The 66130-nt window shown below is 41.1% G+C and overlaps 4 protein-coding genes across 6 annotated transcripts; 3 read left to right on the top strand and 1 right to left on the bottom strand.

Annotated features, from left to right (window-relative positions):
- Positions 1–8801: 8801 nt before the first annotated feature.
- On the top strand, positions 8802–36842 carry gpat2 (glycerol-3-phosphate acyltransferase 2, mitochondrial). The gene is made up of 22 exons (XM_041937860.1): positions 8802–8873; positions 11466–11576; positions 11953–12023; positions 12123–12233; positions 12659–12781; positions 14453–14552; positions 16278–16411; positions 16694–16793; positions 19979–20158; positions 21222–21320; positions 22513–22595; positions 24499–24629; positions 24739–24809; positions 25068–25228; positions 25386–25489; positions 27771–27955; positions 28567–28644; positions 30158–30280; positions 33716–33836; positions 34233–34301; positions 34681–34736; positions 36726–36842. The coding sequence occupies exons 1-22, from the start codon at positions 8802–8804 to the stop codon at positions 36840–36842; spliced, it is 2400 nt and encodes a 799-aa protein (XP_041793794.1).
- A 1890-nt stretch (positions 36843–38732) lies between these two features.
- Positions 38733–43747, bottom strand: fahd2a (fumarylacetoacetate hydrolase domain containing 2A). Of its 3 annotated transcripts, none has more exons than XM_041937650.1 (8): positions 43650–43747; positions 42467–42732; positions 42034–42250; positions 41584–41643; positions 41329–41491; positions 40261–40369; positions 39552–39639; positions 38733–39306 (listed from the first exon to the last, which is right to left on the bottom strand). In XM_041937650.1, the coding sequence occupies exons 2-8, from the start codon at positions 42730–42732 to the stop codon at positions 39244–39246; spliced, it is 966 nt and encodes a 321-aa protein (XP_041793584.1). In that variant the 5' UTR covers positions 43650–43747; the 3' UTR covers positions 38733–39243. The 3 variants fall into 3 exon arrangements, with proteins under 3 accessions (XP_041793584.1, XP_041793585.1, XP_041793583.1); XM_041937651.1 differs by lacking the exon at positions 43650–43747 and adding an exon at positions 43552–43574; XM_041937649.1 differs by lacking the exon at positions 43650–43747 and adding an exon at positions 43423–43538.
- Positions 43748–44076: 329 nt separating this feature from the next.
- zgc:152830 (uncharacterized protein LOC767682 homolog) lies at positions 44077–51713 on the top strand. Its single transcript, XM_041937648.1, has 16 exons — positions 44077–44188; positions 44901–44942; positions 45041–45131; positions 46038–46186; positions 46286–46394; positions 47659–47786; positions 47875–47974; positions 48136–48211; positions 48320–48405; positions 48697–48801; positions 49145–49220; positions 49335–49453; positions 49546–49629; positions 49743–49800; positions 50480–50661; positions 50756–51713. The coding sequence occupies exons 1-16, from the start codon at positions 44178–44180 to the stop codon at positions 50891–50893; spliced, it is 1554 nt and encodes a 517-aa protein (XP_041793582.1). The 5' UTR covers positions 44077–44177; the 3' UTR covers positions 50894–51713.
- Positions 51714–52578: 865 nt separating this feature from the next.
- On the top strand, positions 52579–55920 carry pcna (proliferating cell nuclear antigen). The gene is made up of 6 exons (XM_041936920.1): positions 52579–52990; positions 54289–54386; positions 54503–54570; positions 54666–54860; positions 55121–55244; positions 55350–55920. The coding sequence occupies exons 1-6, from the start codon at positions 52770–52772 to the stop codon at positions 55424–55426; spliced, it is 783 nt and encodes a 260-aa protein (XP_041792854.1). The 5' UTR covers positions 52579–52769; the 3' UTR covers positions 55427–55920.
- Positions 55921–66130: the final 10210 nt, after the last annotated feature.

The following is a 66130-nucleotide window of genomic DNA, read 5'->3' as shown; positions in this document are numbered from 1 at the left end:
TGGGTTCTGTGCTGTGTGTCAGCCATCACAAGATGATGTCACCTTGGTTTTTGGAAAACTGATGGCCATTTGAAAATCACTTAGTTGCAGCACTATTTTCTGCCCTTCTTCAAATGTACCACAGTTCAAGACTTTCTTAGCCGCCCTTAAACTAATTATTCACAACTGTGTTAAGTTTTGAACGAGCTCCAAGGAGTGTGCTGCTTGACGCTATTTTAATCTCACCATGTTGCTTATCCCTCTGTAATGCAAGGCATCCATCTTCCAGGAAATCTCTGCAAGAAAATGACTTCATTCTGTGGGAGAACTGAAAAATGTTATTTCAGTGTGTACTCTTCAGTCTGTGGCTTCAAGAAGAGGCAGTCATTTGTCAAGGCAGTTGTGCCTGCCTCTTTTTTTTAATTCTCAATAAATTCTTTCTGTTAGTTATGTTCAGCTGTTGAAGAATTTTACTTACTGTGCAGTATAAAGGCATTTACGTGAACTCTGGTCATGCTTTCAATTGGATCATTCATTATCAGTGCAGCCTTTTGAGAAGTCTGCTGTTTAATTTTGCACCAACATGCGCACAGATACATTAACATACGTTTACACAATTTATTCTCTGTTACATAAAAGCTGCCACCCCTTACTGAGTATTTTTGGTACATGAATCAATTAACAAATAGGCCAGTTGCATAAGACATGAGGTTGCATCATGGTGTTTGTAGGGAAAACTCTTAAAATGCTCTTAGTATAGCTTCTGAGGTTTGTTTTCCCATATTTGCAGATATCTGAATGCATCTGGGTTTCATGCGTGTTTATGTGGCCCACAGCTTCCACTTTTGAGAAGCATAGTTGCAGGAATCTCACCTCTACCCTTACCTCATACTCTTCCAGCTTGGCTCAGGTGCATTGTATTCCACAGTAGTTAATTAAACATCATGGCAGTCAGGGAGCGAAAACCCATTTAAAGGTAGGAGAGAGGAATAACACAGCATCAGAAATGGCTCAGTGGCCAGTATAATTATCATTAGATCTTGTTAGTCAAAAACACGATCATCAGTGTAATTATCATCAGATCATCATACCACCCCCCCCCCCCCCCATTTTCCCTCACTCATATCTTGCACAGTCTTTGCATTAATGTTGTTTTCATTAAAGAACATCAAAAGTCACAGCACTTCTGATTAGAGTAGATAGTCATCCAGAGGGCAGAAAAGGATTGTATCCAACCATATCCGAGATATTTCAACAATCAGCCATGTCTGAAAACAAATGGTAATAATTAATAAATGTAAATATGTGACTGTTGTCCGCTTGCACCTTATTACAGCAGTCATTTTGATTATTCATTATGGGAGAAGCACAGATGATACTTATAGCATCCAAGAGTCCCAGTAAGCCATGACTGTGTGACAGCGAGCCAGCCTGCACAATACCAGCACCCTGGAACTGAAGCAACTAAATGGAATTTAGATGGTCTGAACTTGGATGATTTATTTTCTTATCTAGGCTACATGGCACTTCCAATTTAACTTTCTTTTCTTTCCTTGTGTGCTGACATTAACTGGAAAACTATTAAGAGCTCTACACAACCACACTGGTGTTTTTGGTTATTCTGGCTAATTAGGCCTCAGGTACATGTTTTAGCTGGTGCAGACTGTCACTTTCACTGGTTAGAATGATAAATGATGGCAGCAGATCATATCAGCAGTTGCTAGTAAACACTAGTTCCATGAGTAACTTGATGGAAGGCCAAAATAAAATTTTGTCTGTCGTGGGGGTGTGTGGTCTCTGCAAGTCTATGGGTGCATCTCAATTCTCTTAACTGTTGTTTCCTCGCTCATCTTTTGAACCGGAAGTACGCCATCTTGCCAGCCGTCCCAAAGCTCTTATTTCTGCTCCGAGGATCGAGGAGCAAGGAGCGAGGAGGGATCTCGGAGGAGCCATGAGCAAGGATGCATGATTGCATCCTTCCCTGAAGTCTTTCAACTGAACGGTATAAAGACTCCACCCCCACAGCTGGCACATTTGAATGAGGTGGCGGAGAAAATGTTAAAGTGTAAGTGTCCTGCAATGAATGGCCGTAATTCAGATGTGCCTAACTAAAGTTACGTTCTCCAAAGAGCAGTAATACAAGAACATTCAATTTCAATTAAAGATATTTTATCCACAACCTGTTTAGTTATGTTATAAATGTCACTGTAACAGCAGCCTCCAAGCATGCCTGGAACATATTTGATCATATAGACGACAGCACTGTGTTTATCAAACTTCATGTGTCAGAAACTCGGAAACTGTGACGTTATGATTACAAGCCTTCATGTGGCCACGTTATGTTTGTAGAACTGTCGCTGATATATAAACCAAACACGTCAGTCTCTCGTCACTTGCTCTGCGTGCTATCTGAGTGAAATAATGTGTTTCATGGCTTGTAGGTTTGCCTTTACTGACAGCTCTGAAATGTGTCTCGTTGAACAGGGAAAGAAGACACAGCAAGGCTGATAAAGTTCAGGTCACAAAATGACCACCTGTTTATCGGGAAGAGGCATCCAGCCAAGAATGAAGCCATTAATTCTCATGTGCGTTAATAAAAGTGCTACATACTTATTTTCTAGTGCTGGAGACTTTCTAATAATGTAACTATAAGTGTGTGTCTAAACAGAATATTGAGGGAGGGGGGTGTTTGTGTCAGTGTGAATATAACGGTAAACACAGCAGATCCAGCTGTGCCGCGTCATCAGAAACAGACCTCACTTCACGTGACGCTTTAGAGGAAAGGACATCTGAATTCGTTTCTTCTCTCCATGCGTGGTTCGCATGGAGAGAAGAAAGGTTTGTGAGGGAAAAGTGGATGCAATTTAAGAGAATTGGGATTTACCCTGTGTCATTACTCTGCCAAAGGTTGTCTGTGAGGCAAAAGAAGCATCACTTAACACCACTGCGTTTTTGAAGTCCTAACAACTCCAACGGAGTGACACGTCTTCTCTCTAGCGGATTGCTTCATCAGACTTAAGCATGACATCCCGAGTAAAAATATTTTGTTTACCACAGTGTTTGTACTTCCTGCTACTGTTTCATTAGCTTCACCTCTGCTGTGTAGTTTGCTACTTTTACCTCATTTAAGCTTCCTGCCTTTACTAGTAAGTAACAAGTGGCACAACTATGGCCAGTGATAAAGGTATAAAATTCCCATTTTTACGTTTTACACCAAACTGTACCAGAAAGAGTAAAACAGTGTCAACAAAAACAGGTCATGCAGGAAAAGAGATCTTAGCACACCTGTAAACAGACAGGTGCGCAGGAGATTAAAAAACCATCTCCAGCATACTTTCATCTCCTACATCATCTACTGAATAGCTTCATTTTGATGCTGTCACTGTACCAAAATGTTTCTTTTTCTTTCTTTTCCAGAAATGTGTAGCTGATTTTCATTAAAAAAGGGGATTATGTGGTTGAAGAAATTGCAGAAGGATTGTATTAATAGCATTATTCTCTAAATCCATTCCAAACCATGTAATCTTTTGAAATTATAATAGAAATACCTAACATTAGGACGTGATTCATAAATATGAAAGGCATGTCTAATAAGATTGTAGTGCAATTAGTCATAGTTGTGTAACAGTCTGAAAACCTTTAAATTTCAGTGTTTATATAAGGATTTTTTAGTATACCACGGACATTAAAGCAACAGTGTGAAGCCAAAAGAAGGAAGAGAGCAAAGAGTAATGGTAAAGAATTCCTTTTGTTCTGGGAAATCAATGATACTCTCCGGCTCCATGACGCACAACAACTGATTCACAGATTGATTTTCTGTGTGTGTGTGTGTGTGTGAAACAGAGCTGTTGACGCATCCAGGTGCATAGCTGTGCGTGTTTACCATATTAACATCCTTTTTGAATAGCCTGGTTAACTTGCAGCCTGAAAGTAAAAGCCCATCATGTTGATGTCCCTGTGGCGTTATCTATTTCCCTGCTCAGCAGAATCCTCGCTTCCCCTTGGTTTGTTTAAGAAAGCTCAGAAGCGTGCCAAGAAACGCAGTGTTTGCGCTATCACCAAGTACACGATATACCACTGGATTTTCTCATTTATCCCTCCCTTTGTAAAGCAATGTTCAGATTAAAGTTTTCTTTTCAGTAGGAGCAGAAATCCTCTGCCAACAGCTAACGTCTGTCACTTGTAGTCTCAGATTGGCTATTGATGTTTTTACACCATATAATGTAACTAAAGGAATGATTACTGTCAAAAGGTCAACTGCTCATAGTGTTTACCTGTGGTCATATGGCTGTGACAATACCCAGTAGGAATGGGAATCGAGAACCGAAACCATTGAGAACCAGTTCCGAATTGTCCCATCCATTGGATTCTTCTGTTGATGCTGCCATGTTTTTCTGGCAGATGTGCATTGCAGAACAATGATGTAACACTCATCCGTCTAAGCTGCTGCAAAGTTGCAACAAGAAGGAGTCACGGTGGAGAGGAGGAAACAGTTCAAATCTGAGTTTCATTTCACAAAAAGGATGACGGTGCTAGTTGTAATGTCTGCAGAATGATTATTTCAAGTAAGGGTGGAAACACCAACAATATGCTGAAACATCTCTCTATGCAACGTGGGTTTAAATTCCAGGAATACTTTGTTTTTGACAACCCATGCATGGCTGCTTCCCTGCCAAATATCCTATGTTATCCTAACATTAGTGCCACGCAGGCAGACTCAGCAGATGTTTTTTCTTTGACTGAGAAACCTACATGAAAATGAATACTGTGCACATACTCGCTCATTTCATCCATTTTAGATGATGACAGACAAACTGTTGCTACAGCTCGCCCTCAGGCAACAGCCAGCTCGACTAAAATTTATCTGGGAACAGAATGGGAACTGATGAAGAATCAGACCAGTAAGCAGAATTGATAATGGCATGGGTATCAATAAAAATCGAATAACTGCCTGACCGCAGTGCAAAGTTGAGCTCATTACGGTCATCACTACTGTTGGGGAGGAGCAGACCATTAAACATATGGTTGATTTCTTTTTTGTGTGTTTGATTGTTATTGTTCCTAGGCTTGAGTACGACTACACCATACTTCTACACAGACATGAAAGACAGAAGCATAAAGTTAACAGTTGCCGTTTTTCAATAACTTGATACGACCACTAGGAGTATGTTTTATATTCAGAATATAACATAAAAACAGGGATAGAAAAGTAATGTAAAGTAAAATGGAGACTAAAATGCACTTCATAATAACATAAGGAATTAAAATAAAGACAAAGCATAACCTAAAATGGAAATTAAAACCACTGAATGATAGTAATAAAATAAAGTTAAAAATAGTGTAGAATACATAACATCCAGTAAAATACAACAATTCAAAAGAGGTACAGCAGTGCAAAGTGTGAGGCAAAGAACTAAAGCTTCAGGCCTGTATCAGGAAAGTCATTGATATTTAAAGGCTCAAGTGAAAAGGTACGTTTTGAGCTTTCTTTTAAAAATATTTATTTGTGATATCTATAGGTAGTGTGTTCCAGAGCTGTGGGCCGTAATTGACAAAGGCTGCATCCTCGACTTTCTTTTAGCTGTTGCTGGAAGCCTTCAATAAACAGGCAGCAGATGATTGCAGTGTTCTTGAAGGCAAAGAGTGAACAAGGGAGTTAGCAATGTAGCTTCGTCCTAGTCCATTAAGGGCTTTGTCAGCCTCATTTTGGACAGACAAGTGAGTGATGATGTCTGTGGTTGTTGTTGTTTAAAAGTTAATCGATTTTAACTGAGCTTCAGTGTGGCAGCTTTACGCTTGATTGGTAATTCCTTGATTGGTGATTATTGTGGGGGTGGGGAAGAGGGCCGGGTCCCTGCAGAATGTGATGAAGAGGAGGAAGAGGGGCGTTGGATCCCTGACTGGGACGGAGGCATCCTCTGAATGACTTGAGTAATGGGAATTTGAGGGTCGGCTGAGGATGGATGGTTAGGACTGTCTCCCTGTGCGCACTGTTCTTTGCAAAGAGCATGACATAGATTGGCACTGAGCAGTCTGCAACCAGTGATGTATCCCATCAGGATTAAAGCTGTCGTTACAGTTCTAAGAGATATTGAAATTGTCAATCAGCTTTATCCCATGGGTGAGGCATGCCGTCTCAGCATGCCTAAAGTCTATTGATAACTTTTCGAACTATTGATTGATTGATTGGTAGGTCATTAGGCTGATTAGCTATTAGCAGCTCAGACTGACTTTTGTGAGGTGTTCAACATTGCAAAGACTAATACAAGAGAGAGGAATTCTTTCTGTATGCTGCTTGAGTTTTAAGCCAGGATTACAAACAAAACTGTAAGCAAGTTATTAGTGTAAGAGATGTTGCAGCAGGCCCATTGTGGGAATTTGGTGGGACTCAGCAGCAGGTAGGTTTTTCCAAAATAATTTTGAGTTTTGAGTTTTTTACTCTACTATATTTTAAAACTGTAGCTAGGTAACACGTAGCTATCATTACCATAGTGTCTCTCTACATACATAACATGAAATGGAGACATTGGTTTGCCATTCTTGTGTCTGTTGAATTTGGTGTATGTAATGTATAAGGTGGTCTTATACTATTAATATTTTACTCTGTTTATATTAGTATGAACAAACTTTCCATTTGGTTTCTTGGCTGTGCTGATCTTCAGTATTTCCAGTTCATGTTGTTTAAAACTTGTCTGCCACATACAATATATGATTTCTCTGTAGCCTTCAACAACAACAATTTCTGCCATGTTTACTGTGTACATGTTACCTTAGCAACCATAGCTATGTGGCTTTTGTTGTTGTGTGTGACCTTGTGGTCTTTCCACCTTCTTCATGTTCTTTGTATCTGATAGAAACCCACTCACTGCCCTGGCATTTGGACTTTCATGAGAAAAATCTGAATTATATTTATTAGTTTTTTTTCCCGAACTGTTAATTGAGATATTTAATTTTCCATATCTGTCTCCTTTTCAGACAGACACCTAGTGTATTTAAAGCCCCAACTAATCACTTAGCGGTTTTGGGAATAGATCTGAACGCACCAACCAACATTACTCGGACTGCTGCTCTGAAATTGTCTTCAATCTAACCTGACCTGGCAGCTCTTAATGGCTTCTGATTTTTAATCCTCTCTCGTCACAGGCCCACTTAGGTCTATCTGGGCTATCACGTTAGCAAACAACAGCATATTAATTAAAGACTGTAAATGATTAACTTCTGAGCAGAGGATGAACTTAGCAAACACAAGTGTGAGAAGTAAAGTGCGGCCCAGATTTGAATGCCTGTCACGTTTTTACGCATCAGTGTGTGAATTCATGTGTTGTATTTGACAGGTCAGGCTGCATGAGGAAAATGAAACAGTTTGTAGTGTCTGTCCTTGGCATACTGATGTCTCTAGACACTTCCATGTGGTCTTGCATTCCCTCTAGAGTGTCTTACATAACCTCATTAGAGTCTTTGCTGTGCAGTTGACAGTTTTATACCCTTTACTACCCGTTTTGCTACCTTGACTCCTCCATCACCCTCTACACCTGTGAAACATCGCCGAGCCCTGGGAACCTCTCATCAATGCCTTATTTCCCACCGGAGCTGGTAATGAATGTGGGAACTTGAGCCAGTTGAAATGGAACATCTCCCTATGGGGAAGGCTTAAGTTTTAATTAGCAAAGTTAATGGGGCAGAGTGGGATCAACAGTGGGAGAGTGGGAGAGCACGATTGAAAGGTAAAGTCTCCCGCTGAGCCTAATGACACTCCTGAATCCAAAAGGTGTAACATCAAAAAGATTTATTAGACAAGTGTTGTGTCACAGGATGACATCCGGCCGCGTCTTTATCCTTTTGTAGTAGAAACAAAAAGGGGGACACTCTCAGCAAGGTGACTTTTACACTGTGATTTTGCTTTTTACTCTCTCTTTGGAGAGAGTGCACTGGCTCTTGATCTCAAGCTACCTTAGTCTCAGATGATTACTCATTTAAGTTCAGACACTGCCAGCATTATCAATTAGGTAACCTATTTCAGCTAGATCGTATTATGTTGTGACCTGCGTTGCCAACTCTCATTACTGGGTTTCCGCGTGGTCAAGGGACCAGCATCAGTTACATAAGAGGTGTTTTTCAGCTGATGGCTATGTACCTTGCTTTTAATGATTTATAACCCACTAGTGAGTGTTTGCTCCACTGCACCTGTGCATTGGTGAGCAAAGACAGCCTGGAATTCCTCTCAATCTCTAACCTCTTAATGGCAGTTCTGTCCTGGTTTTATTCCTTCCTGCACACAGAAGTGAGCACCAAACTTTGTAGCTAAAGATTGGCACAAATCCAATAACAAACAATATGAAACCAACACAAGGAACCCGGCAGTAAGATACAACTTTCCCTTAACTGAAAAGAATGAAGGAAAACCTCAGCATTTGAGAGAATTTGTGATGGTGGAGGAGAAGAAGTGCTGGTTAGGTGGGTGAAATTGTAGCTATGGGCACTGGGTGATAGATCGGTGAGTGCTGTCAACACTTTCCTGCCGAGGATAGAGGACAAAGGACAAAATGAATTTTGTTTCACACTGGGATTGTGTGTGTTTGTTTATATTCTTAAATTGGAGAGTGAATCCTTTTCTAAAAACATTGCCATCTGAAAATTCACAAAAATTGTTTTTGTATTTTAAAGCTTCAAAAACTTACTGCCACCCACAGTACATTCACATGTGCTTACAAGCAATCCTTATTTCCACAACACAGTGTGACAGTGCACTGTTTAAACTTACTCTTTTCCCCCAATCTGTTCTTTGGTAGGTCTCTGAGTAGAAGTCTGCAGGGGGGCTCACCATGGTGCAGGAGAAGAATGACGGAATAAACAATGACATGGTCCATCCACCAATTCAACAGAGTAGACCCCCTGTAAGAACACTGCCTGCTTGACTGTCTCCCACTGCCACCTCCCACTTACACCATGTGCACTAATCTCAAACTCTTTGTTCTTCACAATCACAAGGGACCATGCACGACCCCATGTGCTTCATTCTGTTTGATGTTTACCAAATCACAGGATGTGATGTATCAGTGAGTCATACTGATGCATCAGAAAATGAGGATGGAATGCTTGACATTTTGGGAAATGTGCTATTTGCCTATTCACAAAGCAAAATGTGAAAACCAGCATTTTGTGGTTTTACGGGTAGTTAAGTGCTTTAAGTACTTTTTGACAAAAAACAGTTTTGCATGATGTCTTCCCAGAGCCTTGTGACCATGAATGCCAGGTGGTTGGATAACAAACTGTTGTTTGTCTAGAAATATTAACAGTACATTACTCCTCCCAAAGCCACAAGTGGTGTTTTTTATGTTGTCTGTGTGTGTGTGTGTGTGTGTGTGTTTGTGTTTGTGTTTGTAAGGATAAAATAAACTAGATACAGTTTTCCCCTGCTTAACCACTTCCTGACTCTAGCTTTGTACTTTTTAAAGACTGTCTAAAGGCAACAGTTGGGGGTTTTGCTTCCTATATTTGTCATCTTGTTCATACTGGCCATTGGCAAATCCCCTCGTAGCACCCTCCAATGTTAGTGATGGGGGACTTACTTCAGGATTGTATTAAGTGTAATCATCTTTTTGTCAGCACATTGTGTCATGAAAGCGTCACTACTTTGCAGAGCTAAAACTGGCTTCCACTCTAAGCTAGGCAAATGACTTTCCAATTCAACCATTCAATATGGATAACTTATGACTAAATGTATAAGAAGTACCTAACATTCATGTCTGATAATTATTTCTATAACCTGTTGAGTTAAGTTTACAAACACATCCTTTGTGGCAGCTGGATGGTTCTGTCGTCAGGCCCTCACTTCAGCACGTGAATAACGAACCAATTGCAGAGCTCCACACCTCAGCACACTCTGTTTGGACAGCCCAATTGCTTAACATGAGCTTCCACCTCATGGGTGTCCCATGGCTATGGTGAGCAGGTTTCAAGGCTCTGCGAGATGATTATGATTGTGTAATAAAACCAACAGAAACTAGTGGGCCCCTGGAAGGTATGAAGAATCTATTTAAAAATTACAGCGCCATTTGTACGCATCTTCTCAGTGAATAAGTTCATTTCCCAAAATGTTGAACTATAGAATACGTAGGCTGGTGTGTGGTTTTAGTTTAACAACTTTGCCTTCACACTTGTGTCAATCACTGTTATCTACTTCTGCCTTCTGTCTTCATCCCTTTAATCTAGTATGGGCATTTGAATTATTGACAGTTAAATTCATGCTGTGTCAATACAGTAATGTTTTGTCTTTAAATCGACCTTTTTTGGCAAGGTGCTGTTTCAGTCAGCTGCTCTGTTTTCTGGAATCCATCATCATCATTCAACCAGGAGAACATGTTATTGATTTTAGGAGATTAATTAGCTCCTGTCTAAACAGGGTAATCAGTCTGAATCCTAACTAACACTCCATTTCAGGCACAGTAACAGACCACACATACACGCTGCATGATAATTAATGGGTGTCATGGCTGTTTGTTATCATAACACAAATATTTGTACAACTGACCAGCAGTCAGCTTACTGCAGGAGACCTTAAGTCTGGTTGATTAGTATACAGTGCACAGTCTTGCCTGTGCTTCAGTGCATGAGCTGTTTATGCCTGATGTGCACTGGCTGCTTGATACTGAGTCTCATATGGGCCCTGTATTAATAGTTACTGCATTGCCAGTTACTGCATGCTCCCATGGTTTCAAAGTTAGCCCAGTAACAGTGACACAGAAATCAAAACAAACTCAGAACAGAATTCACCAGCAAAGAATCAAGATTTTTAAATTGGCTATTTAGTAGCTTGCCGAGAGTAATATGACATGATTTTATCCACTCTGACCTTTTGTGTGAACTTGACAAACTGTATCTTTACACGCACACATGAGATTGGTTACAGGGAGAAATCAGGCGATCAGAGAATAAGCAACCAAGTAACCAGTTTACCGTAAAACCACTTATAAATATAGCAGGTCAGTAAGTTTTAGTCCTCTACCCCTGACCTTACTGCGGAAGCATGACTAATTTATCTAATTATGTATTTAAGGGCTGATGGTGCAGTGAGAAAACAGGCTTTGTAGCATTTCTTTACAACACAAATGTGTCTTACAAATAGCCCACTTAATCAGACTTTTGGAGGCCACTTTGTTTTTGTTTTAGTAGGTGGAATTATTTTAAATATAAGGATGCATAGCTACATGTAATGATCTCTCCTTTGATCCAACCTCTCTGCTGCCATGGTCTTCGTCAGGCACACATTTACATGTAAAAAACACCTGGAAACCCAGTCATGCTTATATGTGTCTCAGAAATCAGCACTCTCCAGTAGTTAGGGAAATGGAGTTTCTCTGATTCTCTACCCCACTTATAGAAACCATACCTATAAATAAACTGACAACTGGGTGTGATGTCAATAAGTGGATGTTGTTATAATCCCTGTGTATGTGACGCCTCATTTGTGTTTCCTTTCCTCTGAGTTGTCCTGGGACTTGAAGATGAAGAAAAAGCTCCAGACCGTACCTGCCTGTCTGGGCAAGTTCAGACCAATTGTTGGCCAGTGCTGCCACCAGTGCTCCCCGGAAAGTCTGGTGAGGCTGGAGACAGGAGAGGAAAGGATAAGTTGAAAATTAGAGTAATGAAATAATGGAGGCAGACTGCATACTCATGCCGTCCAGCAAATTTGATTTTTATAATCTACGTCTGTGCTCAAGATTTGCTTCCAAGTCCAAATTACTATGCAACAAACTATTTCACTAACTGAAAAGAAACTGACCTCAAATGACACACTTAGCTTGTTAAGTGGATTTAAAGATGCTTTCAGAAATGTCACAGTTTAGATTGCATCCCTCAGCCACGTGTGTCTTTTATACATACAAGGAATTGGATTGTGTCCAGCAGAGCTTATTCTTGTTGATGCTGACACCCACGTCATCTGTCTGTGTGTGTTCTTCTATCACGGCTTAGAGAACAAAGCTTGGACCAAACTCTTCCCTCGGTTTCCACAACCTGCTGAGTGTCAACGAGACGCACACCAGGTATTGATAATACCAACAGAACACGAACAAAACTTTTCAGTCCCAGCGCACTCACCCATGCACATTTTCTGCCTCTGCATCGTGTGTTTGCTATCGCAGGTATCAAGGCTGGCTGGTGCGGAGGGTGTGCTGCGCGCTGTTTGTGAGTGGGTGTAAGGTTTACGCGAGTCCTGCTAGCAACAGACTGGAGAGAGTCTGTCAGAGCAACAGGTACCTGAGGGGAAAGAGGAACAGGAGGAGAGGACTCGAGATGCTAGAAGAGAATGAATAAATGGTAGAGATACAGAAAATGAAACAGGTCCTGCAGTTCTGGCGAGAGGGAAAGAGAAAGGAGGAGAGGGAGATAAGAGACACAAACAAAGATACAGAAAATGAAGGCTATCATGGGGTCTGTGTAGAGTGCATGAAGAGAAATGGGATAAGTTCGGACTGTTGTCACACTTTCCCTATCTCTGGTACAGAGTCTTCAGTTTGTATTTGTCTTCTCTACTTCTGTGTAATTGACTTTAACCTTTATGTAACTTCTTTACTCGGGGATGTTGTTGCCTTACTGGAAGACGGCTGTTTGCCTGTGTGCAGCACAAAAGAGGCTTTGTGCTGTGTTAACTCTGCTGTCCTGTGACCATGTGTTTCAGGGTGAAGGAGGCACTCACAGCAGAGCATAAAGCACCAGAGGGGGCAGACAGCCGAGGGCAGATCAACTGCCTCTCACCATTCCTCCCCCTCATTAACACCTGCATCTTCCCTGGCTTCTCACGGTGCGTGTTTGTTCATGTGTGTGTGAGCCGATGGGCATAGGGCGAGATTCAAAGATGGCTGCTTGTTGTTTATTTATTCATAAAATGTTTTTGTGTATTGATTTAAAGCTGCATTATGCAACCCTTTCTCCTAGAAGTAACAAGAAATCAGTTGGATATACAGTATACTATTGTGATTGAGCAGAAAAAGAGTTGCTATGTGCAATGAGCCACTAGTTGACAGTTTTCTGTTATTGATATTTGTCAGTATTCCTCAAAATAGAAACACTGGAAACTTTTGGATAACATAATGATATTAAAGGTTTTTGTCGTGACCAGCATTTAAAAATATATCAACTTAGTTTATGAGAAATTATGTTTTTTCCATAAATTTGGTGCTGCTAAAGTCTGGTGATATTCTGTATTTTTCTTACTGTCAAGAGCTGCCATAAATACTCACCGCTAATGCTAGAGCTCTAAATCTGCAGCTCAGATTTACACCCAGTGAATGCACAGTTTGAGTAATGTGTGTAATGAGCTAAAGTGTCCAGCCACTTTTGAAGACTGATTTGTGATTTTTTCACATTAAGTTTATATTCATGAATTTTTGCTTTTGATTTTTCACAGGATTTGAAAAGTATAGAATACTGGCAGCCTTATCCTCAAAGTACTGCTGTTGTTGTGGAAAAGAAGCCAGTCATAGCTGTAGCTGCAGTCAGGAACGATTCGTAGTGCAATATGGAGCAAAAGCAAAACAGTGCACCATAGTTACCAAATTCATCCACAATGAATGAATAATGTGAAAATTACCTGATCTGTCTTGATAAATGTGTTCTGTTTTCCACACTAATAGGATGCGACAGAATTTGAGGCTCAGTTAGATTTCCTTTCTTCACGATTTGATCAAAGAACAGCATATTTTCTAAAACAGTTGTTTTTTTTCTGATGATTAAACTGATCCAGCTGCGAGTCGCCTAAAATTGTCTGTGCAGATAATGAACAGGACGTTAGGATCTCGGACCTTATATGCCCATAATACAGTAACACCCTCCTTTTGGCTACTCTGTGGCAGAGGAGGACATTTGAATTTGAATGCTCGCAGTGAAAAGATGTGTATTATATTTTAAATTGAATGGGTGTTATGACTCTGTCAGTTCTTTAGAGCCCTTTTTTGTACTCACGGACAGTATTAGATTTCTGCAAATGTCTTGTGTAATGGAGTGGAAACTTTTAGCTTTTTTTTCTTAGAATAAACTTTTTTTGGCTTTCTTTTAGTCTTAGAATCTCTTGTCGAAATCTACTCTGCACCATCTTTCTTCTCTTCTCTTTCTCTCTCCATCATTTCAGCCTTGGCCTTCATCTCTATGTATAGCTGTCACCATCACACCCACCCCTTATGGCTTTCCATTTTGCTTTTTCCTTATGTAATCAGTTTCTTTCTTATCCTTACTCCTCTTCTCCACACTCATTCCCATCTGCCTCATTTACATCTTGTCAGACTTGACTCCATCCTCACTTTGCCCGAGATCCCGTTATTGGCGCTTGTTTCTTCTGAGCTTCACCACCATCCATCCATTATTCTCTTGTGTACATTGTCCCCCTCTTCTCCTTGTCACCAGGCATTGATTATTTCTCCTCTTTTTTCTTTCATCCTTCTGTACATCTCTCCACCTACTATCCTCCCCTGACTAGATTCATGGGCTGGGTGATGCTGAAGATGTTTTCCTCCATATTTGACAGTATTCAAGTAAACCTAAATCATCTTCAAGCATTGCACAGAGCCTCACAGGAGGTATAAGTATCTGTAAATGCATGCATGCATGCACACACACACACACACACACACACACACACACACACATAGTGATAAAATCTACTAACTTTTTAGCTTGCAAGTGATTAAACGTGCATAACTGCTATCCCAAAGGGTGTCAACCCCCCCCAAAAAAATAAAATAAAAAAATTTAAATTTAAATTAAAGCACACATTGTACTTGAGCATAGATACTATGGTACTTTGGTTCCACATACATCCACACACAGGATGTGAAACTAGGCTGTGTTCAGCCACCGGATGAGATGGAAAAAATCTACTGCCCTGTTTATACACATCTACTACAAATTATTTCAAGGTAAACAAAATATAAGAATATTTTTCAACTTTTTTCAAATATGTCTACTCTTGAATACACTGAAAACTTTCAAGTTTCTCTTCCTTGCCTTGTTATACTTAATTATTTTCCCTTTTTTGTCCATGAACACTACACAGCTCTAATTACATGGTTGACTAAATAAATACAAGTAAATAAGTCTGAGTCAGGCTGCTGTTTTCAGAGGTTCAAGATGGGCATGAATGAATTCAGTGAACTATGTCTTTAGCTTAGATCTCAGTGAAATACAGTCAATTACAGAAATGAATGCTAAACCACCAGGAAATTATTCTCATGATTCTCATGGTTTTCAATGGTTGTCAGTACATATTCAGGGTTTCTTACACCATGTGAATAGTGCCCTCTCTTCGGGTTTATTTTTGATTTGTCCAAATGCATTTTTGAAACCTGGAAGTAGGAGTATTGGTACAAAATGGGCTAAGTTCTTGATTTGCGCCTTAATTTGCTCTCAAATGGCTCTATATTTTCACCTCTTAACAAGGGATGTGTTTCATTGTCCAAATACTAGTGGCACTCTCAACATGACTTTCATGTCTTCATCTGTTGAACTGTTTTATTGACTGTGCACTCACTACATACATATAGAAGCTACTTCATGTGACGTCATTGTAACATTTATACATCATTGTACTATATGTTAATATTATATCAGAGTCTTTTTGAGACGGGTTTGCCAGACAGATAAAAGATGAAAGAAAAAGTCACTTAGGAATAAAGAAAACTTATGGTCGGATCCTGCGCGATTTCTTTTGGCCATAACAGTAATTAACAAGTTTCATCATGACTTATGGCAGCACTTTTATTGCAAACCTTATCACCTTTTTAATGTAGTGAAACGATCATATCCACAAAAGTACAATTATGTTTTTGTCTCTCTGCTTTGACTTCACTCAATGTATTATTGAGTTTGCGATAATAGTCTGTAATGAAAAACAAAAAATCAAATGCTACTCAAAAGATAAAGGGCAACATACAGAATAATAGAGCTCATTGTACACTCTCAGCCTCTTCAGTACATACTTAAACATACTCCTCACGTATAAACCTAATCTCTGCCTGCATCTCTTTCTGAACTAAGAGTAAAAATAATAAGATTTTTCAACTTTATATCCTGCTTGTGTATAAATGTATACATTTATAATACTATAAATGCATTATCTCACATTTCATCCTGCTGATATTATCAGAAACTTGTGGGGCTTGATTATAATATTAATTGAATATAAAGCCACAGAATCACTTTCCTGATCCGTGCACCACCTCTGCACAATACTCCATTATTTTCTATAATGAATGACAATGTGAACAATCTTGTGTTTCTAAAGCAGCCTCTGTTCCGTAATTCAGGGATCTCTGCTGGTTTACGTGTATGTGCGTCAGAGCATCATGGACTGTGCTCTCATCCCTCTGGTGCTCTTCTCTCACAATCTGAGAGTCCCATACACTGTTTGTCCCATTCAGGTTCGCAGCTGCTTCCTAAGGTATAGTCAGACACACACACACAACCCCATGTAAGAGCTGCCAGGCAGGTCACACCCAGATAACAAGCATACAATACACATGGTTGTTTTCAGAACATACAGTATCTTGCCCACAAATAATATACCCTTTGTGCCAGAAATATGATGCTGAATTTATCACTTTTATTCACTGCATCATATTTAGACCAGCCAATGTAATTTTTAACACAGTATGAAGATGCTTCATCAAGCTTTGTAAATTAAGCAATGTCTGAGATACAGTATCCTCTATTTATCCTATAGATCAATCCTGCAGAAAGTAGGCGTGGTCCTCCTGCCACCATCTGCATTGACTGAGCAGGATGCTGAGGTGGACAGTCTCTACTCACCTGTCGTGACCTCTGTAAGTCTGACATGTTTCCATGGTTTAGCTTCAAAGTGAGGTAGGATGTGGTAATATTCATGGTGATTGAAGTTCTATGAGGTTTGAAGTAAGACTTAACTCCTTGATGAAAACCTAGAAACAAATTTTTGCTCTTCCCTGGGGTCAAGACAGGTAGATAGTTGTCATTGTTTTAACAAGAGTAACACTTTTCAAAAGCGTACACCAATGTGTACTGCCTTCTACATACTTGATCACTAGGTACTGTATACTGCCGGTAAAGTGTATTTCCAGCAGATGGTGACACATAAGTACACTCAAGCAATACGTCTCTGCATCGCATGTCTGTATCGATCACAACAGCTGCTCAAGTGGCTCTTAGAGGCTGTACTTAGGCACAGCAGTGCTGTGAGCTAAATTCTAACATAATGTATTCACCATGTTAGTTTAGTGTGTTAGCATGCTAACTTTTGCTAAGCAGCACAAAGTACGGCTGAGGATGATAATAATAATAAACTTTATTTGTATAGCACCTTTCAGACAGGAATTGCAGTTCAAGGTGCTGTACAAGAACCAAGTGAGTGCTTCACATAGAGAACAGCATGGACATAAAAACAGATAAAAAATGAATATAAAACAAGATGGAGAATAAAACCCACAAGGTAATGATAGTAAAAGTAAGGTGGAATGAGGATGAAAATTTAAATATAGACAATGCATAAATCCACAGAATGAAATAATAAAATACATAATACATAAAATCAAGTAAAATACAACAATTTAATAGGAGTGCAGTGGTGCATAAGCACAAGGGCAAAGCACAAAAGTTTCAAACCTGTATCAGGAAGTCATAGCTAGTTAGGCTAAAGTGAAAAGATAGGTTTTTAGCTTTCTTTTGAAAATATTCAGTGAGTTGTTGATACATCATATATGTAGATACAGTACATGATTGATGTGTTCTTGATGGCAAATAATAAACAAGGGACTTAGCAATGTTGAATGGTCCTCGTCCATTAAGGACTTTGTATACAAGGAGGAGGACCTTAAAATCACTTCTTATCTCTGAGGATGATGGAAATGTCTTTACAGGTATTTGGTCATAAACCAAATTTTTGAACAAATGCAATTTTCAACCTGATGATGCTGCTAAAAGAAACGGGGAGCATGGGTGTCTGTATCAGTTGTTATGGTAGTCTATTCTACAGTTGTTGAAGTATTGCACTCAAAATCACAAATGTCAACCTCATTGTGGTGCTAGACGAAAATGTCAGAGAATCACAGAGTCAGTACAATTGGATTCATCCTCTGAGCAACATGAATATCTGTACTTAACGTCGTGGCAATCCTTCCAGTAGTTGCTGAGATACTTCAACCTGGACCAAAGCGTTGGCCCAACTGACACACCAACATTGTCATCTGGGGAGCCACACCATTAGCATGGCTAAAAGTCTAACATTTAATTTTAGGCACTACTGTCGTTTGAAGATGGCATGAAGCTAATTTAGGCGTTATCCTCGATTGAAACTTCTGGTTCGTTTTTGTTGATGCAAACTTCTTCCCATCAACAACCACCCAAACTTTCTGTTTCATTGTTGTACTCTCCACTGCCAATTAAAACATGACTTACATGACACAGTACACTAACTGCTGCATGTTTTGCAAAGCTCCCTCTTGAGCCTTGGAGGGCTTTCAGCTGTTGTTTTCACATATGCAGATATCCCTTTTAACAGTCAAAAGCTAATTTAGGTTTCATGTACACTTTTCTCAGAGTCACCAATCATAAAAACACCCTCTTGGTACAAACCATTCCAGCCTGACAATTGGAGCAGATCCTCATTAGCTGCGCATGTGAACCCAAAAACAGTCTGTTTACTCGTTGATGGGAAGAAAGCACTGGGCCGTGAATCAGAAAACATGTTGCTGATGCATTTTATGGAAAAAAACCTTCATAGACAGCAGGTAATTATATGCAATTGCAGGGTAGGCAAAAGAGTTCTGTTCTTGTAATTTGGCTGTTTAGCCTATGTGCTGTCGGTTCAATTTATACTCGCTCCCATACACACACTTTTCACTGCGCTCCATGGTGGTGTGTTTTCACAGCCAGCTCCTCAGTCAGAATACAACCTGTCTTTTCATCCTCTCCCTCATTCCCCAGCCTCATACCACTCTCTATTCATTCTCAAAATTACCAAGGGGCTTGAGTTTTGCTACAGAGATTGCAGCTTGGAGTTGGCTGGGGTGACAAAGCAGTGAGGAGAGGGCGGAGAAATGACAAGAATGGTGGTTAGTCTGATTGTGTGAGCTTGGCAGGTCGGAGCAGGTTGTATCTATTTTTATAGTAAAGGTAATTTGTTGTTTTTTCCCTTATTTTGGAGATTTATATGGCCTGTAGTAATGACTTCCTCCTCTCTCTCCTCTCTTGCATCCCTCACACTTCCCTCTTGTACCTTCTCTGTACTCTTTGCCTAATGCTCTGTCTGTGTTGAGTTGCTTTTTAGCAATGATCAACACCTGCTCATCATTAATATCTTCCTGTCTTTGTTTCTAGCAAGGGAGCTCTTTCGTGCTTTGTATCAGTTTGCCTGAAGATGTATTTCATTTGGAGTAGTTACTTGCTATATTAAGATCAATATTATGCTATACAGTTCAATAAAACAGCTCAGTCTTACATTAATCTACCAGACTACAGCCACAGTGGAACATAAACAGGTTGTTTATGACTGACGCACTGAGTGGTATATTTTTTTCATTGACCATTTATGTGAGTAAGCATATTGGTTGTGCGTGAGAAAGCAGACTTGTTTAGTGGTTGTATTTCAATGTTAATAGACCTTTATTGTTTATTGAGTGTAGGCCTGCTTAGCTGCTGTTCAATGGTAATTGAATTTTCCTTGTCTGTGTGGGGAAAACAGTACTTGGGGCAAGGGAAGTGTCTCTGAATGTCATGAAGTGTCCCCCACAGTCCCTTTTTATTTCTGCTCTTTATCCTGCCTGCTTCCTGCATTTTGACTTCTCCTCCGTCTGCTGCCCTCCACACTCTGTTTTCCTGCCTCTTCATATTCCCTCAGAGGTCAGTTTTGCTGTATTGCTTATGCATATTTTAGAAATGCATGGCAGTTATTTTATGTTAATTGCTCCCCTACTGCCAGGACTTTTCAGACCTTTGTCTCTGCCATCTTTCTCTCTCCCTCTTCCTCTTTCCTCAGCTCTTAGATGAGCTGCTACATGAGGGTCAGGCGATAAGTGTTGGTGTGTCAGCAGAGTCTGGCCAAGGTGGCCAGTGGCTGGCTCGCATCACACAGCTCATCAAAGAGGGATCTGTCCCCGATGTCAGTCTTGTCCCTGTGGGCATCTCCTACGACTGTGTGCCCAAGACCCGCATGCAGGTGGATGCGTGTAAACACACACTTGCAAGCACACACAAATTCCACTTAATAAGAGCCATCTGTAATGTCCTGAGGAGCAAGGGATCAGGTTTGGTTTAGAGCAGAGGTTTTCAACCTGTGAAAAGCACCTCCCGAGGGGGGCGCTGAGTAAGAGGCAAAATATACTGCATGAAGTGAAAGGGACAGGTGCAGCCGATGTTCTAGATAGAACAGGAAGTTAGTTGTAGTTTGACCCGCCGATTTGGCCTGCTTATCAACACATTCAGCAGTTTAGGCTGCAGCACAGGCTGTCACACACAGTTCATGGAGGAAATTAAGCTACATTAAAATCCTTAGCGTCCAAAAAATCGTGTTCCTCAGAGACATAACACAGTCAAAACAGTCTTAAGACACTGACATGATTTTACATTTTTTATTTTTACATTCACTGTGACTTACACTTACCAAGTATATCAGTCTGACAGATGTACATTGCTAGTAAACTTCCATAGATTAATCTTAACTTATTTTATGTTGTTATGTTTAAATTTAAGGGGGCAGAGTTGTCTTGATTTTGGGGTGGGGGGTGCATCGTCAAACCTCTACAATAGAGGGAAAACAAAATTGCCGTAACGATCCAGAGTACAGCTATGAACATCTTGTTTTACAACTTTGCTCTCTTACTTCTCACTGGCCAGCATTTGTTGAGGTTTGCATTTCATTTTTAAAGCAACATTGATTGCTATTAGTCTCCATTAGTCTTGCCCTCTGTAATCTGCACATTGAGACGATACTGGGGAGTGGGTGTCGCTTTCAGTTAATTGCTCTAATAAGGTCCAAACCTCATCATTTCATCATTCATCATCATTCACATAGTGCACATTCAGTACCGTGCACACAGTTCCAATACTCACACACTCTGACTGCCTATTTATCTTAGTGCTCATCATAGATCCTCCTCATTAGTTGTATTGCTGCTGTAATGTCCATCTCAAAGTCAAGGCCTTATTATGATATAATCACTAACTTGCTTTGTGTAGCACTTCTAAGAATGTGTGTGTGTGTGTTTTGCATATCCTCACAGGTTGGCTTAAGCTCTGTGTTGCAGTGGCTGTGGTCTCTTCTCTGGAGGAGACCGGGAGGAAGTGTGAGGATCCACCTCGCTCAGCCCTTTTCTCTTAAGGTGCACAGGAGAAATAGCATATAATCACAGACCTGCTGATCATTTACAGAAGTGGCTTGTCACCCTTTAAAATAAAGCAATGTTTACTTATGACAGCTCCTCATGGGTTATAGCCTATAGACTTATTCAGCCAGTACGTTTCCTTCCCTGAGATCTTAAGAAGTAAAAGTATCCTGTTTCAGAATAAAAAAATGCAAAAATTTGAGAAAAAAAATGCATTTTTTCATGGAACAGATTTTCCTTATCCCTCTGTCTTTCTTGTCCCTTTAATCACCATCTTGTGACCCCAGTATACTTATATTGGGACCCCTTGTGGGGTCACAGCCCCCAAATTTGAGACCACCGTTTTTACAAGCAAGGTTGAACAGGCAAAGATTAAGCCTTATCATAAATTGCAGTGACCTAGAGAGTGGACCAACTACATTAGCTTCAACAAATGCATGTTGAAAATCAGTACTGACGGGGGTCAACTGATGGTACAGGCTCAGTGCTTGTAGAAAGGAATCACAGTATTGTATTTCCTGAGCTGAATATTTACTGCCATCAGAATTTGTCTGTAATTACTAAGGCTATATGTATTTGAGTGATTTGTCCTATTGGCACGGGCAGGATAGTTTGCATCAGAGCTCTAGTCACTTGCAGGCTGCTGTAGTTGCATTTGCCCCACAGGATATTGTCTATAAGTATGGCTTTCAAGTTTCAAGCATGGTTTGGCTTTGAAATCTTTTTTTGTTGGCCAAAGTTTGTTTGAACAGAGCCAGCATTTGCTCCCGGTTATGGAGCATAGTTAGCGTGTCCAGGAATAGCATGAGAAATACTTCTCAATGGAACAGAATATAGTTACAGGGAACCTCAAACTGCTGCCTCCAAAATGGTCTCACCTCTCTTAAACAGTCTCAACAAAAACTGAATATTACAATCTTAATGAGGGTAGGCTTTACTGAACGACTGTTGTATCAGACTGCATTATTTTTACCTGGGTGTACCTAATATACTGCCAACTGAGTGGTTATCATATGGTGATGATATAAAGGAATGGGCTGCAATAACAGTTGGATTTAAAAGTTTTAATGGAAACTTTTTATAATTTTCTTCGCTTGATTTAGCAGAGCATCAATAATGAATGATTTAGAGATGCTACTTTGCAGCTCTTAGAGAGTGTGTGCATCCATATTTTTGTGTTTGTGTGTAGGAGATGTGCGAGTCAAGAAGGTGCAGAGTAGATGAATGGCTCCCTCTACAGGACCTGTTGCTGCCTGTTATCCTCTACAACAGGTAATCAAACCACCTGTGAGCATACCTGTATGCACGAGTGAGTGTTTAAACTGTATGTGAACAAATCACAATGGTGTTCGTATTTGGATTGTGTTTTATCTAACATCTGTGAAATTGAAAAGTTACTTTCTCTTAAACTTTGAAGATAAACTTTTCTCTAATGCTTGAATCTGGCACAGATGCGATGGAGGCTCTGATGAGAGTTTTCATCCTCTTAGACTCGGTCCAATTACCATCAACATTACACAGTCTGCCAGCGAAAAAGATAACAGAAGCAAAATAACATCCTCACTCAATCTCTGCTCGGCTTCTGACGAGCAAAGTGGCTTCTCCCTTCATATATTTAATTCTTCTGAGGGAGCGGCAAGCAGCATGAGTGAAAGAGATGGCAAGCCATAGATGAAAAGAGGTAGAGAGGGATAGTTAGATTGGATTGTTATCAGCATGTGAGCAGTTTTGGTTCTTTGTACATGTCTACATCATTAACATGCTCTGGTACTTAACACTGTATCTCTGGCATGCTTCTTCATTCTGTTTGTCTCCACTGCTGAAGTTTCAGCTTTTGAAGCCTTTTTTTCCCCCCATGTACAAAAAAATACAGCAAATGTGAGGGCTGCCATAATGAAAATTAGTCCTCACATACAAACACTTATTTTACAGAGTTCGCAGTTTATTTATTCTTGTTTGAGATGAACAACGTCACTGTCTGTAGGACATAATGTGTGTCTCTCTCACACAGTCACAGCTAAGATGCATAAATAACACACTCCGGCATAGCTTGAGATAAACAGCTCATAAAATGTATTGCACACATCTCGATTTTGAGTGATAAAGCTGCTATTTTATACGCTTTTATGCACCTAAAGTGCCTCAGTCTACAGTTTTATTTTAACAACAAATACATATTCCTTTTATTCTCAGAAATATGGTGTTAAGTCAGCTGTCATATTGACCATTAAGAGTGTACAAAAATAAATGTATAAATAATATATAAATAAATGAAACCATTCCATTTTCTTGTGTGGAGCAAATAATTAAAATTGTTAAAATGGGATTCACATGATTTGTTATGCAACTCCCTTGACAATGAATGCAGTTTACTGCAACACAGTCTGATGGCCTAAGGCCAGCAGTGGATCTGTTAAGTTCACTGACTGTGTTCTTTAAAGATATAATCCATAAGACTTTGCAAAAACTGTGATTACTGTGGTATCAGAAAGTGTGGTTTAATACAGCAAACAAACGGCGAGCTGCTACTTAATACATTGGGAGAGCAAATAGTATAGCTGTTTACAGTCAAAATAAACCTTTGTTTTAATAAAAAAAATCAGTCAATTAGCCATTTTCCATCATGACCATGACCAACTGCATCTGACTTCATGCTGAGCACGCCGTGAGTAGTCTTCCACAGCAGGACACTGTTAAGTTTGTTATCTTGCTTAGTTGTTTGAGTTGTGCAGCCTGTCTTCTGCAACTCTTCACCTATCAACTTGCTGTGGCTGCACTGATACAGTGTACAGACAGTCAACAGTAAACAATGAGGCTGTGAGATAAGATTTTGCTAGATTGCATGCATGCACCATTTCCTGTGACTTCCTAATGCTTTTGAAAGCAACTTAAATCCTTGTACGGGATTGGCAGACTGCCCCACTAATAATGAACACAACTATATAGAGAGGTTCATCCATCCATCCATCCATCCATCCAGCTATACCTGCTTATCTTTGTGGGTTGCAGGGGTGCTGCAGCCAATGGTCAGGTAATGGCTGAAATAGTATCAAAAAATGTGATTTTCTTCCATGAAAATCTTGAGGAAGTATGAACCAGTTGAGACGATCTACACAAACATTCCTGTAAATTCAACCTGACATCCTTCTTTCCTCATCTCAAATTTTCTTTTAAGAACTGACGGTGTGTATGGGCAGAGGAGGATGTCGTGGCTCCTTCCTTCTTCTCATTATGCATCTGAACTCAAAGAGGCAGTTCACCCAGAGAGAGACCTCTGCGTTGCCATCATCCTCCACCTCATCTTCTGTGGGTCCAGGATTAAGCACTCCTGCTGAATCCTAAATCATTCTTGATGTTATGCAAATTGTTCCGCATTACCTCTGGTACTGTATGTGTGTGTGTGCTCTATTTCTAGCTGCAACCTCCTGCATGGCTGTGATGTCCACCAGTCTGGTTGCCAGTCTTTTGTTGTACAGGCACCACAAGGTAATTGCACCATCCCTGTGTTTGTGTGTTTGCTGAACGATTTTCCCCTTGGTGCTGTCACTGTTAAAATGAGCCCCTGCCCCTCTACGGATCCATCAATACTCCAAAAGGCTCATAAACAGAATTGGTTTTGGTGCTTGTTTATTAGAGTGTGACAGTGATTTCCTGAGTCACACCCACCAGTCTCTAACTAATGTCACCAGACTGTTAATACTCATGTCTGATTTTGGAACAAAACTCCGTCTTTCTCCTCCGCAGGGCGTGAGTGCATCTCTCCTGTGTCATGACGTGGCCTGGCTCACGGAGGAAATCTTGTTCAGGATCAAAGACGTCGGTTTTGGGGGGAGTTTAGCAGAGGTTGTTCACTATTCCCTCTCTCTGCTGGCCCCTCATCTCATCATTGCTGCAGTGCCATCTAGGTTGGTTTTCTGTCTGTCAAAAGAAAAACAAAGAACGCTGATAAGCTGTGTACAGCAAAACTGTGTTGCTTATCAAAAATCCAATTTCCCTTTCAGTGAAACCTCTGTCTCCATTTCTGCCCTTTCCTGCTTTTCATCCATGTCTCCCTCCTTCTAGGAAAGATGCTTTTATTGTGCCCCGTCCTTCTCTTGCTACCACACTACACCTCACCCTCCAGGCCCAGATTGTCAAACACACCTTTATTAGGGAAGCTGTTGGTGGTGAGTGACTTTGCATGCGTTTATTTTGTGTAACTGACAAAGTTTTGCCTATAACATTTAAGCCCAAATGTCATCTTGAGACCCTGTGTAATACAGGCACCTTATTTTTCGTGGGAGGCCTTGGCTGTGGCTCTGACTGTTGGCATGTCAGTCATGGAAATTAGTTTGAAACATGGCTTGTTTAAGCACTAAATATTCTTAGTGTTTAAGGCATACCAAGCTTTGAGTGATGTTGCGGTACTGTACATCCAGCACAGATTTTTTTCAGTTGAACATGGAAAAAGAAGCAAGTGATGTGAGGACCGGTCATCAGTGGCAGTGCAGTGTTTCAGCTGGTTTCAACTGTTTCTTCTGTCAGCTCTTGTATGTTATTGCCTTCTGATTTTTATTTGTGTTGGTATGTCTTGAGATGATAAATCAATTGCTTCACCTAAAACAAGTGAGTCATTCATAGAAATCAGACAGAATAATATGAGAATAAATCTACCACAGCGCCATGTGATTCAACAGCAAATTGCAGTCACCGCTGACAGTTCAATGAAATGGTCAGGTCTTATATGTAGTTGTAGTATAGTTCAGTGTGAACAAGCATGACACCAGATCACAGAATAGGTTGGCTTTAAAAGTTCCTCATACCAACTCTGGACCAGGGAAGGTTGTTTTCCACCACTATCCACCTCGCAACTGGAATGAACTGCAAAACCAAGTGAACACTCATTTCTCAGAGGGATTATATGCAATAAAGTGCAACTCTTGCATGTAGCATCTTAGTAGCTACATTCTGTGAATGCAAAGTAATTGTAAATGTCAGGTATGTGTGGACTCGTACAATTTATACATGTAACAGAAAAACCTCGGCATGCAAATACAGACCTGCAAGCTATGGTTTAAGGATAGTTATTGTTTATCTTCTGTGTTTGACTTTATGGTAATTGGAGCACGTTGTGTGCTTCTTCTCAGGAGACACTTTGAAAGTCCTAGATACTGGATCCTTCCACCTGCATATGGAATATTTAAGTTGATTGCCATTGTTCAATGCCAATGTAGGAAGGAGATGCCCTAGATATATAGTGATGGTGCAGAAAGTAGTGGTGTGGAGCTTGAGGTGGTTGATGGGCGAGTCAAACCTTGAGGCAAAAGATCAGACTTTGCCTTCTGTTGCAGATCAGCAGTTTACATTAGCGTTTTTCTTAGCCCTAACCATGATTTTCCCCAAAACTTAACCACATTGTGACTGCCAGTCATATATATTGCAGAAAGGGAATTTTCAAATCATTGGCATTGAATATAATTTCATGCAGAATTGGACAGTTCTTGTTTGGCAGTAATTTGGGAACAACATAATAGACACAGCATAAAAAATGTATGCTAATCATCTAATGGCGGAAAACCGAGATCCCAAATCCTCACCAAAGTCTTAAATCAGCTCATGCTTGAGTCAAGAGCTGTCTGTTGACTAAATTGTACTTAAATGTCTTCTGTTTTGTTTCACATCATACATACAGGCAGACTGGGATGAAGCCATAGCTGCTGTTGCCCCACTTTAGCATTGCTGGTGGAGGTGAAAATAATTTGGTTTATAGGAAGTGAAATGGTAGGGCTGTGTAGTGCTGAAAGCCTCTGTGTAGTAGATTAATACATGGGTGCTAACCTCATAAAAATAAGCTAAATCAGCTATATTGTGGTAGTGACATTTTGTTGTGTAGTATGGTCGCAAATCTGTCGGCCATATGATCGACTGTAATTTAAAGGCACCTGAATTCAAATCAAATATGCGTATCATAAAAATCAGAGTTCCATAACGGATCAGTTGAGGCCCGGTTTACCAACAAGACGTAAACATATGATTTGCTGTTGCGACTTATGGAAGCAGCCGCAAAGAAGCAGAAAGTCTTCCAGGTTCGGTTTTGTGACTAAATGGAGTGTGAAAGCGCTTGTTTGGGGACATGAATAATCTGGATGTCAAGACTTTCCCACCAGCACATGAAAGCAGGATAATAGGGATGAAAAGTACAAATAAAGAGAACGCTTGTGTGAATGGCGGAAATCCCAGATCTTATCAGCAAAATCTCACCGACTGATCCTTTAGTCAAAGACTGTGTCCACTGTGCAACATATTTCCGCCAAACAGTCACATTTTGACATATTTTGCTAAGATACAAGACAAAACCTGTTTTCTTTTAATAACACCAGTTTTCTCACTGTGTGTACTGAATGTGCATGATGAACTAGAACGAATGATGAAATGTTTATGTGTGTGTGTGTGTGTGTGTGTTGTTAGCGTGTGCTGTATCTTCATTGCTGTGTGAGGTGGCCAGCAGTGGTGTCGGCAGCCGGGTGAGGAGTGGCGGCGTGGATGGGGAGGAGACGAAAGATGACATGGAGTTTGATGTGGTGCTCTGCCAGTCTGAGCTGACTGAGAGAGCCCTGCAGCTCTGCCATCTCCTACCTCCGGGCTTCATGCCAGTGAGTTTGAATTTATTTCACACACACACACACACACACACACACACACACACACAGCCCAGTGCCTCTCATTCAATGGATGTTTAATGGAGCTGAACAGCTATTCATCTTGCTCTGCTGCCTCTATCTCTGCTAGAGAGAGCTTGTGTGAGGTGTGTGTGTGTGTGTGTGTGTGTGTGTGTGTGTGTGTGTGTGTGTGTGTGTGTGTGTGTGTGTGTGTGTTTTTAAGGGCTCAGAATCTGAGCCAGAACTGCTATTCCTTTCTCTGTTGGCACACCTTTCATTTCAGCAGCTGCTCATTCTTGTCTCTTCTGCTCACAGCTCTGTTTCTCACCCCATTCCTCAACCGAAAATATCACTCCTGCTCTCATCCCCCTGCTGGCCAGCTCTCATTCTCATCCTCTGATCTCTGCTACATCTCTACTACACACTTATGCCCTCTGTCAGCTGTCTGCTTGGATATTTGATGGGCTGAAGCTGTTTGTGCTTCTAACCTTGCCTAACCAGTGAGCTTACCTTTTCTCCCACTCTCTTTCTGGCTATTTTGCTCTCTCTCTCTCTCTCTCTCTCTCTCTCTCTCTCTCTCTCTCTCTCTCTCTCTCTCTCTGCAGCCCTGTCAGTCGTCCCACAGTTTTGCTCTGGATGCAGTTGACAGTCTGGTCCACTGTGGCATCCTGATTATGGAAGAAGTAAGCTAAATTAGATTTTTTTTTTTTTTCTCCAAAACACTACATAATTTAATGCTGCACTGTTTTGAAAAATATATTGCCTCATGTTTATTTTATTATTCAAAAGGATCTGGTTGGCACTTTATCTCCAAAAACTCTTCATATTCATATTCATATTTGTGTGAATGTAGTTTTATTATTTCTTATATGTTTTTCTTATTATTTTATTCACTGTAGATTATTTGTAATTAATACATTAATCATTTACAAAAGATAGTGAAAGTCAGTTTCCTGCAACCCATCTCTTTAAATTGTTTTGGTCAAACATGTCATGTTCTGTGAAGTATGACACTGAATGTTTAGCATTTTTCCGTGATGAATCACTTAAACAATGATTCAGTCATTAAAAATTCATTTTTTTTCTGCAATCGACTCAGTTTGATTTCCAGATTGCCCTTTGGATTGCTTTAGTCTTAGTGTTGTTGTATTTGTAGATTACATATGTATTTGGGCCTCTGGGATTCCCTTTTGTCAGACATTTTCCCTGATAAAGTTTAGTGACTGAGCGCTTGCCTTTATCATTTATCATAATTGGAATATTTGAATTATTTAATTTATGCAACTCTAATTAACATTTTTATAATAATAATGTATCAAATGACTTTGTGAATACATTCTGACAATGTGGAAGTGGTTGCTTGAGGTGATGAACCTACAGAGAACTATTACCTGAACCCACTGCTCCCATTGGCTTTACAGAGCAGTAACGTGAGTTTCAGCTCAGAGTTTAGCTGTCTTGCCCACAACTTCACAGTTTTGGTTCAGCCTCATAGCATCTTTTTGGCTACAGCAGGCAGTTTTTTTCAGATAAAACAGCTCTAAAAATCCAATGTAACAGACACAGTTAACAACTAGCTGATGAACATGCATGGTGCATTTAGCCACTGAGAGCCAGGTTTTTCCTTCAGGAGATGGTGGAGACCAAAAACAGAGCTAAAAGAGAATGAATGTTGGACTTCATCAGGTGGATAGAAACACGACTTAAATATATGATCACGTTGCTTTGGAACTGCTGGATGTGTCAATAAGCAGCTGTTTGCTAACAAGCCACATCAACTTAGAAGGTGATAAAATGTTCCAGGCCTATTTTAACAGGTTGGTAAGATAACAGAAACAAAATAACAAGAACAGAGTCGATCAATGAAAAAGAAAGAAACAGTATAAGCTCATTGAAAGCAATGACAGGCAGGCAGATAATAAATACTAACGATGATCTTGAAGTTACGGAGAGGTAATAAGTGTGCAGAGCCTTCTTTTGTCCCTGCTGGAATTTGGTGTTTACAGTCTGTGGTGTAAAAATAGGTGTCAGATATGATGTTTTATTTTGCAATGAAACTCACACATTAAACACAAAATGTGCACAGAAGACTCAAACACTCAGTTTAAGACCAAAGACTTCAGTCACACATGGCCTCACCAGACAGAAACAGCTGCAGTCTGACATGCTGCTGTCTGTACCCTCCATCCCATGCAGATTACCCGAGACGTTCCCATCTGTGATTTCTGGAAGAGGGGGGGCTGTCTGACCTGGACCACCACTGATGACCCTTATTACAGCGACTCTGACTGTGAGAAGCAGGATGTGCATTCCTACAAGGTACAGAAGAGCTCTGCTGGGCCCCGCCTGTTTCTTCACATGCATTAGAGAAACACCGGAGGTTATATGAAGGGAAAAATATTCCACACTGGCTTGATCTACAAACGATGGCTCCCAAGGTGACTGCATAAAGGGCATGTAGAGATGCCAAAAACACCACATGAAAAAGTACTTTGAAGTAACTAAATCTCCATGACGAAAGCACCTACACAGTTGAGTCATGTACTTGAATGCCAGTTATGTGTCAGCTTTAAAAGAAGCCTTACTGTTGTCACTGTTAAATGTGATTTTTTTAAAGCAACACAAGGCAGCTAATCAACTTCCAAAGGGATCAAACAGCCAGTGTTCAAAGTGCAGGTGCATCAGTTAAGAAGACTGCAACATGACTTCGAGACAACAACCTTAAGAGTCATGACAGTGCATGTAAGCTTCAGGCAAACATCCACATGAACAAAAAGCTGCATATACAGATCAGCTCCAATTTTAAGATCACATTATAGAAATAAACAGATTTTTAGATTTTGGATGATGGGTGGGTTTTGTATCATTTGTATCATTTTTGTCAGTGTATACTTCACAACCTGCTTTTTGTTTGTTTGTTTTTTGTTATGTTTCCTTGCCAAAGGAAGGTTGAAACACTGCATCATAACACATTTTTTGCACTGTTCAGTGTGTGGACGACCTCTGCTTTTGTTTTGCGTGCCGCTTTCGTACCTCACACTTACCCAGATGGGGTTGGATGTGCACACAATTATCTTTCTTGCTTACTTTGGTTACAGCCATTATTTGACACCCTGTTTTATCAGAAAATGTATGGAATACTGTAACCAGCCACAGTAAGCTCGACAGATGACATCCAAATACATTTTCGTGCCTATCTATGCCGCAAGCAAGTTGACTTACTAGTCCAATAAAACCACTGCCACCTCCTCACTGCTCTTCAATCCTCCCTCTAACTTCAGCTTTGTCCACTGAGGAAGAGCCTCATCAACGTTTCGCCAGCTTTACTCTTTTCAACTCTAATCTTTTAACTTTCTCCAGCCAGTGCTCTCACTCTTCCTCTCCTGACGCCTCTGCTCTGCTGCCCTCAGCTAAGGTGCTGAACAAGGACAGCAAACTCCTCCGTACCAAACAATGGAAAACATTCCCCAACCTCCACCTCCTATGCCTGTTATCAGCTACCCAGGCTAAATTCGCTTAGCATGGTTTCATAAAGCAGGCTGGCAGTAATACAATAATAATAAGTTTAGAGATTTATAGCCCAACATCGAACTATGAAAATAAACAAAAAACACATAAAAAAAACGTAATTTTGTTCACTGTCATGTAGAACTGCGTTGCTTCAAAGGCACTTCCATTTTTTATTTGTTTTTGTGCTTGTGTGTAATCAATTATTTATTTTTATATTGGAGGCGCAATATATTCCGTCAGGTAGCAAGGGCGTATATGATTGTGTTTATATCCACTAAAACTGATGACCTACAGCTTAAAAAAAACTTTATTTTTTTCCAAGATATGTACTGAGCAGGACAATAAACAGTTGTATTTGTATAAGACAAATTATGTAATTCTGTTTTTTAGTTACATTTCTTTGACATGTAATTTCTTTTTACTTCTCCAACATATACACTGATACAGATCTAACTGATGGGCTGATACCAGCGAAGAAATTAGTGTTTATCTCTGTACTTGCTACAATATTCTTTTGTGCATTTTTTAAAAATCTGCTATTCATAGCTGCTGATTTGCCCTTTTATAATAACATGTTTGAGCTCCCCATAGAACTCAGCTAATGAGTTGTTGTTCTGACCGCTCTCTCTTTTCTCCCTGTTGATTTTAAAGTTCTGCTGTGTATTGAAGCTTCTAAGTGCTACACATTCACATAATGAGTGTTTAAACACAGATTGAATTAGCCTTTTTGACTAAATGGTGAGCGCTCATTGAAAAATTGGATGAGCTCCATACAAAGTATCACGCTGAATGAACATAACTTGGATATTGATATATCACTGCCTTTATGCACATTTTGTGAAATAGTTTGTATGGAGAACAAAATGAACGGAGCAAAAAAAAAGTGTAGTGTGTGTGTGTAAAAGTGTACTACTCTAGGATGAGTTTCTGTGTGTAGGTGGAAGAAGAAACCCTTAATACTGAGTCTGTTGCAGCCTGTCCACTGTGCTGTAGTGGTGTGAGCATTCATCCATTTAAAGACATTACATTTCATAATGGTTTTGTATGGCTGTGTAATGATCGAGGAACACAAAACCAGCTGCAGACTACAATATTAAATCCCATATATTCACATATTAGATGATTATAATGGCTCCTTGCACGCTGCTAAACTATTTATAAAGGGCTTTAATGAACCCCCCCATTTGACAGTTACCATGGTGTAACCATGAACTCTGTATTGTAAATGTTTGTATACATAAATGCAGAGCAGGAGTATATTTCCAGCTCCGGAATCCTTGAAACAGATGAAAGGTTTCTTTATGAAAGAAGCATCCAGTAGTCCAGTATGCACTTGGACCCACTTGGTAGTCCAGTTTGCACTTGGATGAATTTTAACCCCAAATGTGAGCCGGCCTCAATACCCAGCATCATTGCCTGACCTCACTAATGCTCTTGTGGCTTAAATGGGGCAAATCCCTGCAGGCAGGCTCCAAAATCTTGTGGAAAGTCTTTCCAGAAGAGTGGAGGCTGCAAATTGATACCCAATGTTTCAGATGTTCCACAATCACATGGTGTAGTGTTCACGTTTCCACACACTTTTGGACAAGTAGCTTTGTGATGAGGACTGGTTCAAGGTAACTGGTTCAGTTTATTCATCCATAAAAAATTACTGTGCTCCCATCGTAATCAATCAAGGCTGACCACAGGACATCGGAAATAAATACCCATGAAATAAGCGACATAAAACTATTGAAACAAGAGAGGGGGAGAATTTCAAGTAAATTAAACTGCATGTCATCCTTACACATTTCTGGTGGTACTGTTGTATCCCCTGTGGAATAAAAGAAGAAAATGAATTGGAAAATGTTCTAAAGTTCTTACAGAGACATTGGTCGAGTCCAGTCCTTATTGGGACTTACTTGATTGTTCTATTTTGTTAGGTGTGTCAATTATTTTGTCCATCCCTTCTGTCTGCAATATAAATTGGCAGTATATCGTGTGTGTTTGACTTACAGGCTTTAGTGCACATGAACATACAAAGCACTGAGATTTGAACCTGGGACACCCACATTAAAGTAAGCTGCTGTATCAAGTGTTGCTTTTATCGTACCGTGCCTCTGTATCCCGCAGCAGTATTACTTTCTGGGGCCAGCAGACCAACTGACTCATTGTAGTGAAAAATGTTTTTTCATTCCTGCTCTCCCTCTGTCCTCCCTCCATTTTGCCATTCCTGACCACTTTGGTCTCTGTCTACTTCTCTAGATAAGCCAACCTAGTCAGTGCCCAGAGATGCTCTTCTTCTTCTGCAGTATGCTAGCCGGTCATCTGAGGGCGCTGTGCTGGACCGCCACTGGGCTGGACCTCCTACACACACCTCTGCTGAGTATGTGCATAGTATGTATAAGAGTGTTTTGTGGCAAGTTGCCAAGACTCTCATTTTGTTACTTAAAGTTTGGTTTGAAATGTTTAACATTTTTATTTGATACAGACGAAAAGTATTGGACCACATTCTTGTTTAAAGCAAAGAACCACATTAGCTCGCATATTCATGCTAAAAAAGAGTTGCAATTAATACTGATAGTGTTCTACATGTCTGTGATATTTATGCTTCATCCCAAGACATTTGCGGTGGCCTGCTGGACTGCCCACCAGTCATAAACACATAGTCTGATAGCATGTCATCGAACCATGAAAACTCCATTTCTAATCTTAGCAGACTGTCCTCACTTTGCCTTGAGTGGAATAACTGGCTCCTTTTTTCACGTCTTTGCTGCTGCAGAAGCAGAGTTTGTGGCTCAGATACACTCCCATCTGTGTGACACAGCAAGCAAGAAGAATCAGCACTATGGTGAGCTCAATCTGACACCCCCTCCCAGAAACACACATCCACACACACGCACAAAAATCTTGTATTTCTTTGTGTCGTAACTTCAAAAGCTAGTCACCTTGCCTTTTTCCCACTGACTGAGGCTGTGTTGTAACAAGTCAGCAGAGAGCGGAGAAGAAACGCAACACAGCTCCCCTACTCTCATCACATGCTCTCTGCATCTTAAAAAAAACATATAAGACAATCACAAACTACCCAAATATCAGCCTTCAATAGTAGTGTAACATTTCCATCAGTCCCGCTAGTAATGGCTTTGTTCTGTTATCCCGACCTGGTTTTTCTATGTTGGATATCTGACTGTTCTTTTGATTCATGTGTGCCTTTGTGCCGTATCTCACAGAGAGCTGCTCAGAGGAGGCTGCACACACTGCAGTTAGAACACTAATAGACCTGGGGGTGAGTGACAGCCTTTGTGTGTGTGTGTGTGTGTGTGTGTGTGTGTGTGTGTGTGTGTGTGTGTGTGTGTGTGTGTGTGTGTGTGTGTGTGTGTGTGTGTGTGTGTGTCTACATCTAATCGTCTGTGGAGAATTAAAGCTCGACTCAGGACTAAAAGTTTAGGTGCCATCCAACTCCCAATAAGTTCAGTTTTACCATTAATTTGTTCCCATGTGAGCCTGAATCAGATCTAATCATCAGTCAAACGCTGGCAACATTTTTCAGCAATATTTTTGAGCCTCAAGCTCACCGTCAACAGGAATCCAACCTGATTTAAGTGCAACAAGAGAGGAACTGAGCCTGACTCGAGCAAGCCATATCCAATCAGGTCTGAGGCAGAGTTATCAGTCTTTAAAGAGAATTCACTGGGCCAAGGACACAAGTGATTTAAAATTAGAAATTAGAAAAATGTGGTACAGGCAACACTTCGTCTTAGTCTCTGAGCCATACCAAAGTGATTCATATTTCACATTTTGGTCTTTAAAAAGGAAAATACTGATATTCTATTAACTACTAAAAATCCTACTGTTGTTGTCTATGTGACTTTGAAATACACTTTCAGCACATGTCCACGCAGGATCACAAAGACACCTCTAAATAAAGCATAGCTGGGCTCGCTGGTGTACTTAAGTACAGGTTTGATGTACATGTGGTTTACCTCTACTATTTCCTTTTTAAGCTACTTTTAAACAACGTCTACACAGCAGAGCAGCAGCTTCAGTGCTCTATCTGTCTCTACACAGGATGCATTCAGGCACAGAAATGAGTGTAGGTCACCTGTCTTCAGCGCTTCAGAGCCCAACACACAATCACTGTCGTTCTATCTCCTTGTTCATTTTGCTGATCATACTTTAGTGCTAAGCAAGATAAATATTCTGAACACATGGGAAATGTTTGTAAGGTGGCATATTTGCCTTTCTTCCTGTGGGTTGTGAGGTGATGTGATATGAAAACACTCAGTGGGCCGAGGATAAAACAGAAACTTTGATGAGTCCAGATAAAGGCTTCCTGTTTATTGTGATGGATTATCAAGCTGCAGCAATTTTCAAGTCTGTGGAAGCTGTTTTTCATACAATGCAAGAAGAAAGGCAGCAAATGGCCTGTCTTGCAGATAGGAATATGAGCATCTATTATTTCCATCTGCACTGACTCTGCACACAACAGCGAGGAATAATAAACAGGAGATGGGCAACATGGCTGATTGGCAAGACATGAAGAGAAACACACCTAATCTAGTCAGAACAACTGAGATAACAGCAGCTCACTCATAGCTAGTATTTTTAATCCAGAACTATAAAAATCTAATTCCCTGCTCTCACCATTCACCACTCAGCCTTTCAACTCAATAAAGTGCACCCATCAGTCTCCCCAGTCAGTCTGTGGGTTGGGATTCAGTGCCTTTATAAAAATAGAGCATCATTGACCTATATATCTGCAAAGATCTCATGAGAAAATTACTAGCTTTCTTATCAAGGTTATCAGTTAGAAATGGTCGTTATCAAGCTTGTCTATAGGATGTGACACCTAATTCCACTTCCTGATGTTAAGATATGTTTGAGATCTAGCGGTTGAATCAAAAGGGGAAATGCTTCTAGTGTTTATGCAACTGTAAAACAAGAGAACGAACAGCACAGTCTGAAGTTCGGCTCTCTCATTTTGCCTCATTATTTCAGACCTTGCCGATTGAATAAGAGGTGGTTCAGTGTTATTTATGTAACATCTTTAGCATTGTTTTTCTTTCGCAGCATTGAAGTGTTTTTGTTTTGGAAGGTCTTGTTTTTATCTCTGTTATTACTTCAGTGTTTTTTCTTTGGCCTTGTGCAAAAAAAAACAAAACACCACTGAAGATAAGAGAAGCTTGGCGCTCACAACGTTCAAATGAAGGTTACTGAATAAAAAGCATTGTGGTTTGTGAGCGTTCTCACAGTGCTGTATTTATCTTCACTTCAGGTCCTTTCAGAGGAGCGTCAGAAAGGAGGCGTCTTCCTGGGTGTCAGTCCTTTGTTCCAGTTGTCAGAAAACAGGCAGAAACTGCACCGCTTCATCTCACAGTACCTCTACAATTAACGCGTTTAACTGAGCTACACAACTGGAGGCCGTGACTCGGCTTTATTTTGTTGTGGAGTCTGACCTCATCCTCTGTTAGTGTCAGAGAATCTTGTGTTCGGTGTTAAAAAAAAAAAGATGCATGCTGAGCCGGGACGCTCGTGCCTTTAGGTTAATTGCATTTTGATTTTTCAGTGATGAGACATTGATTTTAAGTTTATCTTTAGTAATAGCATTAGCATAAAGCCGCAGGAGACGAGGATTATGAAGTCCCTGTAATCAGTTGTGAGGACTCGGTGCAGCTAGTGTTTCGACCATGTTTATGTTGTAATGAAGGCCGCAGATGTTTGTAATGTGAGCATGAAGCTTATTTCTGCCTTGTTCTAGTTGTTCCCAAGTTAAAGTTAATGTTCAAACTGACAATAAACAAATTTGCTTATTTCACCATTAACTCGATACATAGCAGTTGTTCCTTGTACAAACACAAAACCGGTTTACAGTAGTATTTTCTGCTCATTTTTATGGATGTAATTTCCTCTGAACAGCTCATCACTCTAACTTGCTCTCTTCCTGAATGTATAGCTCTTTCTGTGCTGACTCAGTCCTCAGGGGAGAGTTTGTCCGTTCGTCGAAGACCTTTTGACACCCAGATGCAGACAAATCAATTCCTGGCTTTGAACGGGACATACAGCTTTTTTCTGCCAGGTGTTAATATTTTGGAGTTTACAGCGATCTGTCCTTCTTCCCTGTAACCACAAACTAAAGCCGCAGTATATCACCTCTCGTAGACCATGAAACTCTACTGCCACCCAGTGTTGAACTGGGTGTACTGCTAAAGCCTCAAACACTACAGCTGGCTCTCGAGTCCACACTACACACTAATTCTAAGCAGGTTTTGAACGGACAAGTAACAACACAGTATGATTAATAAATTAAATTAAAAATCTTTCATTTTTCAAAGCTCTATCTCAAACCAAAGCAGTTGAATACCACAGTCCTGCTGTGAAGTCATGAAGGTGATAATGTTCAGCTTTTGTTGACACTGTTTCAGAGAGGTGTTGATTCAACTGCATCAGTTTGGAGGATGTAGTTTGTGGTGCTGTTGAAGTGTGTGATATACCACTGAGACGTGTTTCTTGTATTTTTCTACCACATTTATACCAATGAGAGTGGACTAAATATCAGAAACACCTGTCATTATAACCCAGCACAACAGCACCACAAACTGCAGTACATCCTCCAAAATGATCATACAGTTGAGTCGACACCTCTCTAAAGCAATAAAAACTGAACATTATAACCTTCATGAAAGTAGGATTTATTGCAGGACCGTTGTATTAGCAAGCTAAAATTAGTTTTAGTGTTTCTATAATGTGCCAGAAAACACAGCGTGTGCAGAACAATGTGTTTTTTTTTTCTGAAAAATGTGCCAGCGGGGGGTGAAGTGATTTGATTTTTATGATGCAAATTAGCTTATTTCAATAATTTCTTTGGATTTATCTCTCTTGACATTTAGAAAAGATTCACATCATATGACTTTTTTGGGCGGCTGGAGCTAAGGTGGTAGATCAGGTCATTAATTGTAGGTTTGGTGGTTTAATCAATTGATTGTACAGTGTTAAGTAATGTACCAACTGCATGTAATGTAATGAGTCTTAAACCTAATCATTTCACACATTAAGTAACTTAGTGGTAAAACATAATTACCAGGTAGAGCCACCTCATCACACTACTGTAAAATGTACTGTAAAATTGATTTATCTAAAACTGTCTCGGTCAGTGGAAAAAGAAAAAATCCACTTCAGTGATTTCAGCAAAAAAAAAAAAAAAACGAAGCCAGCAGATACATGAATCAAAGCCCGGATTGAAGTAATTATGAAGAATTCTCTCCCAGGCAACGAAAGGGACACATTCTGAAGACGGCACATTTTTAATTTAGTTCTTTCTATCACTGAAAAAGTGTTTACATTTTATGAGAAAGTGGCTGAATCCTCTAAGTTAGAAAACTCATCTATTTATCGCCCTGGATGTTCAACATAATTAGAAATGCTTTTTATTTTTTACATGCTGAAAAAGGACGTTGACAGTTTCTTCTCTGCAGCATGAGTGGGTGGCTGCTGATAGAGGCTATTTTTACAACGAATGATGACGATGACTCTACGACCGAGGTCAAGCTGCAAAAACACCATGTTGAGTCCCATAATTACACCGTTTCATGTCGTAAAAATACCACGTTTGCCTTCCTCTCAATTACTGTAGTATCATAGATAAAACATTCATCATGAAACACATTCTATTAGAAGCAAATATCAATTCAGCTTTTTGGAAATAGTAATTCATTGTGTGCAACAGTCAGTTTATTTAACATCTGATATTCCTTCATGGATTAATGGTTGGTGTTTTCAGCAGGTTGTCTGAGGGTTTAGACCACTTTGTTGATTATAGAGCCTATCTGGTCTATCTGGCACTCCACCACATCTCCTTTCTGAAAGAGAAAACAGTAAAACACTAAATGTACAGCTTTACTCCTTTTAAAGGGAACCACTTCCTCACTATCGATTTGAAATATTGTCTTATGGATTAACGCTTTAACTCTGTTCCATATAATACAAACAGTACACGCAACAATTATGTTTATTACTCTTGATCAAGTGAAGTGGAAGTAAAGCCTACAGACACTGTGTGCGGACCTGCTCTACAAGTTTGTTTTAATTTCACCCATGAAATCACCTTGAGAAAGACAGGTGGCTTTCTGAACACGCCCACACCTGGAGGAGTGCCTGTCAGGAACACGTCTCCTGGAGTCAGCGTCACAAACCTGATGGGAGGGGAAAAAAAGCACATAGTGGAGGCCCAGATTCAGGAGCAGGGAAGAGCAAGTGTGATACAGTAGCATCAGAACGACCACGGCTTGCTGTTGACTGTAGAAAATGGTGACTTTCTCGTGATCATGCAATATGATTTGTCTGCTCATTTAGATTCGGCAAGAGCATGTAAAACAACAACTTCCCCAAAATGACCATAGTGAATGTACAAATCCTGTGAAAGGCGCCATTGACTGCCATTGTTACAGAAGGACACAGGCATTGTCAGCAGTGAGTCAGATGAGGGACCGAGAGGCTTTTCTGTCTCAGATGAACCTCTGGTTGGTCAGGGTGCTTTAGGGCAAAAGAGTGCCAGTCCTGGTGGATAAGTCTTAGTTGATGCATGTAATTTCAACTGAAAGTCGTGATGAACTGAGGCCATTTGCTGGCACTGTGCGCCTTTTGTGGATTCATTTCAGACACGATTTGATTTGCATAATTTCTGCACTCAGCTTGAGGTACTGAAACAGAAAAATGTCAAAGTTTTCTATATAATGAGAAAGTTAAAACACGCAATGCCTCTGAAACAAAGACAGCGCCATCCCGAGGAGAAAAAGTGAACCGAGTGGACGTACTTTGAGACCCAGGCGACCAGTGCCTCAGTCTTGAAGATCATCTGATCAGTGTTGCTGCTCTGGACTGTGTCTCCATTGACGAGACAGCGGACAGCCAGGTTGTGGGGATCTGGAGGGGGAACAATAGAGTATCTGCAGGTTTGGAAAAGTCTTCAAAAACACTTAAGTTCCATCAAAAAAGATGTCAGAAGACATTAAAAGGACTTCAGTTTCATTCCAAAAATCCTGAGTACAGCTCCTTGGCTGCTGTAGGCAGTAACACGAGTTTCAGTATGTGGTTGCAGCCTGTCAGGAGACATTTTACATCTATAAACTACAAGTGAGACTGATACAAGAGACGGTTGATGTTTTTAGTGACGTTAAGCAAACACTCCCACTACTGTTAGCTACAGAAGGAGCTCACTGTCTCATGGTCATGGACATGGTGGGAATAAATATAGTTTTTTCATTGATTGAAATGAAATAAAATACATTTTTGTGGTACTGCAAAGGCCTTAAATTTCATTTGGTGAACATAGTAACATAAGAGTAGCCATTATTGTTTTAACAAACTAGGATTGATTAACATCTTGCTGTTAATAGTGTTGACTAATCTTTCAAATTTAGCAGTGCTTGGAACTAATTTTTTCTTTGGACAAATTTGTAATGATACTTGTTACGATAACTTACTGTCAAACATAAAGTCACTTATATTTCTTCTTTGAAACTAGCAGATTATGAGCAGCACACCTAAATTTAGACGGTTATTTCTGCACACATGACTCAGCAAACTTGCAGTTGTTTGGCTCCACCAACCAGTCAAGTTTACAACCATGTCTGTCCAGACTCATATAATATATGTAGTAAAGACTTTGTGGGAATTCGTGCTATAACATGACGTACATTCATCAGGAATGCTTTCAACCATAAAAATCCATTTTGAGTTATATTTACCATCATCATAAGTTCCAATCAGCAAAATAAATCGCACTTTTAATTGAATCGCAGTTAACTGGTGATACCGACAAACAAAACACAGATAAGTGCCTGATTTATCAGATTATCTTAAATCCCAATGTGCTGTCTCACCTTTCACAGCGTCTGTGGTTACTAATGCAGGGCCGAGAGGACAGAAGCTGTCAAACGTTTTTCCCAGCAGCCACTGCTTCCCGTTGCGCCTCATCTGCCAGTCGCGTGCACTGACGTCATTGGCCACAGTGAACCCAGCCACATGGGAGAGAGCATCTTCCTCCTGAGCAGCAAGAGGCGAGGAAGTGGAATCAAAATAGATTTTTCAGCACAGCATCAAAGTGTAGAGCAACAAAGGTGACGGGTGATGCTCACCTTGATGTGTTTTCCTCTTCGTCCAATCACAAAGGCCAGCTCCACCTCCCAGTCCACCTCCTTCAGCAGACAAAAGATGAAGCAAATACAGCACAAGAAGCACCACAACTGTGCCCCAGTTACAAACTACACACCTATTTTTGGTTTGTTCACAAATGACAATGTTAAATTACTCAAACTTCGTCGTCCTGCTGCAACACTTCGTTCAACTACATCAGAAAATCTTCTCTTTCTGGACTGCAACTGATCTAAAACTTTGCAGTACTGTAGATCACATGATCCACTGGCTTTAGCTTCTCTCCACTGGCTCCCTGTTTCTTGCAGAATTGATTTTGCAATGCTATTCTTGACATAGAAGGCACAATAAATTACATTCTCTTATTTCTTCCTGTTAAGCACTATGTCCCTTCTTTTTTAATTGAAAAGTGACATTCGCCTGCTCACTCCCACCTGGCTCTCTGAGGGCAGAAGGATGTCATCGTACGGGCCGGTGATGGCGCTGGGGAATTTGCTGAAGATGATCGGCTCTTTGGGGATCGGGGCGTTCTGCTCCAGGCAGTGATCCCGGTAGTTCATACCCACGCACACGACCTTCTCCGGGGCCAACACAGGAGACAGGAGCTGGATGTCTGACCGCTCCAGCACACACTGACCTGACGACAGGGCTCTGAGGAAGAGGAGGAGGATGACTTAGCAATAACATGATGATTTGGGATAAAATTGATTGAAGAGGGAGAAGACAATGAGGAAGATCTAGTTGTAGCAACAAGGATTTGGGAAGCAGAAAGTGTAGTTAAGGAAGAAGAAAACAGGATCTAATGTGGAGTCAGAACAGACAGATATTTACTAATCATATGGTTGAATGTATGACTGTGTTTGATACCTCTGTGCACACTCCAGACCTTTTTCTCCCAGCTCCAGCAGCTCCCTCATTGTCGAGGGCATGGAGGGGTCAAACGCCTTCAGGTCCACCACGCCGAGCCCCTCACCTTGCTCCAGTCCCACTCTGACGCTTCCTCCATCACCATGGCGATGAAACTGCACCAGACGCATCGCTGCACCACTCAAGCCTCGCCTCTGTGGGTCTGTTGTTTGCCTTTCAGAGAATAAACTCCTGAAGAAACAACAGGAGCGAAGAGGAAGTCTCATCTGATGAGGACAAGAGAAGTGAAAGTGATGAGAGGAGAAGAGGAAGGAGACCAATGCCAGTAAAAACACAAGCACAGAAAATAGAAATCAAACCAAAAATAAGCTTTCTTCCTCTAATGGTGTCATTAAAACTTTTTTTCTTTTTGACCCCGACTTTCACTTTATTTTGAAATTCTTCACATGCCAAGAGACACAAATTTGAAATAGAACAACACCTACACACGCCTCAAAACCCCATTTATTATTGCATTTATTGTTAGTTTTTCAGTTAACTGTCAGCATTTTCAGTGTCATAAAACAGTGGAAGGTGCCCATAACCATTTCCTAAAGCCAAAAGTGACAGCAGACCTTCCCATGTCTTTAGTTTTGGTCTTTGCACAGAGGCGCCTGAAAACTTGCACATAGTGCAAACAGAAAAATGTGGGGAAACAATTCTGTTCTGATTAAAAAACGTGTTTCCCAGGCCTGTCTAGGAAATCCATCAACCTCTGTTACTCCTGTCTGAAGGGGAAAGTCTAAAACTGTCAATACTAGGCTGCCAAAATGAGGCAAGTATAAATTATGGCTGCATGTCTGTTACAAAACACAACTATCATAACCAGCTATCACTTGATAGTCGAGCTGTAAAGTTCAATCATAACCGCGGAGAGAAGCGTGAAGGCAGCTGGAGCGGCGGTCATTTCTGCCTACCTGCTGCCTGGTATGTAGCTTTGCATTTGGGTTTTTATCTTACATAAAGTAACCTTTGAGAGGAAAGTGGCATAACCAGGACAGCTACTGCTTATTTCATGCCCTTTGTACTCTCTAGTTAATACTCACCTCTCCTGTTCTGCACAGACAACACTAAGTTAACTACTTCCGGTTAGTGTTTGTAGTTCATGAGGTCAGCTATGTCAAAAGCGAGATAAATGACTCACCCGAAGCTAACGAGAGAGACTAGCCATGGTTCTTATTAACGTTATATCATATCCACCGATAATATATTCAACGTTATTTGTCATATAATTATCTGAATGCTGCTTTTTGCGTTTGTTGAATCAGTTCTGAAAACTACAATTCCCTACTGTGTTTTTACGTGCTGTGGGAATTTAGCAACTTCGCCGTACTAAACCCAACAACCGTTAGCTACCGTAAATGTGGATTATTTCACTTTTATGCAATAAGGTATGCTAGTACACACTTAAAATACATAAACTGGAACCAATAACCAATTACATAATATTTCTCCTGACATTATTCTAACTCCCAAAACTCTTAAATCAGAGAAAAGTAGCATTTCATGACTGGGATGTTCGGAATTACAAGCTACCAGAAGCCGCGAAGGCAGCACGATTGCAACTTAACGGATCATGTGATCAACCGGAGAGGACTGAAAGGAAGGATCCGTTGTCAACGGCTGTCCGCTGTCTCTTTCACCCAGAAGACACCGGAGGAAGAGGATCAAGATGTGCACCAGGTGAAATTAACATGCTTTTCTTGACTTGCTTGATTGTCGTTGCGCTTCAATGGATTTCTCACGTGCAGTTTTGTGCGTAAAAGAAGAGCGTAGGAGAAACACTGCCCCACAACTGTACAATGTCGCCTTTTGTTACGCTGGTTTAATTAAGACGTTTGGTTCATGTTTGATTGTTAGCCAAATGCTGCATTAGTGTTTTTTTAATTGCACAGTTTAAAGTGGAAAAATTTGATCCTCTCATGTTGCAATAGAGGTGTGATCTTTTCTGGATTCAGTTTCCACTAAAAGCTGCCACACATTTGCTTAGACTTCACTTTCAGTCTGACTATATTTCCTTGAATTCCAGTCGAGTGTCATATGATGCCAGAATTGTCTGACGAATGCAAAAATCTGACTAGTTTAACAGATGTGTGTCATTATCATCCACTGCAAATAGTGTTGATTGTTCCCTGGAAAGTGCACAATGGCTACAAAGTTTGCTGTGCTAAAAGAAATGAACCTGCCACAGTCTATTAACAGCTGGAATTAAGAGCAGATCTCAAAGGTCTTGCAGATTTGCACACCTCTGTTATCATTGACATGCATTATAAAAACTGACATAAGGTCCAATTGCACCGCTCTGTGATATCTTGGCCTTTTTCATGTCAGATACTGCTGACAATGCTTATAAAAGAGGAAATAACAGTTTTTCCTTTTTGTTTTCTCTCTGCAGTGTCCAGCCTGTTGAATGGACCAGCGACCTCAGAAACCAGAAGTGAGTATTAGGAGACATGCAATACTTTCTCTTTAACTGCCAGGGTGTTGTTCAACATATTTTGTTGTTGTGCTAAATGATGGTATCCTTTTTCTCAGTTATGATGGCATCGTGTTGGTGACCCAGAGCCATGACACGCTGCCCCCTGAGCTCGAGAGTCTGAAAGCACCGCTGCAGGATTACAGCTCTGTAAGTTCTTCAAGATTACAAACCTGAAAAACAATTTCTCACCTGATCTGTCTTTGTTTGTCTTACACCCAGACTAAACTGACATGCACTCTCACACCAAACACAGAGTACTGCTAGTAATGGGGTTATCAAGAAGAAGACAATAATTTCTCACACATGACTGGGAAAAAAAACAATATAATTGAGTTTTAAGTTCAGCTATCCAGTATTGATCCTTAAAATCCCTAAAATCAAATCAATTGCTATGAGATAAAAAAGAAATTTAAGTTGAGAAAAAGTATTCTGAGTAGTACTTTTTATATTTATGCAACACAGAGATCAGATGTTTCTCAGTCCTAAAATCATTATTAAAAAAATAAAATAAAAATAAATCAATAAAATCAGGACATCCTCTATTAGAATTTAATCAATTTGTGAACTAGTGCCAATATTCAGCCTTATGTGAACTCTGGTCAGATTCAGATTTCCCCCCTGGCCACGAAAGCGCTGGTCGTACCACCCCCAAAAGATAAGCTGGAGGGGTCACAAGACTGTTAACATGATATGAAAGCAGGAAAAAAACATTTGTGTATTTGTATTTTTCAGACATTGTCCAAACCTTTGTGTTTTTCTTGTGAATTACTGGATAATGTCACCCCTCAAGGCCTGAGTTAAGCCATATACTGTAAAACCAATGGCAGAAGGTCAGAAGTAGACAAAGTAGGTCAAGAGGGTTAAAAGAAAAAGGTTACGGACCAGTGGGCTTAAAGATCTGACAGCATCACCCTTCTACAGCCGTAAACAGAGAGAAGACTGAAGGTTTTACTGTCTCCAGCATTGTTTTATTCTCTCTAGGTGGTGTAATGTGTTCTCTGGAGATGCTGTTTTTCTGTGTAATGTTGCGTTCCTTATCTGCTCTCCCTCTAGGTGGACAGTGGTCTAGAGGAGGAGGTGGTGGTCCTGAAGGTCCCTGGTCTCCCTGGTAACCGCCTGGTGTTTGCCTCCACCGGCCCAGTTAACCGCGACTACGATGACGTCAGACGTTTCAGCGACGCAGCACTCAACGGCATCAAACGGTCAGTTGATGGTAGCTTATTGTTTCCACCTTAGTGTCTCATATGGCTGATTTACCTCCACATTTCTTTGCCGTCTTGCTCATCTGTGTGTTCTCTCAGGGCCTTGAAAGCAGGCATGCAGCGCCCCCTGCTGGTTTGCCCTCCACACAAAGACTATAAGCACAGCACTATGGTGGCTGCACTCGGGGCCCTTCAGGCTCTCTACATGGTGAGAAAAAACACCAACTCATTCTCATCCAGACTCTATTCACACTTGGGACTTAAAGGGTAATTCCAGGATTTTTAAACCTGGGTCCTATTTTTACATATTTTTTGGTCAAAATGTCCAGTAGCAACATAAAGTTTTGGAAGTGGTCCAGTAGATCGCCTCAGCCAGAGAACGACCTTTCAGTTTTAGTGGGTGACTGAACTAACCCTTTACAGCACCTGAGTCACACAATAACTCCAACTAACCAACCGAGGAAGCAACTGTTTTTGTCAAATGAGTCTGGTGGCTTTGAACGAGACTCCTTTGGATGTTATTAGACGGTCACATTTGCCTCCAAGGATTATATTGCAGCCCATTTCACAGTTGCTGGCTGATCTACTACACCAATTACAACATTTTTTCATGCCTTTTAGTCACTGAGACCCCAAAATACATAAAAATACTGGAATTACCTTTAAATTACTTTTGGATGATCTGACCACAAGGGACAAGTTTAAAACTCCACTAATTGAAGTATGGTTTACAAGTCATGCAAAGTGTTGTAAAGTACTGTTTGGCTAATACACTGCAAAAACAGGCATATAATGAGTTCTGTGGTGAATTAAAAAAATGTCTGTATTTACCAGTATATTAAATATGCTATCGGTTACATTATGGGAAATGTGGAATCCAGTTTTTGGAGTTACACCATACCAGGAACAAAAAGTCAGGACATCTCGGCTTCTGCTGCACAGATGTTCAACCATGAAGTGCAACTACATGGAACATGGAACTACATGGAACTGCACTTCCAACTACATGGAAGTGCAGTACTAAATTGCTGGAGAACCTCTTCAAGCACAGGTGTGGATTTCTTGTGATCCACTTAAAAAAGACACAGAACATGGTGGCCAGGGACGCATTTGGCAACATTTTTAGAATAGTGTGAATGCGGTTCATTCTGGAGCAGAGTGAACCAGGTTTTTAGTGAGATGCATATAAAATGACAACTCTCCAAAACTGCAGACACCTTAGAAAAAGTCTCAAAGTCCAGTTAAAGTCCAGACGTTGTATTGATTAACCACCACTGTCCATGTAGATGTCCAGCTGTGTGATTGAATTTAGCAGTTCTCAGTGTTCACCACAAAATTCAAATAAGTGAAGTGGCTCCAGGTGTGAACTGTGGTCTGTCTCAGCTTCACCTGCATGTGTCTTGATATAAGATTCTAGTTCTCCGCCTGGAAAAAATACACTCACTTTTTATTATCCTTTTTCCCCACACAAGCCCCTGGAAGTGAGGGAGGGGAATGTAAAACCCACCGAATACAAAGTGTGTGTTCTGGGACTGTGGGCAGCGCAGGAGGCGGAGGGACAGATGTTGGTGAAGCTAGCCGATGCCCTGGAGAGTGGGAGGTGGGTCAAATGCGTCACCTCGTTCCCTGCTAATGATTTCTCAGGTTGCGTTCACTCGTTCACCGGCTGTCCTGCTTCCCCTCCTCAGAGTGGCATATCGTGACATTGGTGGCTCAGACCCCGAACGTATGGCTGCTCCTCGTGTGGCCGATTACGTCCAGGAACTCTTCAGGGACAGCCCCGTGCAGGTAGCAAGAAATATTGCATCATGTGTGCAAACAGAATCACACAATCCTCTGTCATCTTCTTAAGACTCGGGAAAATGTGTAAAAACAATTTCAGATGCCATCCAGGACATTTGTGTGGCTGTTTGCTTCTTCAGAGTGTCTCTGTGTTAATTCACCTCCAGGTTGAAGTGGTGAGCGACCTGAAGGTTCTGGAGAAAGACTATCCCTGTCTGGCTGCAGTCAACCGCTGTGCCAACAGTAGGACAACACATTTTGTTTTTATCACTTATTAACCCTGCGCACAGATTGTCATAGATTTTATTTAAAGAAGTTTACATCCTGATTCATAGTTTCCTCCCCATACAGGTGTACCTCGTCACCAGGCCAGAGTCATCAAGCTGCAGTACTGTGGAGAGGGACCAGTCCAAAAGACGCTCATGTTGGTGGGAAAGGTGAGACTCTCAGACTTCTGTCCACTAAAACATTAAAGGAAATATTAAGTCTTACACTCACCGAAGTTTACCTTAAAATATGAGAACATAAAAAAACACTCAATGTAAGGAGTTGCTTTGTGTAATATAGCAGATAATTTGATAATGAAAATAATCTCTTTTAAGTTAATCTGGGAGAGATTTAAGGAAGGCACGTTGAGTTTAGTTGGTTAGATATTGAACAAAAATTAGCATATTTTATCGGTACATGACTGTAATAAATAGAGGTTGTTTGTCATGTGGTGTTTCCAGGGCATCACCTACGACACTGGTGGAGCAGACATCAAGGCTGGTGGTGTCATGGCTGGGATGCACAGGGACAAGTGTGGAGCTGCTGCCGTGGCCGGCTTCTTCCAGGTGACCCCACCCCTCCCACCCCTGCAGCTGAATAAAAACCCTGAGGGAGCTTTTTACAGCCACACCTCAGGACTTACTCAGCACATTTAACGTGGACAGGGATGCTCATGATTAACGTATTATATGATGCAAAGAGATTAGGATTTTCCTCCATGCAAGCCTTTATTCAGCCTTCAGAGGAAGACAAAGTGCCCTCTGTAGACTGGACATATACTCAGATTTATGTTCTTGGAGCATCCTAAGATTTCAAAGTTTTAACATGGATCGTGAGACTTTTTAGTTTTATGCATTTGTTTTAAGTGTTGCAGCACTGCTCCCTACCTAACCCCCTCTTGCTCTGTAGATTTTAGCCAAGTTGAAGCCAAGCCACCTGAAGGTCGTCGGCTCCATGGCCATGGTGAGGAACAGCGTCGGTGCAGGTTGGTGCAAATCCACTTTTTTGATATGTCCCTGTTTACGTTTCTCTCCGTGGAAACTATGTTGTAGCACCTCCTGTCAAACGACTGTGTGTGTGTGTGTGGTTGTTTTCACAGACTGTTATGTGGCTGATGAACTGGTGGTTTCCCGTGCGGGTCGCAGAGTGAGAGTGGGAAACACAGACGCCGAGGGACGTATGGTGATGGTCGACCTGCTCTGTGAGATGAAGGAGAAGGTCCCGACATCTTTCTAAATACTAAACTAATTTGTACGTCTAAACCCCTTTTACCTGCGTGTTCATCCTGATCTTGTCCTCCGTGTTCGCAGGCGGTACGAGAGACCTCTCCTCATCTGTTTACTATTGCTACTCTGACTGGTCATGCCATCAGAGCCATGGGACCCAACTACTCTGTGAGTGCCACTAAAACACAGACAATACAAGCACCTACCGATAGATATTAAACATAACACTAGAAGAGAAATTATAGTTTGTACTGAGTTGCGTTTCGATTTTCTCCTGGTAGATCATCATGGATAATGGACCCGCCCATCGCAGCAGTAATGCTGCTCAGTGGCAGAAAGGTGAGAAAACGATACGACCTGGAAAGTTCACTTTTGATCTTGAGAGCAGACGTTTGACACAATAATCAGGTTTCATGTACTAGGTTTTTCCAGAGCTTTCAACTGCATCTTAAAGTCACAATCATCTGCGGCCATCTCCATGACAACAGAGCAAACGTCATCTGTGAATGAAGCCTGTGAGATGCAGTTAAAAGCTACAGAAAAAGCTAATAGAGATGATTTTGTATGAGTAAAGTTACAAAGCGCTATGTTATGTTAATTAATTTGAACTAGAGCTAAGTATTAATTTAATCCATTAATTGATTTTTTTCCCCATCAACCATTTGTTACTTCTTCCTCAATGCAAAGAGTTCATGCTTTTATTTGTTTAGTTTCATTATATATTGAATGTGTTTTGGGTTTGTTGGTCAAACTAAACCATAAGAGACATACTTTTTGTAATTTAGTATCTTGTTCTATTCATTTGTCCTGACTTTTGACTTGACTTTGAGATCGATGAATTAGAAGTTATTAGCTGATATAAAAAATAAAGTTTCATGACATGTAAATTTTGATGCCTGCAGCAGTGAGACCACTCATAAGTGTCACTGTTTCATCGCAGTCTTGAATCTAGTCCCTCTTCAGCTCGCGGTTTGGTGCTTCAGTGACTCACACTTGGTCTTTGTCCTCTGTCATGCAGCTGGAGACGTGTTGGGCGACGTGTTCGAGGTGTCCAGCATCAGACGAGAAGACTACGAGTTCCACAAGGGCAAGTCCGAGTACGAGGATATCCTGCAGTGCAACAACTTGCCGTCCTCAGCCACGCCTCGGGGACATCAGACCCCTGCGGCTTTCCTCATCATGGCCTCAGGGCTCGACAAGGTGCTCAATCATTTATCAGAGTAACTTATTATTCGTCTGTGTGAATGTGGAAGAAGTGCAGTGACTTGTATTAATACTTTCATTTCCAATGCAGCATGGTGTGGATTCTGACAGGCCACTTCCATACTCTCACATTGACATCGCTGGGTCCAGTGGTCCTTTCCCCGGTGTCCCAACGGGAGCCCCCATCCTCGCCATGGCAACCAACTACATACGGCCTGATGGTCTCTAAACAGACACCCCCACTATAAAAAGAATACGGTCTCTGCACTTAATCCCAGCACACATTTGTAACCGTCCTAATATAAATGAAACTCCTGCCACAACATGTAATACAAAATGTGCGCTTTTTCATATCTGACCCTCCTTTAAAGCCTCAGATTGTTTTTTCTGCAAGAATCTTCTTTGCTCTCTTTTATAAGATCTTGTGAGATTCATTCTATCTGCGCCAAGTGTCAAATGACCCTGGTCTTAAGTGGCCTGAATCAATATATACTCAGGGGTTAAATGACAGTATAAAAATACCATCTGTTTATATGTGTCTGTACGTGTGAGACAAACTGGGGATGTAGTTGTGTAATAAGTGAGGCTGTGTGTGAGGCTGCCTTCAAATGGGGTCGTGTTTTCTGTGTTCATGAGAAGAGTCCAAATGAACGCCCTCCTCTTGTAGTTTTCACGACCTCACAAGTGAAGATTTTCTGACGGCTCTGAGTTCCTGAGTTGTGATGTGTTTGCTGATTATTATATTGTCATTTTAGTCATGTAGAGGTTTTCTTTGTAATTTCATGTCTGAAAAATAACTCAACATTTACTGAAATGAGTGAAGAAGGACGAGAACAGCGAGGATCCTTTGTGCCACCATGTTGCCGTTGCCTAGCAGCGGTGTTCTCACCACGTAACCACTTGAACGCGAACATATCTTGTACATGACTTCCCATGTCATCACCTAGAGCTCACGGCTTCCATTTGAAGGCAGCATGAGTCAAACCAAGCATTCATCTTTGATCAATAAAACTAAATCAAAATTTAAAAGATCACTGTTTTGTTTTTGCCGTATAATTTTTGCAGGTTTGCTCATTACTCATAAGTTATCAGAGGGGAAAGAATGGGAAGAAATACCTTTGCAGGAGAAAAACTAAAGACTTGTCTGTCACAGTTTGAACTTTTTGCAGCCTGCAGATGTTGTCTCACAAATTAACAGGATAGATACAGTTGACATATTGTCTCAAATACATGCGCATCATGCCTTTACATGCACTTGTGAACTTATGCACACACATTCAGCAACGCATTTTATTTTTTGTACGAAAAGTTGCAAGTTTGTAAATGAATGGGTTGTAGAAAAAAAAGGTAAGAATAAATAACAAGTCTGTTCAATACAGTCGAAGGTCCTCACGATATAATACAATTAATCTCATGTTAAACTGTCAGTAAATACCAGTGGTGGAATAACAAATTTGAGGTCAGCTATCTGTAGTTTTCTTGAGTCTCTTCTTTTCATGGCACTTTCTATTTCTACTCCAACACAATACTGTACTTTTTACTAAGTAGACGATTCATTCGTTATTCATTTTCATGTAAAACGTTTCATGGTTCCAGCTTCACAAATTGAAGATTTGCTTGTCTTGTCTTGGATATTTCAACTTTTATAGTTTATTTCTGTTTATACTTACTTTACTTAAGTAACATTTTCAGTGCAGGGCTTTTACGGATCTGAATAATTTTTAGGTTTCTTATGTAGGCATGTCTTATGTAGTTTTCCTGTATTGATACCTGTGACTATTGGACTTAAGGGACGTGTCCTCTCCAATATGGCCGACATCAGTGCCCAAGCATTATGCCGGTGGGCGGTACCGACAAGGACACGGAAATGACGCAGAGGCGCCGAGTTATTAAAACCTGACGTTAGCGCGCGCTTACAGCTCAAACCTTCCCGCGACAGTGAGAGTGGCAGCTGCAAACTGCACTTCTGCTAGCTAACATCACACAAAGACTAAACTTTTACAGAAGTCTCTCCACTGCGACCTCCATTTTGACGGAGAACCGCTAAAAGCGACAAAAAACTCTCTTCGTTTGAAACTACGCAGGCTAAACACTCCACAGCAACCATGTTTGAGGCTCGCTTGGTCCAGGGCTCCATCCTGAAGAAGGTGCTGGAGGCTCTGAAGGATCTGATCACAGAAGCCTGCTGGGACGTCAGCTCGTCCGGCATCTCCCTGCAGAGCATGGACTCTTCTCACGTCTCCCTTGTCCAGCTCACCCTGCGGCACGACGGCTTCGACTCGTACCGCTGCGACAGAAACCTCGCCATGGGAGTCAACCTCAGCAGGTGGAGCAAACTTTACATACAGCTTTTTCAGCCACGAAACATTTGATTTCTTGTTCTTCGCAGTCAGTCTGTTGGGCTGTTGGCTCTCAGAGGAATGACGCATCTGCTGACTAATGTAGTTTGACAGGTCGAGTTGCCGAAATTTGCCCGCTACGACAATGGATGTAAAGACAACCGAAGTTTTGTTTGTATGCGCGTTTTATTCACATCTGTAACCGCTAACGTTACACACGGTCAACTGGTCACTAACGTAGATTTTGTTGGTACTAGTTAACGGTCTATGTCTGATATCTGCAGCTTACAAAGAGAGTGGCCATCTTGGCGGAATTGCCCGGGCATGTCTCTCTGCTGCACCGAGCATCATCCTGCCGACAGTTAACTCTTTGCTGTCACCGTTCAAATAGAGCGCTTCGTACATGTTATCTACACATAAGTCGATTGCCAAACTTTAGTTTTATGTTTTAATTATATTTGGCGCAGTTCGCGAGACAGCTGCTACCATTGTGATTGCATAGCGACGTCATTTGAGCGCCAAATTCCCGGCTCGGAGGGTTGGCGGGAATTGTTGTTGAACGCGAGAACTTCCGCTTCCGTTTCACTGCCGCCTCTCTTTGTAACGTTACACCGGTGCTCTGGATTGTCGTAGTTATTGAGCTGCGATGTTGGTTTTGAGTGTGCTGCTTACAGTACATATATTTTGTGTATAATCAGCTCGACAAAACATTGAGTTTAGACTTTGTCGAACATTGACACTGAATTAGGGCTGACACAATGAGTGCATAAACAGTTTGCTACGGGTTTGATAAATCGCTGTTTTCATCTCTACCATAAGCAAATGTGCCCAAAATCCCCTGGTTCTGACTTCTCACAGGAAAGCGAACATCTTTGGTTTAGGATCAATTTAAATATGTTTGCTTGAGCTTTGGATCATTTTTCACATTCTCGAACACTTTGTGGACCACTTCAGCCCATATTTAGCACCTTCGGGCTGCAACTGAGAGAAAAGTAAAGTCCACGGCGACATATTTTTCATTTAATTGTTTTTGTGCCCAAACAGCAGTCCAACACCCAGAGCAATTACAGTTATCTCAGCATATTCACACCTGAAGGCGGCAAGGACTATTGATATCGTCATTAAAGTAGTTACTTGAGTTGAATTATTTTTCAAGTGATTAATCATGATTCTAGTATATTTTAAAAAAAAAGTTTTGTTCTTTAACATCATCTGCTCCACATTTTGTTGTTTTGTCCTTTGAGGTTTGTGTTGACTTTTTTCCCTTCTGGTCATTCCCTTACAGTATGTCAAAAATCCTGAAGTGTGCAGGAAATGAAGACATCATCACCCTCAGAGCAGAAGACAATGCAGACACACTCGCCCTCGTGTTTGAGACACTCAGTAAGTTTTTTACTTTGAGTTTCTGGTGTGAAAGCAAAAAGATGTCGACTCAGCAGATGCAGTTTAGTCCTGTTTCCTCAGCATTAACGTCTTCTCTTCCTCTCCTCTTTTCACAGACCAGGAGAAGGTGTCAGACTATGAGATGAAACTGATGGACCTGGACGTGGAGCAGCTGGGTATTCCAGTAAGTAATTTGAGGCCTGTCCTTGTCTCTGGTCCACAATACTTTTCATGCACGCAGTTCCTGACTGTTGTCTGTCTGTCCGTCCGTCCCTGCAGGAGCAGGAGTACAGCTGTGTGGTGAAGATGCCCTCCGGGGAGTTTGCCCGTATCTGCCGTGACCTGTCCCAGATCGGTGACGCCGTCATGATCTCCTGCGCCAAGGACGGAGTCAAGTTCTCTGCCTCAGGAGAGCTGGGCACAGGAAACGTCAAGCTGTCCCAGACCAGCAACGTGGACAAAGAGGACGAGGCAGTGAGTATTATGAGCACTGAATTGAGTTAAAATCAGAAGAACAGTGGAGCTACATGATAATTCTGGCCATTATTACTAATATTATGGTATCAGCTTTTATTTTGTACAATTAAAGGAATAAATTGGAGTACTTTTTAAAGAAGTCGCCCTGGACTACTTAAAAGTCAGATTATTTTATTAATGGCTATCGAAAGTAATCGTTACTGTTGAGACAGCACATGTAGAATGTTTGACCATTTGCCTTCACTTCCTGTCTTTAGGTTACTATTGAGATGAATGAACCCGTCCAGCTGATCTTTGCCCTCAACTACCTGAACTTCTTCACAAAGGCCACGCCGCTGTCTAAGACAGTCACCCTCAGCATGTCTGCTGATATCCCCCTCGGTAAGTGCATCTGTCCTTTAGTAAATTACTAAGTCTCCATTTGCATTATCAGCATCACTACAGATGTCATTGTGAGCTCTAACTGGACTTTTTATCTTTCTACAGTGGTGGAGTACAAGATTGCTGATATGGGACATGTCAAATACTACTTGGCACCGAAAATTGATGAAGAGGCCTCTTAAGTTTCTTATGGCAGCCCAAAAAGGGAGAATAGAGAAAAGCAGGTGCCTGAGACTTGTCCTGAATGGTTGGAGGGCTGAGGTGAACTCATTGTGGTCGATAATCACTGATGTCCTCCTTTTTCAGACATTTGCAGCAGGAGGTGTAGTGTCAACTTTTATTATCAGTCAGCAGTCACCTGTATGAAATATGCCATCTGTGTGATGTGATGAGTCTGCAGTGCTTTGCCTCTGAAGAGTTCAGAGCGGCTGGCTGTGGTCCACACAGCCCGGGTGTAGATTTCAGCACTTGTTCACTCCACTTTGGTGTCTCTCCCTCTCTATTTTTGCCCAATTTGGGAAAGCAGATTTCAAGTATCCCATCCCTTCTTGTAGATAACGCATTTGTAAATACTTCCTGTGGTTTCGCACTGTCATCCAACCCCAAATGTTTTTGTATTCATTGATTCAGTCCAAAATAAATGATTCAAGTTGTTTCCAATATCCTTTTGTGTTTTTGACATTTGTGGACAAAGGCAGCACACGGTTTTAGTCTAAAGACACTCACACTATGTCTGTAGGTCTTCAGAATTTTTCCATTTGGACTCATTTTGAACAATAAAAGCCAAGTCTTGATTTTCAACCAGTTCACTGCACTTCTGCACTCTGATCACTCGTAAGAACCCGTAGCCAAGCTAATGATCACCCTGACTCTGAAGCTGATATACCTGCCTGCCACACTGAAGCCTGTCCTCATTTCAGGTACACGTTATTCCCGCTGTACTTTCCTTGAAATCTTTGTTTACACAGGCATCAAAACTATCCCAGCATCTTTACTAAGAGTTATGTTGGGATTTGTTTATGCTACGAGTGTATTTTGCAGTTTCGTATTTCACTTATTCAACCAAATAATATGACCTGAGACGGTTTTCTGAAACGCCCTTTGCTCTGTTTCATGGAACAGTAGTAGGTGGTTTATATTAGTGAAACAGGTCTATAGTAATGGAAGGCCAGTGGTGTTTGTTTCCCTTTCAGCCAGTTTTTAGAGTTTGTGCTCAGGTTTCCAGAGGTATTCAATGTTTATGCAGCAAATATAGGTTGGTTGCTGCAGCATTATGGCAGGGGCGGGAGGAGTGTTCACATTGATGAAGTAAAAACAGCAATAAAGCAATCTAAAAAGCTTGTCTTAGCATTGCATTTAAAAGTTCTGCATTCAAACTCCTAAAACTACAAAAATATGAGCCAAATGTCCTGAAAGTATCAAAAGTACTTGGTCTGCAGAAAAATACCTCCAGTGATTGGTACATAATCATGTCATGAATAATAGTTATTACTGTATTTCATTGTTGGAGCAGGTTGAGGTGGAGCTAGTGGTCGGGCACTCAAAAAAGGTCACAAGATAAATCTGAGGGGTCAGGAGATGATGTATAGGAGAGCAGAAGAGGTTGTGCTGTGCAAATTTCACATTACTTGACTTAAATTGGCTTTTTTGTGAAATACCGGATAAAGTCATATTGACTTCGAACACTGAAATGAAACCACTGAGAAGTTTAGAGGACAAATGTTTCTGGTGGGATTGAAATGTGAAAAGGGGCCCAAAGTCAAAGATATTTGAAGCCACAGTTTAATCTTTAACAGTACGCTATTTTATAAGAATGTTCTATATATTTAATGTACAGTCTCAATCTGACGACTAGCTTGTAGCTATAGCTGTCACAAAGTTACATTTTAAGGACGATTTTGAGTTAAGTACAAACACTTCGAGATGGTACTTAAGTACAGTAGAGAGTAGATGTACTTAGTTACTTTCCGCCTCTGCCAGGATAAATGGTTTGAGATCCTTTCTGAGGACAGTTGCTGCAGCAGTAACCAGGTGTAGCCACCAGGTGGTGCTCTTTTACTATTTTTCTCTTCTGACAGCAATTCATTAGTCAGGTCACATTTGTGGAATCATTTATTCTTAATCACTTTGCATTTCCATTTGTCTTTTTTCCCAAAAGGATAAAAAGTTAAACAAATCAAAATGGATGTGGATTTATTTTTCCCTCCATGATGAAAGCAGCTGCAGCCACTCAGTATGAAACTGATCATCTCTTTCTATAAGTCTGATTCTGAACAAGTTTGACACTGTGTAAAACAAATAAAACAGAATGTGATAATTTTCTAATCCTTTTTGACATTACTTCATCGACTTCATTGATTTTTGTAAATATCTGCTTAATCCGAATTTGATGCAGCAACATGTTTCAACCACGTTGGAACAGGAGCAACTAAAGACTGGGAAAGATGTGGAACGCTCCAAAAACACCTGTTTGGATCATTCCACAGGTAAACACGTTGACTGGTAACAGGTGATAGTATCATGATTGGGTATGAAAGCAGCATCCTGGAAAGGCTCAGTTGTTCAAGCAAAGATGGAGCGAGTTCACCACTTTGTGAACACATGATTGGATAAAGGATGTTACTACATGGACTGAGGAACAATTTGTAAAACTGTTGCCAGCAAACACAGTTTGTGTGCAAATCACTGCATTCTGTATTTATTCACGCTTTACACAGCGTCCCAACTCTTTTGGATCAGGGTTGTATATGTGACTGCCAGCCAGTATCAAGGACACGCTGCCTCATTGCACTTCAGTTGTTCAGTCAAATTTCAGGGATCGTGACGTGCAGTTCTCCAAACAGTTACCTCACCTGAGTAATCAGGGTTGTTGAGTCTCGACATTGTGCAAACTCCTGCAGGTCAGTGAGCAAACTTAGCAAAACTGCTGAATCTTCAGAGGATTCACTCAGCAGAGATACCTGAGAGAGTGTCTGTCTGTCTGTCTGTCTGTCTGCCTGCCTGCCTGCCTGCCTGCCTGCCTGTCTGTCTGCAGCTGTCTCCAGCTGTCTGTCTGCAGCTGACTGTGTTTTAGATTAGCTGCTGTACAGTCAGACAGTTCTAATCCTCACAAAGCTTTAATCTGACTGGCAGCTGCATCTAGTCCCAGTCTGAACTGAACTACTGTACACAATCTATAAAGACATAATGTGACACACATGTCAGATTCAATGTGTCCTTTTCCTTTGTCTGCTTAAGACAGTAGTTCAGCAATTTGGCAGATGGATGAGAAGCTTGATACCACTGGCATTCAACAAGGAATCAATCTTCTCAACGGTCTCATCGTCGTCTGTTTCACAAACCTGCTTTTTATAAAAACCTTAATCCTTTTATCTTCCTATTTTTTCTGTTTTCTTCCCATAAAGAGGCATTTTCTCATTTTCCAGGCCATCACTGTAAAATCTGACTTCGCTCTTAACCCTCCTGGCTGAATAAAGAATAAAAGCAGCCTGAAGTAGAGACTGCAGAGCACAGATTATAACCTCACAGTAGATTGCCTGCCAGTGTAATCCCAGACTCCTCTGGAATATCATAACTCATCTGCTGAAAGGGATGGATTGTAATGAGCTTGCACTCACGCAGCAGGAAAAGAGGATTGTATTTTTTTGTGGATTTATTTATCCCAGATGCATTTGATAATGTCCCTTTGAGTTGTCTGACTGTGCACCAGCTATCACAAGCTTTCTGCTCTGTTCTGAGATGTTCTGGAGCCCCGTGAGAGCAGCCGTACTCACACTGTCTGATTCTCTAAAACACAGTGTACTGCAGCCGCGGCTTTAAGCGATCCAGCCTCAGATAAGAAGTGTGTGTCTTCAGACGCGGAGCGGAGAAAAGAGATGGGTCTGTCATCCCAGGAAGTGACCGATAAAGCAACGTGACCGTGCAGCCATTTAAGCTGCCTCAATATTTAATTAACCACCGCCATCCAGGTTCAAATTAATTACTTCCTGGAACAGAGCAAGAGGGTTCAATCTAATTGGGGTTTCCGCTTCTGAATTGGCCACAATTTCAGACTGCAACCCCAGACATGCTTCATAATGACGAATAACGTCAGAGCTCTAATTATGAGTGATTTGTAATGGTGAGAGCAGACTAAGACTAAATCAGGCCAGTCAGACAATATGTCTTCACGTCGGAGCTACAGAACTCTGAAACTTCCTTCATCCAAATGTAGAACTTTTCTATCGTTCTATCGTCTTTGTTTTTGTAGTTTTACATGACTCACTGTAAAATGACTGTAGTTCACATAACTATATTACACAAAAGCCAGTAATTACCATCCAATCTTCATTTAAAAAGCACACCAGACCGCTTATTATCTGTGGTATTTCTGTTTTCCATCTGCCTGTTCAAGCAGCTGAAGACAGCACACACACAGAAGTATTACATAAACAAAGGGCAGGGTAAGTTCATTTGTGTAACACCCTTTCACAACAAAGCAAACTGGAGAGCTTCACGAAAAACATGGACAGGGATTGAGACAAGATAACAAGAATACAAAGTAAAAATACACATGTGAATATGACTGTGTGGGTTGTAAAGTGGCCGGAATAGTGTAATCACCTAATGGACGGGGTGGAAAGTAACTAAGTACATTTACTCAAGGAAGTTGATTAACTTGTACTTTACTTAAATAGTTCCATTGATGGACAATATATTCTACTCTTCTTCATTTCAGAAGGAAATACTGTGCTTCCTACTTCAATCAGTTAATTAATTGACTATTTACGAGGATCACTGAAGTTATTTTTTTATACAAAAATGCTGCCAATCATTGGTTTCGTCCACTCAAATGTGACAGTTTGTTTTAGATTACAGGAAACTGAATCATCATTTTGATATTTGGATTGTTGGTTGGACAGAACGACACATTTGAAGGCATCACTCTTGGCTCTGGGTTATTGGGATGACATTTCTCATTATTTTCCAATATTTTGCAAACCAAACTTTGAATGGAAAGACTACAAATTAAGGAAATACTCAGCAGATTAATCCATAATGAAAATCACCAGTTTCTGTTATTTCTCTGATTTACTTTTGATGCTTTAAAGTTCATTTTCCTGATAGAACTTACTCACTTCCCCTGCGGTAAAACTTGCAGGACTTTTACTTGTTATGGAGTATTTTTATGGTCTGGAATTGGTATTTTTACTTAAATAAAAGATCTGAATAGTTCTTCCACCACTGCCTAATGGACAGAGACCTTACCTCTGACAATTAAAAACAGGTTAGCCTGAACTGTCAGCATTTATCAGATATTACAGTTTCTTACATGTGGCCCTGAAGCACTCATGTAGTGCTGAGATAAGTCATTTTCAGCATTTTTGTCATCTTGAAGTATTACAGTGATTGCAGTGCAGTAAAACTGGGAGACCTTCCAGCCAAAACGATTCAGGTCGATCTGGTTTAGGAGTTTCTGTGAGGTTTATATCACAAAGGGGAAACAAAAAGGACTTTACATTAATGTTCTGCACCCAGTCAAATAATCTCAGTCTCAGCACTTTTTTACTTTTTTACTTTTTCTAATGGCTGTTTGTCATAATTAACCGGGCCTCCTTCTGATTCATCAGTTTCATCAAACATGTACATTATTAAATGTGATTGTGGCCTGGACAAACAAATGATCAGATTTAAGCCCAGGCTTTAATTTGACATTTTATTTGTATTTTATTGCTTTATATTTTAATGCATTCTTAGTGTACTTATATTTGGCTTGGGTGGAGCCTGTTGTATTCAAGTAAGCCTGATCTTTACAGTAGTTATCACGAGGCTGCACTCCTGTAGCTCTCTGACTTTCTTTCTCTTCTGTCTCTGTCTGGCCTTTAAATTGCTTTCTGGAGGCAGGGGATTTTGGCCGGGGAGATAAGGGGAATGGGATGAAACACTCTCATTGGCTGTCTCTCTCTGCGAGGCGGGGGGGGTCTACTGAGCGCTGTACATTTACTGAGACAGAGGAGGTTGTACTTGCCCATCCCTCGGGTCAGCGAGGCTGAAGAGACGCGGGCGACATGTTTCAAACCAATTTCAAACTGCTGTCAGCCTTATCAGCAACAAAACAAACATAAAAGATGTCCAGACACTCTCACCAAAAGCAAACGTCAGGATGTGCACTACAAATGCTGCAGAGCGGCTGAAAATCTCTGTTTCCCCACTGTAAACAGCTTTATGTGCACGTTCTTGTGGTTTTCTCCCGTCTTGTCGGCCAGTCGGGTCCTGGAGCGTCGATCCCATTCCAACTCTCAGACCTGACACTCTCTTACATAAGTCCTCAGTGCACTGGTGTCTCTCCACAAGGTTGCATGGATTATTGATGCCAGCACAGAGCAAGCAAGGGATGCCACATTGCAAGGACACAGCAGTCACATATGCTGCATGAGCCACCTGCTTCAAATCCCCCTGTCCAATATTCAGGTCTGCAAAGGTGAGGTGGGGATTCCACCTCTTTATGCACACATCCGCAGCCGCCCCCCAACCCCCCATGCTTTCATATGACCCTCCTCCTCCTCCATGAGCTTTGATTTCACACAGCGTGCCTCACTGTTGACACACATGTATTTCTGACTATGCTCCGCATGTTGAAGTCATCCCCGCATGGATTAGCATATTAATGGGATGTCCTCTTTGTCCCTGCTTTCTGTCACTCAGATTTCACAGCAGCGAGGGAGATGACGAGGCGATGCGGATGGGGAGGAAGAGGAAGAGGGAAAGGGAAGTGCAGAGATGGAGAAATGTGCTGTAGCGTGGGAGTCACACCTGAGTGTAACTGGAACAGGTGGGAAAATAATCAATTTGGTAGTTGATCTTTATGTGTTAGGAGTTCTGTTCCATTTAATACAATTCTTGAGCTAGTGACACTAAATCAGTTTCAAAATATCTTAAATTCCGGCTTCTCTCATCTTTAATGATTGCTAGAAGTGGTTTGGTACACAGGTGGTAAATCAGGAGATACGACAAACAAATCCAGCAGGTAGTTGGAAAAGACCAGAGTCAGACAAAACAAGCAAAGGTCCAGGATGGCAGGAAAAGACAGTTTGTTTTCACACCTGTAGTTTGTTTGCTCTGAGGAGTTGGTGAACTTGTTGTGTTTTCCCCTTGATTGGGTTTGGTTTCTTTTTCTTTCTTTCATTTTTTACACAGAGAAAAAGACAAGCAAGACGAAATGTATCACTACAAGTTGACAGCTATCTGCAACAAGAGAGGTGAGGATCAAAATAAAACAGGAAACCAGTGAAACTGAATGAACGAATGAATGAGGCAGGGACCAAAGGGCTCTCCTTCCCAGGCTTGACTCAGGCCACATGGGACATGGGATGGATCCTCATCAATCTGGGGCATTTCAGTCGTACAGAAAGGGAAAGGGCCCACAAACTGAGGAGCCAACTTGTGGGATTCCACACGCAGGGAATGGTCTGCTTGGTGGAGGGCAGAGGGATGGTGGTGTTACCTTCAGAGTGGGGCAAAGTCCAAGGAGATGTTATACTAGGGGCGATGAGACACAGGGAGTGGACGCAGGAGACCCGGAGGTGGACACTGGGAGACTGACCGTACTTGAACAAGAGGGTGGAGCCAGGGAGGATGTGAATTGTTTCACCTCTGTCCTGATTGGATCTGACTGAGAACCTGAGGACACACTGTGGTCGTGACATATCAATCACAAAGTAGCCGCGCCCTAAAGCATACCCTGCTTTATCATCTGTTTTACTCTACGTGGGACCGTGATTTGCATAATGAAAATCATGCTGTGTTGAAGACTTGGAACTAGTAATTGAGAGCATCAAGTCATTAGGAAATAGCTTTCTTTGGTGGTAAAACAAGTGAGAGGTAGAGTCATTTTATCATAAGCTTACACACATTTGGATTCTTTCTGCACCAGTGGAGTCGCCCCCTGCTGGCCATTAGAAACAGTGCAGGTTTACGGCACTCTGGCTTTTGCTTCACTTTGCAGACCCAGACGCTCCGTCCACTATTTACACAGTCTGTGGTCTGATCTTTTCCTCAATGCCTATGCAACTAACAATAAAATAGTAAGTAAAGTATTTTTTTGGTTTGGCGCTGCTGATAGGAAAAAAAAACGGTCTGATGACATCACCTCAGGCTTGGATAGTGAAAACAATCACTAGTTGCAGCTGTTGGAGTTTCATGCTTCTCACTGGGCAGTGCTGTTGCAGGGTATTGTAACAGTATTACACTGTGCGGCATCCTTTGGGATTTAATAATATAAGATAAAAGTGCTTTGCTGCTTTGTTGAGCAATGAAAAAGAAACACCAACTCAACCAATTCATTCAGGGTTTTTTTCCTAACCAGCTCTGAACATCTTTAAAAAATTTAGATATTTCTTCCCTTCTCCTCCTGCACTTCGCTTCCTGTCACCATCAGATCTTTGTCCCTCTTCATCCAGGGATGCCTCGGTTCGCTACTTAGCAACTGTTTCCACGGCTACAAAGTTGCTCCCTGACTCACACCCACCCTGCCTCCACCGTAAGTCGCTGGCATGCCTCTGCTCCTTTGTGTCCACTTCCTAAACCCCTCTGACAAATTGAGTGTATTAATGGGGGTCTGTCAGTTATGTTCATTTAAAACATCGGGATACCAAACTGTGAAGTTTACAACAGCTTCACTGTTGTTTGTTTTGTGCTCAGGAGGCATCACCCAGCTCCATGATACTGCATTCCTCTGTGTGAAGAGATGGTTGTTTTTGTTTACTGGTCCAAAGAGGGCTGTTAAAACTATATTGATCACTGTGAGGACCCCTTATCAATTACACTCATGCACTTTCCCTCTGTGCTGTCCTCATTGCCCGAGTGTCAGTGCGCTCTGAGACCATACACCTCAGCACTAATGTCACCAAGACAAATTGCAGCTCATTGCTCAGTAAACTGTTCATGTTTCTGAGTGTCATTCACACACACACACGTCCTCCGGAGCCGAGCAGATGAATCTGTGGCTGAAAAACAGGTCCACAGAGGCACGCAGAGATAAGAAAATAACATACAGAAAAGGCTGCTGGGTACATTCAGACATGAATGTGAAAGCGTTGGAGCCACAGAAAGATCTATTTATATCGCTCCTAAAAATAGACATTCTTCTCCATAGAGACATGAAATCCTTCTGAGCAGCAAATTACTCTCGAGCTGCTGCTGCTGGCGTGCATGCGTGCGTGTGTGTATGTGTGCATGTGTGTATGTGTGTGTGTGCATGTGTGTTATTCTTCTTTTTCTTTCAAAGGTGAAAGCAAATTACTGACTGTATCATCCCAGCTGTGAGGCTCTTTCTTGGGGAATCTCCGCTCTCCCTCGCAGTCTGCAGCAGACAGGATTTTACAGTGCTTTGATGATCGACCCCACCTCCCTCCACCCCCCCTCTCCCTTCTTTCATGGTGATGGGCTTTAAGCCGACAGGCTCGCCGTGGATTCATGCACATTAGTTTACAGTAGCAAGAGGGGGAAGTGTGTGAATCCGTGGCTAATCTGCTGTGGGAGGGAAGAGTCAGGTTGATGTTGAAACTGACTCTGATTTTACCTCGTCGAAACAAAAATAGTCAAATGTGCAAAGTCTGAATGACGCGATCTAAAATGTTAACTTAATTTTTTTTTTTTTTTTAGAGGATTGTGCTACCTTTGTGGTATCAGTCTTCACTTTGTCACATTTAATTACTTTGATTTGGCCCTTGAAAATATTATTCCACCGGATGCCAGGAAACTGTATAATATAACCAGTTGATACAAACAGAGTAATACTTGATGCTATTCTTCCTGCAGATACTGACAGATAGATGATAATACTTCATTAATCCTGGGAGGAAATTGCAGTGGTTGACCAGCTAAATCACATAAAGCACAGACAAATGAGACACTCGAGGAGGAAAGTAAGAGACAGAACACAATAAAAAGTCATATTTGCTGTCTTCCTGTCATATTTTGTTTCTAACATCCTTGAGTGTCTCTTTTCTCTCATATTAACTTTTAACTGATGGGCAGCTTCATTTGCATAAAAAGTGTTTATCTTGTATTTAAGTCAAGTGCAAAGTCAGTTTTATTTATTAAGCCCATACTCGCAACTTATAGAAAAGACGTTAAAGGTGGAAAGGAGGGGAGAAACCTCAGGGAGAGCAGAAGGGAGGAGATCCCTCCTCAAGGACGTACAGACATGCTGGAGATGTGCAGAGAGGACAGATGGTTATGATCGTCAATACACAACATGCAGAAACAGAATGACAACATTAAATGGTGAACAGATTGCAAATATATACACTGTTAATGGATCCAGGAATACGTTGAGGGCCTATCAAGTGGAGTCAGATTTATTGATATCGCATATTACATACAATGTAAGCTCAATGTGCTTCACACACAACAAATATGAATCAAATAAAACAGAGCATGAATGCATACCCAGCGTGTGAGAGAGGCAGAAGATAGACCGGCTGGAAACAGGCCTGAGAGAACAGGGAGGTCTTACTGCCTTTAAAATACGGCACATCTTATATCATCAGGCAGCTTGTTCCAGAGAGTGGGCCCATAGTAATTGAATGGGTACAGTTAGGAGACCAGTGTCTGATGGTCTGAGAGTTCTGGAGGGTTTGTGAGCAGCGAGCAGGTCAGAGTTGCATTTAGCAGGTAGAACATTAAGGGATTTGTAGACAGTATTTCAATATTTTGAAATCAACTCTCTATTTTGTTGGTAGTCAGTGCAGTGATCTAAGTAAAGGAGTGATATATTTGTTTTTCCTCATTCCAGTGTGCACTCTGCCTGCAGCATTTTGAATAAAGTGGAGCCGTTCCACAGTCTTTCTGGGATGCCCCACAAGAAAGACTACAGGGTAATCTAGCCTTGAGGAGATGAAGGA

The sequence above is a fragment of the Chelmon rostratus genome, chromosome 5 (genome assembly GCF_017976325.1).
Source record: "Chelmon rostratus isolate fCheRos1 chromosome 5, fCheRos1.pri, whole genome shotgun sequence".
In the NCBI taxonomy this organism is placed as follows: domain Eukaryota; kingdom Metazoa; phylum Chordata; class Actinopteri; order Chaetodontiformes; family Chaetodontidae; genus Chelmon; species Chelmon rostratus.
The sequence above is the reverse complement of the archived record's forward strand: the minus strand, read 5'-3'. Positions and strand labels throughout refer to the sequence as shown.

Coding starts and splice junctions, on each gene's coding strand:
- fahd2a (XM_041937650.1), bottom strand. CDS start 42,732: ATGAGACTTCCTCTTCGCTCCTGTTGTTTCTTCAGGAGTTTATTCTCT. Junction 42,251..42,466: donor GGTCTGGAGTGTGCACAGAG/GTATCAAACACA, acceptor CCTCTTCCTCAG/AGCCCTGTCGTCAGGTCAGT. Junction 41,492..41,583: donor GAAGAGGAAAACACATCAAG/GTGAGCATCACC, acceptor CTTGCTGCTCAG/GAGGAAGATGCTCTCTCCCA.
- zgc:152830 (XM_041937648.1), top strand. Junction 47,787..47,874: donor GATGCCCTGGAGAGTGGGAG/GTGGGTCAAATG, acceptor TCCCCTCCTCAG/AGTGGCATATCGTGACATTG. Junction 49,454..49,545: donor TCTGTGAGATGAAGGAGAAG/GTCCCGACATCT, acceptor CCGTGTTCGCAG/GCGGTACGAGAGACCTCTCC.
- gpat2 (XM_041937860.1), top strand. CDS start 8,802: ATGGTGCAGGAGAAGAATGACGGAATAAACAATGACATGGTCCATCCA. Junction 22,596..24,498: donor CCTGTTATCCTCTACAACAG/GTAATCAAACCA, acceptor TTTTCTTTTAAG/AACTGACGGTGTGTATGGGC. Junction 34,302..34,680: donor CAAGAAGAATCAGCACTATG/GTGAGCTCAATC, acceptor CGTATCTCACAG/AGAGCTGCTCAGAGGAGGCT.
- pcna (XM_041936920.1), top strand. CDS start 52,770: ATGTTTGAGGCTCGCTTGGTCCAGGGCTCCATCCTGAAGAAGGTGCTG. Junction 54,571..54,665: donor TGGAGCAGCTGGGTATTCCA/GTAAGTAATTTG, acceptor CCGTCCCTGCAG/GAGCAGGAGTACAGCTGTGT. Junction 54,861..55,120: donor TGGACAAAGAGGACGAGGCA/GTGAGTATTATG, acceptor TCCTGTCTTTAG/GTTACTATTGAGATGAATGA.